The sequence below is a fragment of the Solanum pennellii genome, chromosome 8 (assembly GCF_001406875.1).
Source record: "Solanum pennellii chromosome 8, SPENNV200".
In the NCBI taxonomy this organism is placed as follows: domain Eukaryota; kingdom Viridiplantae; phylum Streptophyta; class Magnoliopsida; order Solanales; family Solanaceae; genus Solanum; species Solanum pennellii.
Window position 1 is genome coordinate 45,724,260 of NC_028644.1, and position 64,575 is coordinate 45,788,834.

Consider the following 64,575-nt stretch of genomic DNA (forward strand, 5'->3'; position numbering starts at 1 on the left):
ACATTCTAATGAAATGTAGGGTTTGGAAACTTTAGTGTTATCTTGAAGCTAGGTTTCTAAGGAGATAAGGAGTTGAAGATCTTGGTGAGTCCTCATATTTTCGGGGACAAAACCCACAATTTAATTTATGCCTTTATTTCATGTTTTGGAGACTACTATATGGGTTGTGTCCCAAGAGTTTATTCTAAGGTTGTATTAGATGGTTTGAGACAAAAAAATAGAAAGACTTTCGCTTACTTATATGAAAATGACTTCGATTGTAAAAAATTTAAATTTTCCTTATTTTTCTTTTATCCTATATTCATGATATGCTAACGGATTGTATGAGACCCCTTCTGGGTAAATTATGTCGTGTTATTTCTAGGATATAACCGTGGGTCGTGACAAAGACTCAAAAAAAATACTTTTTTTCACTATCATTATAATGCAAATGTTCTCTTCTTTGAGATCATTCTCATATGAAATATTTTTTCAAGTTAATTCAAAGCATCTGAAGTCAATGTCATCAACCTTTTAGGTTTACCTAAGAATTTACACGAATTTATCGCATTCATGCATCACAATTGAAATAAAGATATGGTCATTCACTTAAAGGATTTAATGTTGCTCGAACCTCACTCACAATCATGAATATCATATCAAGGAATTATATATCCTAAAAATACACTAATTCTCATAAAGAAAAATGATGAATGTAACCGTAAAAATTTGAGGTCACTAGGTAAAAGGCTATTGTGACACGCCCGCTGCGCCAAGATATATAATATGAATTTGTGTTTTTCCAATTCATTTTGTATCCAAATATTTTATCAAGGAATTTTTTCTACACCTAAAAGTTTATCAAGCATGGCTTTATATAACTTTGACCTTGAAAGAGATAAGATTCGTCGTGGAGGTCAAAACATTTTAGTTTTATCTTTCTTGTCCTTATTAATTTATGCTTGCAATTTTTTTGGATTATTTGTTGTATTTCCTTAATTATATATGGAATTATACTTCTTATTCTAGGATTATGGTACATTCATGATTGTGTTGTGGTATGAACTTGAATTGACATGTTAAGATAGTTATCGTCATGCTTCGGCTTGTGTGGTTACTTGCCGTGTTTTTAGATTAGTTATTTGATTCATTGATCCCATTTTAAATACTCTATGTGACTTGTAAATTGTACTGAAACAATAAAATTTGTGTGTAATAAGAAAAAAGTTGATCTTGATAGTAAACATTTTAAGAAATGGAGAATGATTCACTAATGTTGATAGGAATACACTTTTTTGCCTTGATCAATTACATACCACATGCACTTCATCATCTACCAATGACCATGTAGATAGACGCATTAGAAATATTCATGTATTTTTGGAGTTGTTGAAAAACTCTCAATTAATTATTTAGTAACCTGCGACTAGTAACCTGATAGAAAATCGGAGTTAGTTTAAGTTATTACTTAACATAATAGCTAGTGAAATCCATAACCTACTCGATTTCATCTCGTTGGTAACATAAAAATATGATCTTAACAATATCAACCTGCAGCTAGTAACCCGATAAAAAATCAGAGTCATGTCAAGTGATTACTTAATATAATTGCTAGCGAATTCATAACCTTAGATTGATTTCATCTTGCCGATAGTGTAAAAATATGATCCTCATTTGTTAATTGTTCATTAAATAGCTCTTTTTATATTCTTTTAGTATTAGTTATCATATAAAATGACCTACGGATTTTATTGCTTGAATAAATAATCAGCACTAACTCAATTTAGAAAATAGTTAATCAACAAGTCTTGTAGTACGATATTTGAATTTAAAATCTTATATTATGTATATGATCATGTAAACTTGCTTATGCATTTGGATGCAATATGCAGTCATCATAAAGACTTTTAAGGTGTTAGTCTTTTATAAGAAGGAAATTATCGTGATACTCATTGTTATTTTGACTACAATGTACATATACTCACAGAAATAGGTTGTTTGAGTAACTATGTAAATTGTGAAATAAGTAACTTAGCACAACTATTTTCAGGATGCATTATGTTACTTTCAATTCCAACAATAGATGTTAATCATGGACATTGTTAGAGTTGGACAAAAATATTAAAGTGTGTGATATAGTTATTAGTGCGGACCTACAAGTAGTTGAGGGGATTCTCGACAAATTTTTTACACACACACACACACATATATATATATAGAGAGAGAGAGAGAGAGTTTATGTCAATAGATAGATTTTGAATCTTTTGAGTGTAAGTTGATTTAGTGGTTGAAGAGTTCAAAAACTCATCTTGAGGTTCTATGTTAAAATGTTAGTGTTAATGTTTTTTCAAACCCCTTAAATGGATATCCTTGATCCGCACTCGTTACTAGTCAAAATATCAATGGTTTAAGATGAGGAATTGTGGAAAATGTTTTGTTATCGGTGAACATAATACACCTGTCTTGTTGTTGAAAATAAGTTGAACTGGATTTATTATCTATTTAGATTAACTTATTTTAGATTCTTTTTACTCTAAAGTACTCTCGGTGTTCCTAATTATTTGTCTAATTTTTCTTATTTAGTTGTGCTTTTTTATTTGTCTATTTTGACAAATTAAGATGGATAATTTTATTTTTTTTACTATTATACCCTCAATTAACTAATTTTGAAAGAAGGTAGAACTTCTTGAAAATCTTAAATTTTTAATCAACTTTTATAATAGTAATAGGAGTAGAATAATAAAATTAGTATGACAATCATTATTTTCTCTTAATGTGTGTCAATTCAAAAAATGACGAGTAATTACGAACTGAGAAACTAGTTTTAAGTTTAGGAATGTTCGGAAAAATTTTATTTTTAGGCCAAAAAAAACATGTCAAAATCAAAAACAAGATAGTATGTATTTATAATTTTTTGACTTTATAAATAACTTTTTTTTTATAAGCAGATGGAAAGAAAGGTTTAGTTGCATATGAAATTACTATTAGTTTTTTGCCCTGATTTTCTTACCATATTTGGGTTTTATTTTTACCTTGAAGGAAAATTAAAGCATTAGCATAATTATTTTTACTTCTTCTGAAAGGAAAATATAATTCTCCTCATAGTTGGTTTATTCTTTCTTTTTAGGAAAAAGTTTTGGAGTAGGAAAAGGTTTTTGAGTAGCAAGTTCTTTTCTAGTAGGAAAAAGTTTTAGGACTCTATAAATATAGACTTGTTTCTTCTAACACAACAGAACAATAACATCCATAATGTAGTCATTTAGAGACTTTATTTTATGGGGAGATTTTCTTTAAACCTATTTATGTTATTTCAATATTAGTTTTATAATTATGTAGGTCAATTGGTCATATCCTAGAGCAATATATTTCTTTTAGTATACTTTTATGTGTCGCCTAATTAATCCTCATCTGATTTGCAAATTATAAATTTCTGCATGACGTCATAATTACCCCTTCATAACCTAATAAGTGGTATCAGAGCACATGGTTCAACAATCCTATGACTCAACAATGATATCAGAGCACATGGTTCAACAATCCTATGACTCAACAATGGTATCAGAGCACATGGTTCAAAGATCTGACGGTTCAATGATCTAATGCTTGAAAGAGGTTGTCACGACCCGCAAGTACACCCTAGAAGTTAGGGCATCCTTGTGTCGTCACACGGCAAATGAGACTTCAAGAAGTCTCATCTAAGCCTCTCGTATCATTCATTGCATAATAAACATACTAAAATAGGTAAGAATTAAAAACTTTCTTAACACACAAAGAACTCTTTCATAAATATTACACAAAAAGAAGACTTTCATTTAAAGCATTAAATCTTTACAACATCTACTGGAACCATATAAGCTTTAGAGTATACAACACTTGGTAACTAATCCCATACAAGACAATAAAATAAGCACTAAGATATAAGAAACTTGTGGATATTGTCCCTGAATCGATGAGGAGTCACAAATACATCATCTTCAAAGCCTTAGAAACCTATTAATCCTCCATGGAACATCAAGACTTCTATTTCCCTACACTTTAGTCAAAAAGGGAAAAGAAGGGGTTAGCACATTAGATGTACTAAGCATGGAAGCCATGTAAAAATCATGAAAAAGGGACATTTAGTAATATCACATTCTTTTAAATCTCGATTAAAACATCATAATATAAGCATAAGAATAACATTAACAACTTATAAATACATAAGAAATCACTTAATCCAATATTCACATTTTTAGAAATCTTACAACGAATTCACTTCACTGTATAGTGAACCCAATTCACTGTTACAGTGAAGTTCCTTCACTTCACTTTAAACACCTTTTAGCATGTAATATTCTCACTCAAAGCCATCCTAAGATTCACTTAAGTTACACAAAGAGAGACCGCCCATAAACCCTCTCTAGATGTGCCTAAGTGACCAAGATTACTTATAACGAGTCACATACACACTTAAGAGACATTACCATAAGAACATCAGATTCTCCTACCAAGGTGACTCTAAGGTTCACTTGAGTGAGTCGTGAAGCGACTGTCCATACAATACCTTACACACACACTTAAGATATCTTATAGACTACCTAAGATAGAATCATTCTCATTTAACACATTAACATATGGGTGATATGACATTCTCCTTCCAAAGGCTATCAAAAGACTTACTTAAGTAAATCAAGAAGATAACGTCCATAGTGACCTCTTCATGATTACCTAAGTAGTCCTTAAGACTAACTAAGGCTTAGATCATGTCCCCATAATAAACCAACTTCCCTAACTAGAGTCATTCTTAAGACTTATCTAGGTAATATAAGAAGTGACCATTCCTATGCCCCCTTCACACCTTAACTAAAAACCTCTTCATTACTCTAGATAAGTACTCATTCATTCAACATACTTTCTTAACTTGAGTCATTTAATTCATTAGCTCACTTAAGACTCATTCATCACATAAAAGACATTCAAGTAATGGTCTTAGACAAGATCTAGGGACTCTAACTAACATCTTCAAAGCCTATTGTGGAATATCTAGGTAGCGTCCCATACCACTACTTAAACTTCGTCGAACTTCTCTAATGCTAGTAAGTATCCCACAAGATGAGAATAGGCAATAACCGACATAGACCATGATAGACATGGAATTCGGAGTTCTAACCTACTCCGATGAAGGTGTTTTACTTGCCAAGGGTAGAACTAGGACATATCCAATGTAGGCACATGGTTAAGGAGTATGAAGGGCTTTTATGCACTCTAGTCTCATTCTCAAGTAGAGCTATATTGTAATCTAGTCTCATTCTCAAGTAGATCTACTTCCCATTGCATAATCACTCGGTGCTAGCCTTGGTTCTCATAGAGTAATTGACATTAAAGGATCACATGAAGAGGGTTCCTTATCTAGTTCATAGCCCAATCACATTCACCCTACCAAAGAGGTCCACTAGGGCTACCCTTTAATGGAGACTAATATAGCTCATTATGATTTTCCTAAGGATGATATGATGTCTTTCCAGCCAATCAACCCTAAGTCCTCATTCCTTTACATGAAGGATACCACTACGGCTCTCAACTTCAACATTCATAACATAACCTTTTCCACGTACATGACCTTCTTAACATCCTCTAAGGTCAAACATATCTTTCATTCATACATGACAAGGGTTCACTAAGCCTGCCTAGTCAAGACATCTCATATTCACATATCATTCATACATGTATCAAGTAAGGGGCACAAGTCTACCAAACAAGACACAACATTCTTTCACCTTATCCCATATATCATATCATTCTTTAAAGCACATAGGAATGACCCTTATCATCTTTATGTCATCCAATACATTACCATGTCATCATTAATATAACCATCATAACTCATATAGTCAAGTAGGAACAATCGTGTATCAACATCTAAGACTACACATATAAAACATAGTTATAGTCTACATGATCACCTAAAATACATAGAAAGCACACATACTTTTACATTACTTCACATGTAGATAGACATGCTCATACTTCACATAAATCAACTACACAAATCATCATAATACTTCAAGTAGTGCCGACAATGCCATGATCATCATATTGCATAAAGTAACGCCGACAAGGCCACATCAATTCACATAACACTGCCACCATAAGTGAACCATACCAATCACAACATAATTGAAGTCTAATTAACATCAAAATAAAGGAATTAAGGAAGCATAACCCACTACCTCTTACCACTTTGATTCCAAAGTTAAATCATCTAATTCAATATCATAAGGCCCTTACCCATGGTCATAACCAACAATTCAATACCATTATATCAATAATCAATTAAACTAAGCCAATTCATTACATACTTATCAATCTAATACAACCTAGATATCAATTGAATATAATTATTGCATCATTAGATAGCCCATAAAAAATTACACTAGAATCTATAAGTATCAAGTGCATATCAATTCAATAAGCTTAACATACAATAGATCTAAGGGTATCCATTGCTCAATTAATCAAATTGAAACAGTCTATACATCATACATACGTAATCTATACATGAATCAAAAGCCTATAACGATCTACACATGAATTCATGAATATCAAAGCATAATCAATTCCCCATATTTTAGTGAAATTTAGAGATTTGAGAATATCAAGGGTTCATGGAGAGTTTCATTCAAAAACATCAATTATACATCAATTTTATCATATATAAACGTTTGGAAACCATTTATGCAAGAACCCAAGACTTCGAGTAGAAATTGGACTTTTTCGTCTTTTTGAAATCTTTGAAAATCATCTTTGAAATTGGCTCTAAGGTGATAGAAAGCCTTAGATGAAGAACTCTCATACCTTATTTGAAGAATCCAAATCTAATTGAAGAATATACTCCATTGAAGACCCATCTTCAAGATCCATCTTCATCTTGAACTTACATGGAAGTTTTAGGAGAAACTTTAGGAGGGAAGGGGTTTTGATTTAGATGCTAGGGTTTAAATGAGAGTTTAGTCACTTATATACTCTTAAAATACCCCTAAACACCTAAAAAAACCGTCCCCAGGTTTTATAAGACTTGGGGTGAATTTCCCAAAGCCCCCAAGTCTTAACAAAAAAACTGCCAACTTTTCAGCACCATCGACGGACCGTTGGTCAGGCCACGTACGTCGATGGGTCTCGTGGTTCACTTTAGAGGTTCCCCAAACTTCAGGCTACATGTCCCCGATCGACGAGACCCATCGAAGGGTCGTCTGATCCATCGTTTGACCACTGCCTGGCAGTGTTATCTCTAAGTCGGGTCCTCCTTTAGGGCCCCTTTGAGGGTCCTATGTGGAGTCGTACCCGGACGTTTCCACCCAAAATATGTTCGTATACGAGTTTAGGAGCTACTATATGAGTTCCATCAAAAACGAACACGTAAAACTCGATGAAACATACATTGACACGCAAGGTCGTTTCAAGGCAAACCTTTCGAACGTCATGAACGTTCTTGGACGTTTGACCTCCAAACTTCACGAAACTTGACACACTGACTTTAAACACCATATAAACTCATTTACAACAATATAAGCTCATGCATCACACATAAAACCACATATGAGGCACTTAGGTGACTTAGTCATCGAACGTGTTGGTCGTCCCTTGACTTTTGACTTCCAAAGCACCGTAACTCTTAGACATTGCCTCAAACCCACATTATAAAAAATTTTAGGACCTTAGACAACTACGACAACCATGTTAGGATCTAGCTTCACCTAGGTCATTTTCGAGGTCTTACAGAGGTTGATACATACTCAAGTGGTTTCAGATCAATTTGATGATACAGAGGTTTTGTCAAGCTACATTTGGAGAAGAAGTTTCAAACATATTTTCAACATTCATGTTGCTGCATCTTGTAAAATAAAAATAAAATATTTTAAAACCATTTTTAATCCATATATTTTAAACTTTATATTTAACCATGTCAAGCAACAGTAATGAAGATTTTGTGAAGAACAAAGATTATCATGTAGTTGAAGAAGATAGATCAAGTTTTGTTAAGAAAATTCAGCGAAAAGGAGAGATTTGTTAGGGTTTTACCCTGATTTCTTACCATATTTGAGTTTCATCTTTACGTTGAAAAAAATTAAAGAATTACCATAATTGTTTTTACTTCTTCTGAAAGGAAAATACAATTTTCTTCATAGTTGGTTTATTCGTTCCCTTTAGGAAAATTTTTTGCAGTCGCTAGTTCTTTTCTAGTAGAAAAAGATTTTAGGACTCGATGAATATATGCTTATTTCTTCTAACACAACAAAACTATAACATCCACAATGTAGTCGTTTAGAGAGTTTAGTTTAGGGGAGACTTTCTACTAAACATATTTATGCTTTTTCAATATTACTTTTATAATTATGAAGGTCAATTGGCCATATGCTACAATAATATATTTCTTTTAGAATAGTTTAATGTGTCGTCTAATTTATCCTCGTATGCATGATGTCACAATCACCCCTTCATAACCCAACAACAAAGTTGTAAGAATAAGTCGTTATTCACATTGGAAGTTTCAATTTTGAAGCATGAATTATAAAAAGATGGTTTGAACAATGTTGGATGTAGTTTTCTAGGAAAAAGACGTCGATTAGTTTATTCATTCATAATAGATAGACGTCTATTATGTGTGTATACATAGATGGAGGGACGAAATTTCGTTTTGTTTGACCATTGGTATGACTCTGACCAAATAGATAGAGGTAAATACATACCATTTGGAAAAGTAATGAAAAAAGAAAAAAGAGTCAAGCTGCTCCTTGTAGACTAGGACTAGGACTATTGTCCAAAAATAGCTTCATTTTTGTTTCTCATAATTAATATATACTCTGGATCATCCCTTTCTTTCACCTCAAATTTCAAATATAATCGATGGACTCCTCTTATCAAATTGTTGCCAAGGCAAAACACCGCCACTATTACTCTGCTTGTTTTGGACGCCCGGCTGCCACCGCTCTTCCACCAGTTGCAGTTGCTACATATCCCAATCTAGCCACCTCCCTCTACAACACCCACCTCGGCCTTTTTGTTCTAACTTGGTCACGCAATCTGTTCGGCAGATCTTTTCATATCCATTTCCTCCTCAATGGCCTTTCTTCTCCTCATCTATCCCCTTCTTTCCAACTCCACATCAAGCCTTTTGTTTTCTGGAAGAAACACGGATCTAACAAGCTCCATAACAATGTTCACATCTTTTGGGATTTTTCCAAAGCTAAATTCGGATCTGGCCCTGAACCTCGATGTGGATTCTACATGGCTGCTACCGTTAACGGAGAAATGGTTCTTCTCGTCGGCGATTTACCCAAAGAAGCTTATTCAAGGACAAGAGCTCGAAACAAGTACATGAACATGAACATGGTGCTGAGAAGGGAACATGTGTACTGTGGGAACAAACTGTACACAACAAAAGCAAAGTTTGGTGGAAAAGAAAGAGAAATCTCAATTGATTGCAGGATTGGGGAAGATCCAAGGTTGTATTTCAGTGTGGACAACAAAAGGGTATTGCAGATTAAGCACTTGAGATGGAAATTCAGAGGGAATGAGAGAATTGAAGTAGATGGGGTTGGAGTAGCGGTGTCATGGGATGTGTATAACTGGTTGTTTGATGATGATGAAGATGGTTATGCTTTGTACATGTTCAAATTTGAGAAATCAAGTTTGGATGAGGAGCAATTGAATAATAGTATGTGGTCCCAGCAATCTTGTGGATTTGGGTTTGAGACAAAGATGATGAAGAAAGGTGTATTGAGAAGTTCATCATCTTCATCATCATCTTTATCTTCAGCATCTTCAAGTTGTAGTAGCTCTGTAATGGAATGGGCAAGCACAGAAGAAAATGAAATGAAGGATCCCACTGGATTTTCCTTGCTGGTGTATGCTTGGAAGACCTGAAACTTTAAGTTTTTACCTCATCCCATTCCCACGTAAAGTACATGTATACAATTTTTCCTCCTCCTACTATTCTATTTTTGTCTTTGATTGTTAAGAAAAATACATACTAGTATTCTTCTTCACTGATTTTTACTTTATTTTGTTCACATTAAGCATCATTTTTGACTTAACAACATCAATATTGGAAAGTTGAAGCACAGGCCATTCCGTACCGAATGTTTTTGCGTGAGAGAGAGAATATCATTCTTATTTTTCCTTAAACAATTTGAACCACTTAAACTTATGTAACCCAAACTACTGAAAAACATAACTCTCTTTTGGCAATTCAACGCTCACTGAAAAGTTACAACCGGATGCATGGTCTTTGGTCCTGTCATCTTTAGTACACATTTTATCTTTATTAATTACTTTTATGTCATCCTAATTAAAAGTAGATAAAATCTTTTTCTCATTTTTATACCTTTCCATTTTATTTACTTATTCATATTTGACTTATTACACTTATTAAGAAAATAATAATTAACATTTAACCCTATTAATTCATAAAATTCTAAAATCAATTTACTCAATGAAGAGGTTTTACATTTTCAAACTCATTAACTCTCTAAATAAATTAAGAGTATAATATATCAATATATATATATATATANTAAAGTATTTTTGAATTCATCATTTATTTTGCGAGATTTTGTTTTCAAATCCACACATTATGTCGAATTTTCGCATTGTATGTATTGAGGATTTTCTGTCATTTTTTTTAATTTTTATGTGAGTTTGTTAACTTACTCATCAAATATTTATGTATTTCAGATTTTTAATATTTAAAATATTTTTTGTCGATCTTTTCTTATGATTTGTTTTTATATTTCAAATTTGGTAGAATCCACATAAGCATTTAGGTATTGAATTGTTTCGCATTTTGTATTTGAAAGTATTTTGAATGTTCAGTAGTTTTTAGTCAAATTTATGTTTACAAAGTGATAATCTAAATACAAACTTGTATTTTGATTATTTAAAATTGTGAATGAATACGAAATTAAAAATAAACTAGTTGGTATAAACATATAATGATCAAAATAAAATACAAAATATTTGACTGATAGGATGAATACACATATAATGAATACATAAATAAACTTTATTTTGGCTATTTATAGTTGAGAATGAATACGAAATCAAAATATAAATACAAAACTTTATGATATACATTAGGACGAATAAGAAATCAAATCTAAATACAAATTTTATGGTATACATTATGATGAATACGAAATCAAATCTAAATACAAATTATTTGGTATACAAAGTGATATTGAAAATAAACAAACTAAAATACATATGTAAGATGAATGAATACCTATATCATGAATATATGAGTATTTGTATTCTGAATAATGAAAAATTTCTTAAAAGGAGATACATAAACTTCATAACCTTAACATGATAGCCAAATAACTTCATAAAATTTCAGACATTTTTAAAGATAAATTATAATTTCATAACGTCAAAATATGTCTTAGTAGAATAAACTGCTTCAAAAAAAAATTAAGAAAATTGAATATTGAATTTTTAGAATAATGGTGATAGGCGTGTTTTTTAGAACATGATGAAAGAAAAAGAAAGATTGGGAAGTTGGTGTATTTTGATAAATAGCCCATTAGTTCTTTGTTTTTGAATTTTTATAACAGATAAGACTTTTGAGCAATTGTTTATTTTTAATATTTTTCTCGTCTCTTAATTTCTCCTTTTATTTTTAACAATTGTTTCTTTTTTGACGTTTTTACTAAATATTAAAAGTATTCACAATAAGTCCTATTAAATGTCAAAATATTGACATTTTGAAAATTTTCCCTTATTAATTATTATTACTAGTAAAGGTAGGCCAGGCGTTGCCCGGTCCAACATGAGCATACTGTAGTGTATAATCTTATTAAGGGTCGTAAATTTGTGGTGCAAAACATATGATTCAAATGTTGCAATAATCAGTACAGATGTGTCAACATATGATGCATCTGTCGCTACATAAGATGTATATGTTGCGCAACAGAAAGTACATATGTGACAACATGATGTTAATTTATCGCAACAGACTATCCATCGGTTGCAACATACTGCTAATATTATTTAATAATGAATTGTAAAATTGATATGTTGGTCATCTGCTGCCACATAAGATTCAAATGTTGCAACAATCTATATCGATGTATCAACATATGATGCATCTGTTGCTACCTAAGATGGATATGTTGCGCAACAACAGCTACATATGTGGAAACATAATGTTAATTTATCCCAGCAGACTATCCATCGGTTGCAACATACTACTATTATTATTTTATAATGAATTGTAAAATCTCAATATTTTTTTATTGACCTTGTAGATGAAATGATACAAGAAGCTTCATCCATGACAACAACTCAATCTTCTAACATGAAATACTCTTTTTGTCTACGCGAAGAATGTTAGCAGCAACATGATTATTTTATTAGTCGAGTTAAAAAACTCACTGATACTTTTAAGAAAATGTCTCATAATATTGATGTGCAAAGATCCAAGAAGACTTTCACATCCTTTGAACTGTAGAAGGTTGAAAAAATCTATTTCTCAAACACTTTCTATGATTATTGAGAAGAAAAAAAAGGAGAAAAAGGCAAAGGAGGAGAAGGAGAAGGAAAAGGAGAAGAATGCAAAGGAGGAGAAGGTCGCAAACGAGGAAAAGGAGAGGGAGAAGAAGGAAAATAAAGAGAAGGAGAAGGAGAAGAAGGAAAAACAGGAGAAGGAGAAGGAGAAGAAGAAGAAGAAGGCAAAGGAGATGGATATGGAGAAGCAGAAGGAGAAGGAGAAGGAGAACGAGAAAAAGAAGCAGAAAGAAAAAGCGAAAGCCAAAAAGAAAGGGAAAAAAGTCAAAGTTGTCAGGTGTGATATGAAGCGACAATATCCATTTGAAGGTTTTAACATTGACGGCGAGGGTCCAACTAAACTGATGTCATCCTTCTCGCAATGGATAAAAGAGGTTCTTTACAAGCATCATGCAAAAAAGTAAGTAAAGTAAAGCAAGTAAAGCCGTTCAACTATTATTAAAATTTCTTCTTGTTGTCCAATATATAATGATTTATAATGATTACACAAATTGCAGAGAAAACAAGGAGGATCACTACTTAGCCAATTGCTCAAAACATGAATTTGACGAACTTGATTCAGTAGTTGCATTTCTAATGAATAAGGGCTGGTTCTACATAATGTCTCAACCCAATAGGTGCTGGAATGATGAGGTAAATCCATGCTCACTTTTATATGTATTGTTTAATACATGAATATATACAATTAAATTGATACACTTGTTTGATGCATGTGTGTAGTATGTGGATGTCATATTTTACTATTTGCGTAAGAAGTCGAAGCAAAAGATTCAGTCTGAATATCAATATACCACCACTAGTTGTTTTTTTAAAATATACATTGAAAATTCTAGTGAATATGAGGATAAAATCATTGACATAATGAAAAGGTATGCTTTACCTTCTGGAATGCCTTGGCACTTGACGGATGATACTTATGTCCCTGTAAATAGTAATGGGGAATTCCATTGGATCTTGACAGTCGTTGCATTTTGAAGGAACGATGCATAAAAGTGTATGATTCCATGTCCTCAAATAGATCTAATAGAAAACTATCCTCCGAGATTCAAAAGATGGCTACAATGTTGCCAAAGCACCTTGAGTTGGGTGGATTTTTTCGAGCAAAATGAGCGAACCAACTGGTCAGTTCTTAAATGTTACCAAGGAAAGAACAAATCTCACCCATTTGAAGTCAGTCATGTTACTAGTATTGCCCAACAAGAAAGTAGTAGTCTGTAAGTATCACAATATTATTTTGTCTTACGACTATTGAAATGTGATGTTATTATATTTTTTGATTGATGATATACCATGCAGAGATTGTGGAATTTTTGTTGTTGCATACGCTGAGTATTTGAGTGATGGATTACAAGTACCATTATGTGGAATTAATGCTGACACCCTTTCGTGACTGTCGAGATTCTTTTGCACGAGGGATTGATGAATGTTTATGACTGCAAACTGGTGGTTACGGAAAATGAGAAGTTTTTCACACTCATACAACCTGTCTCCGAATTGCTGCCTAAATTGCTGAAAAAGAGTGGAATAATGATTTATTTGCCAGAGAAGTTGCTCACTCAACCATGAGAATTTAACGGTCGATTAGAACCTATGGTACAAAATGCAACTGGAGAGGCGTGCAGGTCATATTCCATTGCATTCATTGAGTAGTTGATTAGTCGGACATAATTTCATCCACCCAGTTCACTGTTATGTGACAATCTAATTGAACGGATGCAATATATTTGGGCTAATGGGATAATATCTCAGTGCTTAAAGCCTTGACATTATGCTTCTAATTAAAGACAATGTTTAATTTATCAAATATGTTATTTTATTTTATCTTAAAGACAATGTAATTAAAGACAATGTTTATTTTATCAATTTGTCTATCACAACATTTGGCATATGTCGCTACATATAATTCGCCTATAGCAACATTTGAGTCAGATGTTGCTATAGATGATTATATGTAGCAACATTTGTTTCATATGTTGCTACAAATGATTTTATGAAGCAACATTTGAGTCATATGTTGCTACAACTGATCATATGTAGCAGCATTTGAGTCATATGTTTCTACAGCTGATGCGTATATCACAACATTCGTCCGTCACAACATGTGGCATATGTTGCTATAGACGAATCAGCTGTAGCAACATTTGAGTCATATGTTGGTATAGGTGATTATATGTAGCAACATTTGAGTAAGATGTTGCTACAGATGATTATATGTAGCAACATTTGTTGCATATGTTGCTACAGATAATTTTATGTAGCAACATTTGACTCATATGTTGCTACAGCTGATTATATGTAGCAACATCTGAGTCATATGTTTCTACAGCTGATGCGCATATCGCAACATTCGTCCGTCACAACATGTGGCATATGTTGCTAAAGACGAATCAGCTGTAGCAACATTTGAGTCAGATGTTGCTACAGCTGATGCGTATATCGCAACATTCGTCCATCACGACATGTGGCATATGTTGCTACAGATGATTCGCCTATAGCAACATTTGTTGCATATGTTGCCATTAATGATTATATGTAGCAACATGTGAATCATATGTTGTTTCGAATGATTATATGTAGCAACATTTGAGTCATATGTTGCTACAACTGAAGCGTATATCACAATATTCGTCCATCACGACTACATAATAATTTATTGTTTCATCAGGAGTGCAAAATTACGTCTATTTAATTTCACAACTATGATAATTGTATTGGTTGTACACAACTACATAATAATTTTGTATCCTCTACAAAATTCTTCTTGGTAATGCTTAAAAATACAAGAAAAAAAGAAACAAAGAACACCAACATTAGCTTCCAGGTGCTACAACATTTGGTCTTTTTCTTCTCCTTCATCCCCCATTTGGTACTTCTTTTGATATGGTTTTCATCAACAGTGTCCAACTCCTTAATTTTATTCGCCAATCGGAGAATAACGAACTTGGATTGTATATCAACATCTTCACGATCCCTCTATCGAAAGAAGTTGCATCTCCCAAAATACCACAAAGAAATAAATTTTAATTAAAAAAGATAGAGAGATCTGAAATCTCCAAAATATATTAGAAATAAACACACATATACGATATCGTGGAAAAGACCAAAATCTGCGACCTGGATTGTCTTTTGACCATGAAGTTTGCATTGAAGGTAGATCTCCATGTTTGCAATACATTTTAACATTCAACATAGTATCATTTTCATCATCACAAATTCGACTTAGTATAGCATTTGACATCATACCATTGGAGTGCCGAAATTTGGTTTAACCAAAGGCGAATCAAATATAGAACAGTGTGACTGACAGAAAATCAAATTAGATTTGAAAAAAGGCGCCAAAACTGAAGCGGCAAAGATGAAAAATTTGAAAACCCTATTCTTGAAATGGAAATAAAAACGTATTCTAGAATGGGCTGGGCCTATTTTACTTTTTGTTAAACAGAATGGGCTTTGCCTATCATTGGGCCACTTTTAAAAAAGAGTCATTTGTTATAAATATATGTTGCAACAGTTTCTTTATATGTTACGAATTTAACAACAGAAACTGCATATGTTGCTACAAATGAAAAATCAAGGAGACACTAATAGACGATTCGATCGATTTAGGAAAGGAAAAATAAAAATTTGAACCAAATTTTAGTGATTTAGAACATAAATAATCAATAATAATGCGGTATAACATTTGGAACAATGATTTAGAAGGGTGTTATATAACTATCATATGGATTTACTAGGACAATGTATGATGAACTTGTGATATGATTGTCTTTATAAATATAATTGCTATAATCCAATGAGAGTGTTGTCAACGCCCATAATTTGTTACTTAGACATGTTGTAGGACTATATATTGGTGTTACTTATCGAATTACGTGATAATTTAATTGAATTAAGCCCCAAAAAAAAATTTGTTATAATTATATGTTGCAACAGTTTCGTTATATGTGCGAATTTAACAACAAAAACTTCATATGTTGCTACAGATGAAAAATCAAGGAGACACTAATAGACGATTCAATCGATTTAGGAAAGGAAAAATGGAAATTTTAACCAAATTTTAGTGATTTAGAACATAAATAATCAATAATAATAAGGTATAACATTTGGAACAACGATTTAGAAGGGTATATATAACTATCATATGGATTTACAAGGACAATGTATGATGAACTAGTGAGATGATTGTCTTTATAAATATAATTGCTATAATCCAATCGAGAGTGTTGTTAACGACCATAATTTGTTACTTAGACATGTCGTAGGACTATATATTGGTGTTACACATCGAATTACGTGACAATTTAATTGAATTAAGCCCCAAAAAAGTCATTTGTTATAATTATATGTTTCAACAATTTCGTATATGTTGCGAATTTAACAACAGAAACTGCATATGTTGCTACAGATGAAAAATCTAGGAGACACTAATAGACGATTCGATCGATTTAGAACATAAATAATCAATAGTAATAAGGTATAACAATGAAGAGTGTTGTGTACGACCATAATTTGTTGAAAATAAGTACGAAACAAGTGAAGACAACATTTTCATCATATGTAACATAATATGTTGCCACATATATAATTTCAAAATTAATACAAAAAATAATAAAATCAACACCGTCTTCAACACAGATTAAATTAAATTATTCCCACACAGTAGTATGTGGAAGAAATTTTACTAGATAATCTAGTTCTAAATCACAAATACACAATTTGCAACGAATATCGTCTTCATCGTCACTTCTTCTTAGCCAACCAATCCTGCGGGGAATTTTGTTGGGGTTGATGCACAGTGCAACAAAGGGGTCTTACACCCAAAATATTAGGTTCTTGCACCCACATTTGATTTAAAATGAATCACAAATGGTGTCGACATCTTCTCACTATTACTGGCATATTTTTTTTTATGTTGGCAATGTACATCAAGCCTTCTCTCATGGAAATACCGCCTTCAAATATTAAAATTACGGCAAGCACATACTCTACAACTCCGTGGCCAGCTTCTGCTGCTTTGTTAACCATTCCCAGTGCAGTTGCATCATTACGATTGAAAAAACAAAGTATAAAAGAAACAACACATTAAGATTACAAAATAAGTTGATGCAAGGTGAAAAAGAACTAAAAACAGTAAAATTACCACGTCTTTTCTTTATAAGGCTTCTAAGTTCTCCGATGCTATGCAAATATTCATGAAAGACACAACATGTTGATTCGTCGTCCATGTAGGTTCAGTGGGAAAGCTGGCCAATGTAACCTTCTGATATATAGAACGTTCATTACCAACTTCATTGAGGAACCTAGAACATAATTTAACACTAACTAAATCTTCTAGAGAGTAGGAAGCAACCCTTTCAACGATAAGAATTACTAGTTCAGTCGGAAGGGATTCGAAGAGGTTTAAACTAGTTGAAGCCATTTTTGAGAATGAAGAAGAAGAGAAGAAGAGAAGACAACTTTTGACTTATCTCTACCTTCTTGTGTTCTTATAAAGGCCAACAATTTTGAAATGTTGCAAGACATGACGTTTCAACAGAGTGAACTGAAGAGTCGTAATTATTAAAGAAAAGGTATTATCTAATAACATTTGTTGCATATGTTGCCACATCTAATATATCTAAAAGCACAGTCCCACGTAATCATTATTTAAAAGTAAATGTTGCTACAGATGACTATATGTAGCAACATTTGAGTCACATGTTGCTACAGATGATTATATGTAGCAACATTCGTCCGTCACAACATGTGGCATATGTTGCTACAGCTGATTCGTCTGTAGCAACATTTATTGCATATGTTGCCACATCTAATAAATCTAAAAGCACAGTCCCATGTAATCATTATTTAAAAGTATATGTTGCTACAGATGATTATATGTACCAATGTTTGAGTCAAATGTTGCTACAGCTGATGGGTATATCGCAACATTCGTCCGTCACAACATTTGAGTCATATGTTGCTCAATAGGAGTTTCTTCCACGTAGACTCTTAATATTGGCGGTTTCGCTGTTCCTCCCAAATAAACACTCAAACTAGATTGATCAGTTATTCTAAAAGGTAAAACCTTCTCATTATGAAAAAAATGGGGAACGTAACTCATTGTTGACACCCAATTTTGATCCTCCCCGACACAAAGTAATTAACGAGCTTCTTATTTCTCGAACATTCTAAAATAATTAGTTTTATAATTTTTAAGAAAATATAAAGTTTGTGTTATTCAGAATTGTTCTGACACCTTTTATAGTTTTAGATAATATATTTTACATATTATGTATATAATTAATATGTTTTATGATTATTCAAAATCATCTCAAAAAGGTCTTAAATTTTGTTTAATTATTTTACCAAATTTGTTGTGTTATATGATACTTTACATTTTTTTGGATTAATTTTTTTTTTAATATTCTAAGTCGATTATTTTATTCCATTAAACGCAAGAAGCTTATTTAATTAATGTTAGTTCCTTTCATCTACCTATAAATTTTGATACATCTTGAGGCAGAACCGTTTTGGGCCCTTTTTCTGCCAGCCCAAGCTTCCTTATTCTAACCCACCCTAAATTTGAAATCAACCCATGCACATCTCAACTCTTTCCCAGGCCCATTTTTCCTCCAGACCAACAAATTTTTTCCGCACCAAGTACAGTTAAATCCTCCAGCCCAAGCGCAACCCGACCCGCTCACCATTTTTACCATAAATTCACCTCTATATATATTCTTTTGTTCTTCATATCAGGGGGAATTTTTTTTTTTTGGGGAACGATTGGGGGCTTTCTTCTTTTGTTTTTGTTTTAGGCAGAGAGTAGAAAGAAATTTTTAAGAAATACTACAATATACCTTCAAGTTCACTTTGTAAAAAAAAAAAGAGAGAGAGGATAGTATTCGGCACTGAAGTTCATTCTTTCAGTTTGGGTTCGTGGTTTGTTGTTCGCTTGCGAGTTTCTCGTGTGGTGGTAGAAACCAGTTGCTCCAGCTTGTTCGTCCCGTATCGCTGCCCAGAAAGAGCGCCTTTTCATACCATTCCCATGGAACACAAAGGCCCAATAACGACTTAATTGAGTCAGTCCATAAAATTGACGCATAGATCCCAAGTGATGGCAATTGAGTCGGAAGAGTTGAAGAGATTGGGACAATTAACCCAAATTTTTTTATCGTATTGTATTTATTTTAGGCATAAGCCTTGTCGCCCTATTTATTTATTTTTATTTATTATTTATTTAGACTAGGATAGGTACGAAAGAAAATGGGTCGAAAATCCAAAAAGTCGAAGGGTAAAAAACCCAAACAGGTGGGTCCAAATTCCGATCAAGGCGGACAGATGCCGGGATTGGACCCAAAAAATATCTCTCTCCCTCTCTCTTTCCTTATCGCTTGTTTATTTTGATTGATTGCCGCTAGTTTTAAGGTTAGAAACTCGCAAATCCTCGCAAACGTTACCTTGTTTTGATCATATGTTTGAAGTCACTCGAAAAAATAATGACAAACTAAAAATAAATTTGGCGAGTATCGATTGAATAATAAAATCAACATTTCATTTTCAAAACAACTCTCATTAATTTTATCTCAAAAAATAAAGTTAAACAACTTTTTAGCCAATTGAGTTGGTTGTTGGATAACCGCATGTTAGCGGACGTCTTAGGTGCTTTTAAACCTTACTAAAACGTTAATAGGAATCCCCGAACCCCTCAATGTGTTTTCAAACAATTTTCTCTGTTAAGTTATTTGAAAACAAAGGTTTTCTTAATTTTCTCAAAATTAAGTGGTGACTCTCTAAAAATCAAAAACCCTCCAAAAACAAATGTTTTTCCTATTTCGGATAAAACAGAAATGGCGACTCTGCTGGAGATGTAGGAGGATTCTAACCTTAAAACTAACGTTATTTGGATATTTGTGATAAATTATTTATTTGTTTAGTTACTTTAGTTTTGAAACTGTTGCATTTCATGGCATATTCCCGCCAAACGGCAAGTAGTATGCATTAGGAAAATGAAAGTTACGTGGCTTTCCACGACTTTCTTCAGAAATACACAAGAATTCATTTGGAAGTATCAAACAAATAGTTGGAATGCGGTCATCCGATGTTGTTTGGTAGCTTCACCCCGATGTTTGTCCGACTCGGGTAATCGTCAACTTGAAAACTATTCTAGTAAACCTAAGATAGAGCGAAACCAAAACCAAATCGAGCATTAGCCTAAGACGGCTTAATACACAAGGTGTATTAAGTCCATTTAGTAGAAGACCGCCAAAATCGTGTCTAAGGTCTTTAACCTCACGACACATCATATTATTTGACATTTGAATGATGTACGTGTGAAAACCAATTTGGGGGTGGGGAAAAATCTAACTAGTTTCTGTTTTGCAGATAAGGACCGTTTCCCAAAGTTCGACATGGTCGTCTCAGAGCCACCTCAACTCACGATGTGGTACGATAATTTGGATGGGGATCATAGGAGAACCCTCAACAAATACGTGGGGGCATTAACAGAACTGATCAACATGAATAGTTGGCCAGAACTGGTTGAGGTACTTACGGGATATTGGGATAGCCAGAGGATGGTGTTTCGATTTGGAACCGCCGAAATTACCCCGAATTTGGAGGAAATAAGAGACTGTATAGACATAGTAGGCACTGGGATAGAAAGGAGAGCAAGAAAATAAGAAGACATCTTCATCCCCAATAAGCGTTCCGTAGATGATATTGCGGACTGGTTCGGATTGGAAAAGGACATTGCCTACTGGTGCCAAGAATCCCACGTAGCCTTCAGGGACCTTTATATCCGATTTGGACATGCGAGCTTCTACGCCACTTACAACCGAGAGTTCAAGATCTCCTACAGAGAATGGAACGAAATTCGTCCTCTAGCATTTGATGTGGTGTTATTGGGAACAATGGTCTTCCCTCATGGTCCAAGTTTGAGTATCAATACCGAGTTATAACACTCGTGCACACCTTGTTAAAAGGGTATGAGAACCAAGGGACAAAAAAATACTACCCTATAGCTCCGGTCATCCTATCCGACATGTATCGGGCCTTGGGAAAGTGTAAAGAGGGACATCGATACTTTCAGGGATGTAACCTACTCCTCCAGTGGTGGATCCTCAGCCATTTAGCAAAGTGTGCTGGGACTCGGGAGCTGCATACTCTCGACAACAAGAATACCCTTAAGGATTTAATTAACCTGTTATACTGGGCAAATATGAACAATCGGAGAACAAGGGGGAGATGGGCTCAAATTTTCTCCGAATTGAGAGGAGAAGACCTCCAATGGATGCTCGACCATTTTATCTCCAAAGAAGTCATCGTGGAGAGCCGCAGACAGGTTGTGCTTCCTCTACCAGGCATTCGGGGAATTCGCCCTTATGCACCAGTTCGAGTCTTGCGACAGTTTGGAAGGAGACAAATTGTACCCAGAGAAGCGTACTATGGCGCTTATCTGTACGATATTTGAGATGATAGAGTGCACGACGCGTCTGAAATGTTCAGAGAATGGAAAGGCGCCAAGCGTATGGATAAAGACACCATCGCCCCTGACCGATTCAATGCTGGGTATGACAAGGGTTACAAAGAATGGCTGAAGAAGAACATACAAAACGCTCCTTTCAAACTCCGCGTAGCTTTCGCAGTGTAACAGACAGATAAGCCAAAGCAGTGGCCGAGCTACAAGAGATAAAGGAAGAGGCCAAAGAGGTGTACGCCAAGTTTGTCGAGAACCAAGATATTCTTGAGAGGGTGACTCAAGAGGTTGAAAGACTGAGGCGTGGTTATGATGATTTTGATAACTGGATCAAGGAGAAAATCGAGAGGATGCGATACAAAAGCTTGGAAGACAAAGGAAGCCTGGGTGAAGGTTTGTTGCTGATGCTAAGATATATATTTCAGCAACACAAGGCTAAGAGGGACGGCGACGGAGCAGGATCATCTGGAGCGACATAGTGGACCTCACCCCTGCGCGGGTTTTTATATGCATTTACATTGTTTTAGCCCCTGCGTGGGCCTGCCTTTATCGCACTTTCAAATGGCCCCTGCATGGGTTTGTCTTTAATATTTATTTCCCCTTTGTGAACATTATTATTCACTAGTAAATTTTATTTTGGGGGGAATTGTTTATTTTGTTCAAATTCACACGTACATCATTCAAATGCGCTAGGCCTACCCTTGGCGCAAAAGGGCCCCCTTGTATGTTTTAGGACGCGATATATGTGGGTTTAACTGCTTATGTGTTATGTTGCTATGAATGAGGATATCATAAACCCACTCCTAACCATGAATTTCCAAAGAATATACAGAAGCCACTATTACAAAATGTCCGACCAAAATTCCCAAGTCTCAAGTTTCTCACTCAAAAGACTACCTCCTATAACACAAATCCTAAAACATTACTCTACCGTCTCAGGAAAGGCAAAATCACTGCAATGGACAAAGGTAAGAACATCCAGATGGAGCTCGCTGAAGTGGAACTACAAAGAAAGATCAAATGGATCTCTCGGGAAATTCAAGAAGCCAAGGAAGCAGGGCTCAGAGTCGACATAGCCACCGCAATTTACAAAAGCTGTAACCGTGACATTGGATGAAGATCTGGCATCACAGATGTAAAGAAAGAAATATGTTGAGATGGAGACAGAGAGCTTGAGAGAGAAGTTTGACACGCTTTGGTTGAAAGTGCAAGAAATAAAAACTAGAGAGGCGATGATAGATTCAATGACCGCCACTCTGTTAGTTAAAAGTGTGTTACTTGACAAGGAATTAGCAGTCCAAAGCAACCTGACAAGCGAAAAACATCCCGCCTATGAGCAAGGAGCAGCCAATAGTGGTCCCGACAGCGCTCACCCTGAAGTGACTGAGGAGGACGACGGCGAGGAGATCGTCTACAAGCCTCCATTCCTAAGTCGTCTGAAAGGAGGAGACTAATGCTGCAACAAGAAGAGAAATGACTAACGTGTCATCTCATTTCATCTTTTAAAAGCTCTATTGTTTCCTTTCAATTTCCTTGTAATCATAATGAACGAATGAATGAAAATGTTTTATTTTGCACTCGAACTACGTTGGACCTGAATTCTCCTTGTGAGATACGTAGGCAGCCTTCCCAGGCCCGACCCCTATTTTTTTTTTAAAAAAAATTCATTCTCCCCTTCATGTTACGAGAAGATACAAAGATCAGATCAACAGACGTCAAAAAAACAGCTGCAAGACTAAAACAAGCAAACTCCTGCTCGTTAAAAAATGTGTTTCTATCCTCACTCGTGGGTTGAAGATATCCTCAAACAAAGCAACTTGTGTGTTTATCTGCTCTCTGTGTGATATTATGCATTTTGTACTCTGAATCTGCACTGACAAATCTGCCTTTGAGTTATTTTCCTTCTCAGGTACTTTGAAATTGATCTGTGTCGATCAAAAGCTGGCAGATCATCCTTATTTCACCAGATCAAAAGGTCCCGCAAATTCCTTCCCTAGACAAAGCTCAGACAGAGGAAAGGTAGTTATGGGGGATAATAATGAAGAAGTGAGTCTTACTGATGTTGTGGTGGCTCAACCCACCGTAGCAGAACATAATGAATTGATTATGCAGCTGATGCAACAAATTGCAGATATGAGGGTGGAAATGCAAAGGAGACAGGATCTGCCTCCACCTGGATTTGCTCCTAATGCTGCTGATGGAAGGCCTCCAATCTACTTCCCTTCCTCAAATATGGATCCAACCTCATAATTACCCATCTACACCTGTTCATAATCCGTCGGTTATAGATCTGACTACCCAAAATCCCCAATATGCTTCAGCATCCTACCAAACTCTATCTCCTCTTCAAAACAACCATACCCAAATGCCGCCCCATCCTCAAAATACTCACCGTCAAACCGCTCCACCGCCACAAAATCAAAACCAAAACCAGAACCAAAATGCTTTCAATCCCCAAATACCTCATCACCACTTAAATCAGAACACCAATCCTCAGGCCTACCCGCAGAACTACCAAACCGCCCAAAACGTTCCAAGTCCCTCAATAGCTCCACCCCTGCCAAAGAGTGCAACTTTCTAAGTTCCCGTTTCTGCCGAGCACGAAGTGCACGATTCTGAGTTGGAACACTATGAAGAATAGGAAAAGGAATGGAGGGCAAAGGAGGATGCAAAGATCGATATAAAAGAGGAAATCAAAAAGGCCATGAAAGAGCTACAGTGCATCCCTGACGTCGCTGGACTCAGTTACGAGGACTTATGCATCCACCCAGATTTGGACCTTCCAGAAGGGTTCAAGATTCCGAAGTTCGACACCTTCGGAGGAGTGGGCAACCCCATGGCTCAGTTGAGAGCCTATTGTGACCAGCTCGGGGGAGTTGGCAGGGATGAGGCTTTGTTGATGCGGCTTTTCAGCCGAAGCCTGTGTAAGGAGGCCCTCGAATGGTTTACCTCACATGAAACCAGGCAATGGCCCAGTTAGAATGCGTTGGCCAAAGATTTCATCGATCGATTTGCCTACAACGTCGAAATAGTTCTTGATCGGTATTCTCTATAGAAGATGAAGCAAAAGGCAACTGAAAGCTATAGGGAGTTCGCCTATAGGTGGAGGAAGGAAGCAGCAAGAGTAACGCCGCCCATAACCGAGAAAGAGATCGTGGAAGTGTTTGTGCGGGTACAAGAGCCAGAATACTACGATAGAATCATGTTGCTCGTTGGAGCAAAATTTGCCGAGATAGTCAAGATAGGTGAGACTATCGAAGACGGTTTGAAATCGGGGAAGATAGCCCATGTATCCGTGTCACCTGGATCTTCAGGATTGCTGACGAAGAAAAGAGAAGAAGTTGCCGCTGTCTCGTATGGGGGAAGAAAACCCCCCCAGAAGCTCGTCGTATTCCCAAGGTCGTTCCGGACCTTCCCCAAAGTCCCACCAAGCTTACTACCCGCAATCCAGTCATCCCAATAACCATAATACTACCTCCACTTATCGGAATGCCCAAGTTCCGTTGTATCAAAGTTCACCCCTTAATCTCCAAAATATTTCTCCCATGTACCCAAATTACCCTCAACCTTACCAAATTCCATCTCCCTATTAGAGTATTGCTCCCAACTGTGCCAATGTACAGTCGAGCTACCGAGCACCCCCTCCTATTTTTCAAGTCCAGGCTCCATTATACCAAAATCCCGTCTGAATTACCAAGCTCCATCGCCAAATTACCAAACAAACCCATATCCTAGAAGCCAAGCTACCCGTCTAAATGCCAGAAATTATCAACAGGCGCCTCCTCCACAACAAGGCAATTATGATCCTCCCCGACCCAGGTTTGAGAAGAGGCCTTCAAGGAACTTTACTGCACTTGCTGAAAGCCGGACCAAACTGTATGAGAGACTGGCCGCGGCTGGATACATCCACCCTGTGGGGCCCAAGCCCGTGGATGTCAATTCAAAGTTCTACAAGCCTGATCAGAGATGTACTTATCATTCCAACAGTGTTGGACATGATACGGAAGATTGTATCAACCTCAAGCACAAAATTTAGGATCTCATCGATCAGGAGGTAGTTTCTCTCCAACCGGCGGCACCAATGTCAACACAAACCCATTGCTGAATCATAGGGGTGGCAATGTCAATATGATCGAGACGGATGAAGATTGGTGTGGAATGAAGATGATTACTCCCATCATTCACGACGATATGGAAAGGGCTGTCGCTTCTTTAAGCGTCAAAGAAAAGAGAGAGTTTGTTATTTTGACACCTTCAAAGGTTGTTGCCTTGGTGCCGTCAAAAACTCTCGTCAAGCCTAAATTTGTCATTGAAACTGTCGCGGCTCAAGGCATGACCAGGTCCGGAAGGTGTTACACTCTTGACGATCTTGATCTCGGAGGCCAGAAGAACGACCAGGCTAAAAGGTCGATAAGCGAAGGAGAAGTGGAAGAATTCTGGAGAAGGATGCAACCAAAGGATTATTTCATCGTCAAACATTTAGAGAAGACTCCGTCTCAAATCTCCGTATGGGCCCTGCTAATGAGCTCTCAGTCCCACATGCAGGCCTTAATGAAAGCTCTCGATGATACATACGTACCCTCAGGTACAAGTAGTGATAACGTGGCTGCCATGATTCATCAGGTTATTCGAGGGCACCGAATCAGCTTTTGTGACGATGAGCTGCCTGTCAAAGGAAGATCACATAACAAGGCGCTGCACATCACTGTGATATGTCGTGAAAAGGTTGTCAACCGTGTATTAGTAGATGACGGATCTGGTCTGAATATCTACCCGTTGTCGACATTGAGGCAGCTAAGGTTTGACCTCGGGAAACTGGAGCAAAACCAGGTCAACGTGAGAGCCTTTGATGGGGTTCAAAGAGACACGTTAGGGGCAGTGAATTTGACTCTTCAAATGGGCTCCGAAGAGTTCAACGCGCAATTTCAAGTATTGGATATAGATACCAGCTACAACCTTCTTTTGGGAAGGCCGTTCATCCATATGGTTGGAGCCGTCCCCTCTACTCTCCATCAAATGATGAAGCTTGTGTGGAAGAATGAAGAGTTGGTTATTCACGGCGAGGGGAGTCACCTTGGCAGGATGGTGCCGATCATTGATGAGATTTTGCGAGGTACAGACTTTTATACGATGGAGCTGGTGAATGCCACCGGTGAAGATTTGGCCCCACAGACCCCTATGCCTGCCGTATACAAAATGATAGCCACTGTAATGCTGCAGAATGGTTTTGAGCCAGGGTTCGGATTGGGAAGAGATTCCCAAGGAATTATTGAGCCTGTTCCAGTCCTTGTTAAGGGATCCAAATATGGTTTGGGGTACATCCCCGCAGATGATGACATGAAATTGAAGAAGAAAAATGATCAAGCCTTGACTAGGCTTATTCCACATCTGTATCAATCCTTTCCAATCCGGGAGTATGCCGAGCATAAAGACGTTAGGGAAGGAATCTGTGACCTCTTCGAGGAGATCGATGCTGTTGTCGAAGAGGAGGTCGAACTAGCAGGTATTCGCGATGCTGAACCAGGGGAGGTGCTGCGGAACTGGACCTCCACGCCGATCCTGATACCCAAACTCTTCGGTAGAAAGGCGTCATTTCATGCACATTAAAATCGGTGGTAGTCCAGAAAAGACCCGAGATCCACCATTTTGCATTTTCTTAATTGTTCAAATTTTCGAATTTTCATTGTGATGTTCAAAAAGGTAAGATGGCCCCATGCCATGGCCAAAGTCTGCTTTATTTTTAAATGAAAGCCTCTTTTTTTTTAACTTTATTTATTTAGTTTTTGTTATACCTCACTTTCCTAATTTTGTCTGTCTATGATTTCAGTAACATAAGTTACAGACCTGCCAATGTCATGTCATGTCACGAGCTAAATGAACAAAATGAGGCAGGTGACGACAAGGTTGATGATTATGAAGAAGAAAATGGGGAACCAGATTATGTCGCCGAGGAATTTTGGTAGTTCGAGAATCAGCATAAACCAAATCTAGAGGAAACGGAAACGGTGAATTTGGGAGATTCAGAATGTGTTAAAGAGGTAAAGATCAGTATCCACCTAAACGAAGCTCAGAAAGAAGGACTAATTCATTTGCTTTTTGAATATATCGATGTGTTTGTTTGGGAAGTCGGTGACATGCAAGGGTTGAGTACCGATGTCGTATCTCCTAAGCTGCCGATTAACCCAGGGTTCGATCCAGTGAAGCAAAAAACTCGAAAATTCAAGCTTGAACTGAGTTTGAAGATTAAGGAAGAGATCACCAAGCAAATAGAGTCCCGATTGGTGGAAGTGACACAATATCCAACTTGTCTGGCCAATGTTGTTCCGGTCGCGAAGAAAGACGGGAAAATCAGGATTTGTGTTGACTATAGAGATCTCAACAAAGCTAGCCCGAAGGATAATTTTCCATTGCCAAATATTCATATTTTGATTGACAACTGTGCTAAGCATGAGATGCAGTCATTTGTGGACTGTTACGCAGGCTATCACCAAATTTTGATGGATGAAGAAGACGCGGAAAAGACGGCTTTCATTACACCTTGGGGTGTATATCACTACAGGGTGATGCTGTTCGGCCTCAAGAATGCCGGTGCCACCTACATGAGAGCTATGACGACCATTTTTCACGACATGATTCATAAAGAGATTGAAGTATACATGGACGATGTCATAATCAAATCCCGGGAGAGTTCGGATCACTTGACACATCTAAGGAAATTCTTTGATCGTCTGCGTCTTTACAACTTGAAGTTAAATCCCGTCAAATGCGCTTTTGGAGTTCCAGCCGGGAAGTTGTTGTGATTTATAGTCAGCAGAAGGGGTATTGAACTTGATCCCTCTAAGATTTAACAAATTCAAGAGTTACCTCCGCCAAGGACGAGAAAAGAGGTGATGAGTTTCTTAGGGAGGTTAAATTACATCAGTCGATTTATATCTCAATGAACCGTGGTGTGTGAGCCTATTTTCAAGCTGCTGAAGAAAGACGCCCCAACAAAGTGAACTGAAGAGTGTCAGACCGCTTTTGATGCCATCAAGAACTATCTGTCCAATCCGCCAGTATTGGTTCCTCCGTGAGAAGGGAGTCCTTTGTTGCTGTATTTGTCTGTCTGAGATAGTGCATTCGGATGCGTAGTTGGTCAACACGACGAGATAGGAAAGAAGGAAAGGGCTATCTATTATATAAGCAAGATGTTTACTCCATACGAGTCTCGTTACACTTTGTTGGAAAGAACGTGTTATGCATTGACATGGCTTGCCCAAAAGTTGAGACACTATTTGTCTTCATATACTACATATCTCATTTCCAGAATGGATCCATTAAAGTATATTTTCCAGAAAGCGATGCCGACCGGAAAGTTAGCTAAATGACAAATGCTGTTGAGTGAGTTTGATATCGTGTATGTGACTCAGAAGGCAATAAAGGCACAAGCTTTGGCTGATCATCTTGCAGAAAATCCCGTTGATGAAGAGTACGAACCACTTAAGACTTATTTTCACGATGACGAAGTGTCATTTATGGGTGAAGACATTTCTGAAGCGTATCCAGGTTGGAGATTATTCTTTGACGGAGCGGCAAATCATCAAGGCAAAGGTATTGGAGCAGTCTTAGTGTAAGAATTTGGTCAGCACTATCCCATGTAAGCTAAGCTCCAATTTAATTGCACAAACAACATGGCCGAATACGAAGCTTGTATTCTTCGTTTGAAAATGGCCATCGACATGAATGTTTACGAGTTATTGGTTATTGGAGATTCAGACCTTTTAATTTATCAAGTTCAAGGAGAATGGGCTGTGAAGAACCCAAAGATTATACCTTATGTACAGTACGTGCAGAAGCTGTGCAAAAGGTTTCGTAAGATCGAGTTCAGACATACTCCCAGAATACAGAATTAAATGGTCGATGCTCTTGCCACCATCGCTTTGATGATTAAACATCCGGATACAGATTATATTGATCCTCTAGATATAGAGTTGAAAGAACATCCAGTCCACTGTTCTCATGTTGAGGAAGAACCAGACGGTTTGCCTTGGTATTTTGATATAAAGAAGTATTTGGAGTATGGAACTTATCCTTAAGATGCTACGGCCAACCAAAAGAAGTAGATACGCCGTGTGGCTCTCAATTTCTTTCTGATTGGAGAAGTCCTATATAGGAGGACTCCAGATTTGGGTCTTCTAAGATGTGTTGATGCCGTTGAAGCTGTGAAGCTGATTGAACACATACAAGCTGGAGTCTGCGGTACGCATATGAATGGGCTCACTTTGGCAAGGAAGATCCTACGAGCCGGGTATTTCTTGATGACTATGGAGAATGATTTTTCAAGTTTGTGCAAAAATGCCATAAATGTCAAGTGCACGGTGATTTGATCAGAGTACCACCTCACGAACTTAATGCTATGAGTTCACCTTGGCCATTCATAGCTTGGGGAATGGATGTCATCGGTCCGATAGAGCCAGCCGCTTCCAATGGACACAGATTCATTTTGGTCGCCATTGATTATTTCACTAAATTGGTGGAAGCAGCTTCTTACAAGTCGGTAACCAAAAAAGTGGTGGCTAATATTGTTCGCAACAATCTGATATATAGATTTGGGAGAATCCATCATTACTGATAATGGTGCAAATCTAAACAGTCACTTGATGAGAGAGATATGCGAGCAATTTAAGATTACATCGAAATTCAACTGCTTATCGTCCCCAAATGAATGGAGCTGTAGAGACCGCCAATAAGAATATCAAAAAGATTTTGACGAAAATGATTGACAGGCATCAAGGTTGGCATGAAATATTGCCATATGCTTTACAGGGATACCGCACGACTGTCAGAACATCAATTGGAGCCACTCCATATCTGCTAGTATATGGAACAGAAGCAGTCATACCTGCTGAAGTCGAGATACCTTCTTTGAGAATGATCGAAAAAGCCGAGTTAAGTAACGCTGGATGGGTTAGCAAGCGGATTGATCAACTAACTTTGATTGATGAGAAGAGAATGGTTGCCGTCTTCCATGGCCAGTTGTATAGACAGAGAATGACTCGTGCCTTTCACAAGAGAGTAAGAGCCAGAAATTTTGAAGTTGGTCATTTGGTTCTTAAGCATATTTTTCCTCATCAAGACGAGTACAATGGAAAGTTTGCACCGAACTGGCAGGGTCCTTACGTGTTTCGTAAAGTATTATCTAGAGGTGCTTTGGTCCTGTCTGAGATGGACGGCACCATATGGCCGAAACCGATCAACTCAGATGACGTCAAGAGATACTATGTGTGAAGTTTCGTTTTGCATTTCTGTTTTTGCTTGTAATCATTCTGTTTGCTTGTATTTGTTTTGCTTAAAATCTTATCCCTCCTTGTAATGAACTACGTCTGACCTGAATTCTCAAGAATGAGATACGTAGGCGACCTATGTCGGCTTCGGTCACCCCATTTACCATTTTTAATGTTTCTTTGAATTTGAACTACGTTCGACCTGAATTCTCAAGAATGAGATACGTAGGCGGCCTGTGTCGGCCACAGTCGGTTTTCTTTGCAAATCTTTTTAATTTTGTTAACCTTTGAGGGGGAACTACGTTTGACCTGATTCCTGCCTCAACGGGATACGTAGGCGCCACAAGGGTTCGGTCATACCTCCCATAAGATTTCTATTCCTCTTTACAATAGAAACTGGGACAAAATTTTTGAGAGGGACTCAAAAATTCTCAAAAAGAGATTCTTCCTCAGCAAGTCAATACAGAAGATATTTCGAGATTTGCAACTGGGACAGAATTTTGAAAAGATCTCAAATTCCACGATCTGCTCAGTTACAGTGGAAAGATAAGCAAGACAGTTAACTGGGACAGAAATTTTGAGGATGGCCTCAAAATTTGAGCATGGGTTTACCTACAAGTCTGAAGTGACTATGAAAACTCCCCAGCAAATGATCAGATAGACCTTCAAGCATCAGACTCAAAGAAGTTGGTTAAGCTGGATATGACATGACTTGGCAGTGACCTTTTTTAGATACTGTTTCTAGAAATTTATTTCTCTTAAATTTTCCCTTTTATGTTTCATTTGTTTTGGCGTAAAATGTTTTGTGTTATCTATCAAGAGTCGGGAGATCGGGAAATCAATCGAAGATAGCAGGACAAAAAAGCAGACAACTGAAGAAATCGACACAGATCAGTTTGTTTTTAAAACTAACAATTTTTCTGTGGACGCAGGTTTATAGCTTTGCCTTGAAATCGGCAAATTCTTCCGATGAATGAATAAGAAGAAATCAAAGGAGGAGGAAACCATCAAAGAATCAATAGTTTTTCTAGAAGAAGGAATCATTCTATATCTCTTATGTCGAGGACTTGGGGATATGAATGGTTTATTTCAATCGATTTCCAACAACATGAAATTCAAAAAGGACATCATTTGCGTCATAATGTCGGACATGATACTATGCATTACCCGGAGAGGGCCAGCTAGTTTATTATTGATCTAGACGATGTATTACCGGGAAGGCGTTATACCGTTATCATCATTGGAGGTGATATGATTATTCATGCATCACAGAAAATCATGCATTGCGAGTCGATACTCATGCATTGCAATGCATCGCGGAAAATCATGCATTGCGAGTCAATATCTATGCATCATGGAAGGTCGTGCATCGCGAGTCAACACTCATGCATTGCGGAAGAATATGCATCGCGAGATGATTTCATGCCTCGCAATAAGTTATGCATCGCGAGAAGGTTTCATACCTCGCAGAGAATTAGGCGTTGCGAGAAGGTGTCATACCTCGCAGAAAATACGCATCGCGAGAAGGTTTCATACCTCACAGAAATAATGCACCCTGAGAAGATTTCATGCCTCACAAAAATTATGCATCATACCTTGCAAATTTACGCATCACGGGAAGATATTCATGTCCCGTAAGAAATCATGCACTACCGGAGAATGAATCGTGCATCCAAAGAGAAATATTAATCTGTTGGCGTCAACTGCATTCTTTTATTTTGATTAAAGTAAACAACACGAAGAGTACACCGATATCAAGAGAAGCGTCAGCACTGCATCATCTTTCATTTATGTTGACATCAACATGAAGAGTACATTGACATCAAAAAAAATATATCAGCATCGCATCAGCATTTATTTATTTCGACATCAAGTGAAGAGTACATTGGAAGTTACATTGCAAACACCAGACATAGGCTTTATTTGCTTTACGTCAAACATATCGAGTTGACGTCAAAGGTCGAGGAAAACAATTGAGTGTCGACATGGTAAAAGACACTGTCTCCCATCCTAATTGTATTTTTAAGCTGACGAGTTTTATCTCAGTCTTTGTCGAGAGCACCCGAAAAGGTGAGTTCTACAAAACAACCACAGGTGCGGACGACATTAAAAGGGATGCAGCACAACATGGAACCTTTCTTAGCAGCGAACTGGGACATAGTCCGAAGGGGAATGTCAAACTCTTAGGACGCAAGCAGAGGAGCGACTTCCACCACAATCAAACCATACCCCTATTGGAAGGAATGTGGGTTCTTTGTTTTTTTTTGTCAGTTTAGAGTTTGCATCCGAAATTTCGGTGTCTGCCGGAGGCAAGTTTCCAATCTGATTGACGATGCGCCAAGAGTTTTGGAAATAATGTTCGTGTAAATTCTTACCTACGGGTGTGAAGATCTCATCTTCATGGCTAAGAGGTTGCAAACCTCCTTTTCATACTCGACTTAATTTGTCACTCGTCCGGAGCCAAAGGTTATCTAACATAATAGATTTCCTTTTCCACCGATCGAGTCGAACAAGCAGGCTGATTCCTGAAGTTTTAAAATATATAGGCGGATTCAAGGTTGAAGACTCGGCTGTGTTCCAACAATCGATCTCGAATCCTACTCCCAAGCATTTCGGTATTTTCAAAATTCAATATCGGAATGACTTGATTTCTATCAAAGTCGTGCGTTAAATCAGGCGTATTGAACTACAAGTGGCCTGAATTCTCATATAGCCTGAGATATGTAGGAGACCCATTTTTGGGGTTCGGCCATAATTCTTAAATCCGTACCAAATTCCTTTCTTAGATGAGTCGATGGCCGGTCGAAATTGGACTAGTCAATTTCATTTTCCTTGGATTTATTGCATCAATCCAAGTAAATGAGGGACAGTTGTTGACACCCAATTTTGACCCTCCCCGACACAAAGTAATTAACGAGCTTCTTATTTCTCAAACATTCTAAAATAATTAGTTTTATAATTTTTAAGAAAATATAAAGTTTGGGTTATTCTGAATTTTTCTGCCACCTTTTATAGTTTTAGATAATATATTTTACATATTATGTATAAAATTAATATGTTTTATGATTATTCAAAATCATCTCAAAAAGGCCTCAAATTTTGTTTAATTATTTTACCAAATTTGTTGTGTTATATGATACTTTACATTTTTTTGGATTAATTTTTTTTAAATATTCTAAGTTGATTATTTAATTCCGTTAAACTCAAGAAGCTTATTTAATTAATGTTAGTTCCTTTCATCTACCTATAAATTTTAATACATCTTGAGGCAGAACCTTTTTGGGCCCTTTTTCTGCCAGCCCAAGCTTCCTTATTCTAACCCCCCTAAATTTGAAATCAACCCATGCACATCTCAACTCTTTCCCAGGCACATTTTTCCTCCAGACCAACAAATTTTTCCGCACCAAGTACAATTAAATCCTCCAGCCCAAGCGCAACCCGACCCGCTCACCATTTTTACCTCAAATCGACCCAACCCCAGGAAATTTCTTTTCATGCGCAATGGGTAGAAAGTCCCAGAGTAAACGCGTACAGCCAACGCATCTCCTCGCCTCCCTGGTTAGTATGCTCTCGCAGCAGGGCAGACTGGCTTTTCAGTTTTGCCAGACGCGTTTTCGTCCTCGCCAAGGTGATATAGCTCCACGTCGCTCGCCCAGTACAATGGATCGATCTCGTCCCTCCACATCGCCTCAAATCCGTTCGAATCACCTGGAATCAAGAGGATATTCGTTTTTCTTTTGGATAAGGTTGGGATTTGAATTGGGAATGGGCCGAAAGTTTAAGGGTTTCCTTCGTCTTTTTCCCCGTTTCAAAAACCCTAAATTCACCTCTATATATATTCTTTTGTTCTTCATATCAGGGGGAATTTTTTTTTGGGGAACGATTGGGGGCTTTCTTCTTTTGTTTTTGTTTTAGGTAGAGAGTAGAAAGAAATTTTTAAGAAATACTACAATATACCTTCAAGTTCACTTTGTAAAAAAAAAGAGAGAGAGGATAGTATTCAGCATTGAAGTTCATTCTTTCAGTTTGGGTTCGTGGTTTGTTGTTCGCTTGCGAGTTTCTCGTGTGGTGGTAGAAATCAGTTGCTCCAACTTGTTCGTACTGTATCGCTACTCAGAAAGAGCGTCTTTTCATACCATTCCCATAGACCACGAAGGCCCAATACCGACTTAATCGAGTCAGTCCATAAAATTGACGCATAGATCCCAAGTGAAGGCAATTAAGTCGGAAGAGTTGAAGATATTGGGACAATTAACCCAAATTTTTTTATCGTCTTGTATTTATTTTAGGCATAAGCCTTGTCGCCCTTTTTATTTATTTTTATTTATTATTTATTTAGACTAGGACAGGTACGAAAGAAAATAGGTCGAAAACCCAAAAAGTCGAATGGGTAAAAAACCTGAACATGTAAGTCCACATTCCGGTCAAGGCGGACAGAACCCGGGATTGGACCCAAAAAAGATCTCTCTCCCTCTCTCTTTCCTTATCGCTTGTTTATTTTGATTGATTGTCGCTAGTTTTAAGGTTAGAAACTAGCAAATCCTCGCAAATGTTACCTTGTTTTGATCAAATGTTTGAAATCACTCAAAAAAATAAATAATGACAAATTAAAAATAAATTTGGCGAGTATCGATTGAATAATAAAATCAACATTTCATTTTCAAAACAACTCTCATTAATTTTATCTCAAAAAATAAAGTTAAACAACTTTTTAGCCAATTGAGTTGGTTGTTGGATAACCGCATGTTAGCGGACGTCTTAGGTGCTTTTAAACCTTCCTAAAACGTTAATAGAAATCCCCGAACCCCTCAATCTGTTTTTAAATAATTTTCTCTGTTAAGTTATTTGAAAACAAAGGTTTTCTTAGTTTTCTCAAAATTAAGTGGTGACTCTCTAAAAATCAAAAACCCTCCAAAAACAAATGTTTTTCCTATTTCGGATCAAACACTCATGACAAGATCTTGCTGTTTACAATTGTATCCAGACTTGAAATTAAAGAACTCATCATACAAAATGTTTCTTTCAACATACATCCCTATTGAACCCGCTCCTCATTTTTTACTATCCTCCCATCACCATATGAATCGATTTTTCTTCTCGACCCATTCACCATAACAATCAATCCCTACAAATAATGATATTTTACCTGGAGAAAATAATTAAAAAAAACAATTACTCATTATGAAGAATAAGCATATATAGCAACATATGACTATTCTGTGGCGATATTTGAGTCATATGTTGCTACATATGACTGTTTTGTTGTGAAAAATAAAATCACATGTTGCTACATTTTTTAGTTATATAGTATGTAGCAACGTATGACTATTCTGTTGCGAGATGTAAGTCATATGTTGCTACATATGACTGTTCTGTTGTGAAAAATAAATAAACATGTTGATACATTTTTTAGTTATATCATATGTAGAAACATATGACTATTCTGTTGCGAGATGTAAGTCATATGTTGCTACATATGATATACCTAGAAAATGTAGCAGCATGTGATTTATTTTTCACAATAGAACAGTCATATGTAGGAACATATGACTTAAATCTCGCAACAGAATAGTCATACGTTGCTACATACTATATAACTAAAAAATGTAGCAACATGTGATTTATTTATCACAACAGAACAGTCATATGTAGCAACATATGACTATTCTGTTGCGAGATGTAAGTCATATGTTGCTACATATGATATACCTAGAAAATGTAGCAGCATGTGATTTATTTTTCACAATAGAACAGTCATATGTAGGAACATATGACTTAAATCTCGCAACAGAATAGTCATACGTTGCTACATACTATATAACTAAAAAATGTAGCAACATGTGATTTATTTATCACAACAGAACAGTCATATGTAGCAACATATGACTATTCTGTTGCGAGATGTAAGTCATATGTTGCTACATATGATATACCTAGAAAATGTAGCAGCATGTGATTTATTTTTCACAATAGAACAGTCATATGTAGGAACATATGACTTAAATCTCGCAACAGAATAGTCATACGTTGCTACATACTATATAACTAAAAAATGTAGCAACATGTGATTTATTTATCACAACAGAACAGTCATATGTAGCAACATATGACTATTCTGTTGCGAGATGTAAGTCATATGTTGCTACATATGATATACCTAGAAAATGTAGCAGCATGTGATTTATTTTTCACAATAGAACAGTCATATGTAGGAACATATGACTTAAATCTCGCAACAGAATAGTCATACGTTGCTACATACTATATAACTAAAAAATGTAGCAACATGTGATTTATTTATCACAACAGAACAGTCATATGTAGCAACATATGACTATTCTGTTGCGAGATGTAAGTCATATGTTGCTACATATGATATACCTAGAAAATGTAGCAGCATGTGATTTATTTTTCACAATAGAACAGTCATATGTAGGAACATATGACTTAAATCTCGCAACAGAATAGTCATACGTTGCTACATACTATATAACTAAAAAATGTAGCAACATGTGATTTATTTATCACAACAGAACAGTCATATGTAGCAACATATGACTATTCTGTTGCGAGATGTAAGTCATATGTTGCTACATATGATATACCTAGAAAATGTAGCAGCATGTGATTTATTTTTCACAATAGAACAGTCATATGTAGGAACATATGACTTAAATCTCGCAACAGAATAGTCATACGTTGCTACATACTATATAACTAAAAAATGTAGCAACATGTGATTTATTTATCACAACAGAACAGTCATATGTAGCAACATATGACTATTCTGTTGCGAGATGTAAGTCATATGTTGCTACATATGATATACCTAGAAAATGTAGCAGCATGTGATTTATTTTTCACAATAGAACAGTCATATGTAGGAACATATGACTTAAATCTCGCAACAGAATAGTCATACGTTGCTACATACTATATAACTAAAAAATGTAGCAACATGTGATTTATTTATCACAACAGAACAGTCATATGTAGCAACATATGACTATTCTGTTGCGAGATGTAAGTCATATGTTGCTACATATGATATACCTAGAAAATGTAGCAGCATGTGATTTATTTTTCACAATAGAACAGTCATATGTAGGAACATATGACTTAAATCTCGCAACAGAATAGTCATACGTTGCTACATACTATATAACTAAAAAATGTAGCAACATGTGATTTATTTATCACAACAGAACAGTCATATGTAGCAACATATGACTATTCTGTTGCGAGATGTAAGTCATATGTTGCTACATATGACTGTGCTGTTGTGAAAAATAAATAAACATGTTGATACATTTTTTAGTTATATCATATGTAGAAACATATGACTATTCTGTTGCGAGATTTAAGTCATATGTTCCTACATATGACTGTTCTATTGTGAAAAATAAATCACATGCTGCTACATTTTCTAGGTATATCATATGTAGCAACATATGACTATTCTGTTGCGAGATGTAAGTCATATGTTGCTACATATGACTGTTCTGTTGTGATAAATAAATCACATGTTGCTACATTTTTTAGTTATATCATATGAAGCAACATATGACTATTGTGTTGCGAGATGTAAGTCAAATGTTGCTACATATGACTATTCTGTTGTGAAAAATAAATCACATGCTGCTCCATTTTTTAGTTATATCATATGTAGCAACATATGACTATTTTGTTGCGAGATATAAGTCATATGTTGCTACATATGACTATTCTGTTGTGAAAAATAAATCACATGTTGCTACATTTTTTAGTTATATCATATGTAACAATATATGACTATTCTGTTGCGAGATTTAAGTCATATGTTGCTACATATGACTGTTCGGTTTGTGAAAAATAAATCAACATGTTGATACATTTTTTAGTTATATCATATGTATCAAGATATGACTATTCTGTTGCGAGATTAAGTCATATGTTGCTACATATGACTGTTCTGTTATAAAAATAAATCACATGTTGCTACATATGACTATTCTGTTGCGAGATGTAAGTCATATGTTGCTACACATGACTGTTCTGTTGTGAAAATAAATCACATGTTGCTACATATGACTATAATATGTTATAATAGTCATCTGTTTCAACATATATAACAATATGTTGGAAACGCGAATGCAAATTATTGAAAAAAATGTAGGTATCCAAATCAAATGATAATAATTGATTTTAAATAACTATTAATTGTACTTGCCAGAAACAATTGTGTATAACGCTTATGCAGTAATTCCAATTGAACAAAATGAAATTTGGTCCACCAGTTACAAATAAGGTAAAAAACTGATTTAAGAAGAAGAAAGCACAAGCACTACCAGTGAAGACCCGCAATGTACGAAAATAAGAAGAAGAAGAAGAAGAAGAAAAGAAGATGAAGAGAGCGGGAAGAAAGGAAAGCAAGCAAGCAAAGACGAGAGCAGAAGAAGAAGAGGAGGACGAATACAACGGCTGGAGGCGGGGGGAAAAAAGCTTTTATTTCCTTTTTTGGCTCAATATTTTCCCACCAAAATTGGTTAAATTAGCTTTGGTATAATCAATTTACCATTTTACCCCTCATTTAATCCCTACCAAAAGTTGGTTAAATTAGGTATTGTGAAATTACCCTTTTACCCTTCATTTAATTCAGTGGACCAAACTATCAACTTATAAACTTGATGGCAACTCCACAATCCTTAATCATTAAACACATAAGTGTCACCAACACCGAATATTTAAGACTTATGTCACCACCCATTTATTTTGAAACCTTAATGTCACTTTTATTTAAAAATCCCAACTTACCTGAGGTAGTAGCCATCGAGGTAACAAATTGAGAACAAGAAAAGACGAAGCGACAATAGACGTTTGAAGACGAAGATGTTGTTACAATTGGTGAAGGACGAAGTTCATAACCGTACTAAAAGCAAACAAAATTGTTGAGGAAGAGGAGAAAATAGAGCCTGGAAATGGAGGCGTTTGGCGGTGCTGCACATGGAAAGAGGCGTCAATGCTGATGCAGTGGGAAGATTATGTGAGCGTTGAATGTCTGAAATGCCCCTTCAATTCAATGTTACTTACGGGAAAGCACACGCGTTGACGGAGACGTGTGTGCTATTCCCCTTTCTTATATAGTAAATATAGTCACTTTTATTTTATATACTTAAGAAATAACTATACGTAAAAATTAATTTTATCAATACTATATTTAATTTTTTTAAAAGAGTTTTTCCAAAAAAATGTGAACACTTAAAAGAGAAAAGTAACTACAAGAGTAATAAGTAATGTTTTCTAAATTTAATTATAACATGGACAAATTGTTTTTAGTAAAATGATCAATTAATATAAAAAGAAATCAATATTTATAAGATTTTAAGGATCACCCTATTGCTTAGCGTAAAATTTATGATATTTAAATGATATTTATATGTGAGGTTTGTGGTTTGTCTCTATTTACTTGTCTATTTTTTTACAGAGGCGACTTAACATAATTTGAGATCTAAAGCAAAATTTTAATAAGAGGCCTAAAATAAAAATAAATTTATTTGTATTTATTTATTTTTATAAATTTTTAGAAGTAAATTATTACTTAATATCTTTTTCATAAATGATTTTTTTTTAAAAAAAAAGTAATTATTATTTTGAAGCAAAATTTTATCAATTTAACATTGAAAACATCATTTTTCTGAGACAACTATTATTTAAATCGAAAATATAGTTCTTTAAGTAATAAGTTGATAAATTTTAAATAAAGATATAAGAGTTAGAATCATAAAATCAGATTCAAAAAGTTGATAACTTGGTATATCCTACTTTAATATGAAAAGTTACAAGGAAATAAAAGAATAGTTGTAATTTACTTTGTTCTATACTTTTCGGCTATTTATTCACATTTTTTGATAAAATATTACTCTAACTATCAAAGATTTGAAGAGATAGAGTGCATAAAGATTTAAAAAAGATATAATGTGAGTGTTAGGAAAGATTTAAATTTTCTTTGCTAACACTCACATTATATCTTTTTTAAATCTTTATACATTCTACCTCTTCAAATCTTTGATAGTTAGAGTAATATTTTATCAAAAATATTAATAAATAACTGAAAAGTATAAAACAAAGTAAATTACAACTATTCTTTTATTTCCTTGTAAATTAGAACACACATATGTATACTTTTTTTCATAAAAAGTTATTTTTTTATTTTTCATGAAAAAAATAAGCATGGTTTTTTATTTATAAAAATTTGAGGCCCTTAATCTAACATATTAGCATAAAAATCATAAGGCAAGAGCCGACACTGATTTTTTATTCAATACACCTATTATAAATAAAATTATTGACTAAATAAAATTTATTATTTTACCTCTATTAATTAATAGAACTTCATAATCAAAAATAAAAAAATGAAAATTGAACGAATAAAAAGAAAGTAATAGAATTTGTAAGTTGTATAGGATGTGTGGTGTAGTGAGTGGTTATAGGCTGGCATAGAGTTTTTTACATTATGATTGAGATAGTAGGGAACAAGTGTTTGTTTTTGGAAGAAAAGATTCCTGTTTTCCCGACCACTAGTACCATTTGGCATGCATGTTAAGGCTCCCTCTTTTTTTTTTTAATATATTTTAATTTCTTCATTTTTATTTGCTTTATCAAACAGAATCCTATGACAATTCTTTTGTCATTCCCCATGTTTCACACATTTCAACTTCTCTTCTCTCAAATATATTTTTTTTAGAAAAAAAACTTATCTCATGCTAATTACTATTACTTCTACAATTATTAGAACTTTTGGTAAATTATTTAAGTTAGAAGAAAATGGTTGAGCTTTTATATATATATATATATATACTAGTGGAAAAGCCCGGGCTATTTTGTTACATATGGTAGGTAAATTTGTAGTGACAACTATTTGTATAATGCAAATTAACACTAAAAAGAAGGCTAAAATATAATGCAAATTAACATTAAAAAGAAGGCTAAAACACAATTGTAGTCACTTAAAATTTATTAAATATAAATTTATAAAAAATTTTGAATTATATTAAATTAATGAATATATTAGTCCAAATAAATAATATGAATTAATTTATTTAATTTAATTATTTAAATTTAGATAAATATGAATTAATTAAAGCCCGTTTCATAAAAGCCCATAAGATATTTCACTTAAATCTGATTGGCCGAAGGGAATCCTGTTCCAATCGCACCTCCTCTATTCTAAAACTATAAATAGGGGTCTCATAATTCAAAAAAGAGGACCAAGAATTCTAAATAAGAAACTAGAGAAAGTTCGTGGATTAAAAATCATAAATTTCTCTACAAGTTCAAGAATTCAAGTGTTCAATTTCAAGATTTGAAGAAGTCAAAATCACGTTCAAGAACGATCAAGATCAAGACCACCGAATTCAAGATCAAGTTCCAAGACCTTGAATTCCACTAGAAAGTCAAGATCAAGATAGAGTTCAAGTCAAGATCAAGATATTAAATATAAATTTATAAAATTGTTTGGATTATATTAAATTAATGTATATATCAGTCCAAATAAATATTATGGATTAATATAATTGATTTAATTATTTAAATTCAGATACATACGAATTTAATTAAAGCCCGCTACATAAAGCCCATAAGATATTTCACTTAAATCTGATTGGCCGAAGGGAGTTCCGTTCCAATCGCAACTCCTCTATTCTAAAACTATAAATAGGGGTGTCATAATTCAGAAAGGAGAACCAAGAACTTTAAAAAGAAGCTAGAGAAAGCTCGTAGATCAAAAGTTGCAGATTTCTCTACAAGTTCAAGAATTCAAGCATTCAAGTTTCAAAAACGATCAAGATCATGAACAATAAAGATCAAGAACGATCAAGATCAAGACTACCAGATTCAATATCATGCTCGAAGCCCTTGGATTCAACTAGAAGTCAAGATCAAAATAAAGTTCAAGTTCAAGATCAAGATAAAGTTCAACATAAAGTTCAAGTCCAAGTTCAAGTTCAAGTCCAAGATCAAGATCAAGATAGAGATTAAGATCAAGATAAATCCCAAGTTCAAGATCAAGCTTTGAAGCCCTTGAATTATATTTGAAAAGACGAATTCAGAAAAATCATAGAGATTGTAACACTCGCACATGAAATAATAAATCAATTGTTGCTATAATTTTCCATTCGTGATTATTGTTTTCTCGACGTGAATTTAATCGTCTCCAAATTCTGGCACGCCCAGTGGGACAATCTCTGCCTCTCATCTCAACTTTTCAATCATCCAAGAATATCAAAATGTCTTCCACCATAGAAGGACAACTAGAAAGCTTAACGAAAGCAATTGAAGACTTGACAAAGTGCGCGCACGAACAAGTTGCTAAACTTTTCAAGCTAACAAATAAGATGGATAACATGATTGAAAAAAGATCAAATCAATCACCTTTGAAGCTTTCTAAAATTCAAGACGAAGTAGAGTCATGCGTAAACAAACAAAGATAAAAAAGATTCATATCTCAACTGAAGGTTTGATTCCAATTGATCAATTAAAGAACTTTATCGTAAAGGCCATCGAAGAAAAATCTGGGTCTTCATTCAAATTTTCTCCAATATACGCAAAGCCATATACACAAAAGATTGATAACTTGAAAATGTCTGAGGGTTATCAACCTCCTAAGCTTCAACAATTTGATGGAAAAGGAAATCCCAAACAACATATAGCACACTCTATTGAGACTTGCAATGCTGTTGGGACGTATGATGATTATCTTGTTAAAGAGTTCGTTCGATCACTCAGAGAAAATGCCTTTGATTGGTACACAGATCTTGAACCTAATTCTATAGATAGTTGGGAGCGATTAGAGCAAGAGTTCCTTAATTTTTTCTATAGCACGAGACGTGTCGTTAGTATGATGGAACTTACAAAGGCTCGTCAACGTAAAGATGAGTCAATTGTTTACTTTATCAATCGCTGGAGAAGTCTAAGCCTCAACTGCAAAGATCGCCTTAGTGAAATTTCTAGTATTGAAATATGCATGCAAGGTATGCACTTGACATGGAATTAAGCATGACTTTAAGAGAAGATCAACAATCTCCTGTTTATGAACCTCATGAAGATGAAGATATAGAAGAACTTCAAAATGGGGCAAAGTCTGCATCTGAAGATGACTTTGAAGAGTCAATGTATATCTAGACGCTCCTTAACGCGTGAGCTTAAACTGCAAGTTAAAATGCTCCTTGAAACACGAGCTTAAATTGTATGTCACTTGAATCTTCAAGTTGAAATACTCCTTGAAACATGAGCTTAAACTGTATGTCGCTAAAATCTTAAAGTTTGACTTAAATCTTCAAGTTGAAATGCTCCTTGAAACACGAGCTTAAACGGTATATCACTTAAATCTTCAAGTTGAAATGTTCCTTAACGCTAGAGATTAAACTGCAAGTTACAATGCTCCTTGAAACACAAGCTTAAACTGTATGACTTAAATCTTCAAGTTGAAATGCTCCTTGAAACACGAGCTTAAACTTTATGTCGCTTAAATCTTAAAGTTTGAATTAATCTTCAAGTTGAAATGCTCCTTGAAACACGAGCTTAAACTATATATCACTTAAATCTTCAACTTGAAATGCTCCATTGAAACACGAGCTTAAATTGTATGGCACTTAAATATTAAAATTTGATTTAAATCTTCAAGTTGAAATGCTCCTTGAAACACGAGCATAAACTGCATGTCACTTAACTCTTCAAGTTTGAGTTAAATTTTCAAGTTGAAATGCTCCTTGAAATACGAGCTTAAATTGTATGCCACTTAAATCTTCAAGTTAGAGTTAAATCTTCAAGTTGAAATGCTCCTTGAAACATGAGCTTAAATTGTATGTCACTTAAATCTTCAAGTTTGAGTTAAATCTTCAAGTTGAAATGCTCCTTGAAACACGAGCTTAAACTGTATGTCCCTTAAATCTTCAATTTTGAGTTAAATCATTGAGTTAAAATACTCCTTGAGACACGAGTATAAACTGTGTATGGCACAACAAAGAAATCACTCACTCCTCTAAAACTGCGTTGTGACTTGATCCTCTTCATCGAGGTACGTAGGCAGTTAGAACCATATTCTAAGTTCAGTTGCATGTGTGTCAAAAAACCAAATGTTACCACTTTGTCTATTACATGAGTTAAAACTATGAGTAAGCTTTTGTAAAACTTCGGACTTCCACCAAATGGTGATGAAGTTTTAAAATCTCCAAGTATACAAGTTGAAAGTCTTCAAATTCTTCAAGCCTAGTATTTGAAATATAAAATATCTCGACAAAACTTGAAGAAGGGGGCATTTGTAGTCACTTAAAATTTATTAAATATATATTTAGAAAGTTGTTCGGATTATATTAAATTAATGAATATATTAGTCCAAATAAATATTATGGATTAATATAATTGATTTAATTATTTAAATCAAGATAAATATGAATTTAATTAAAGCCCGCTCCATAAAAGCCCATATGATATTTCACTAAATCTTATTGGCCGAAGGGAGTCCTGTTCCAATCGCAACTCCTCTATTCTAAAACTATAAATAGGGGTCTAATAATTCAGAAAAGAGGACCAAGAATTCTAAACAAGAAGCTAGAGAACAAGTTCAACAATTCAAGAATTCAAGTGTTCAATTTCAAGATTTGAAGAAGTCAAAATCACGTTCAAGAACGACCAAGATCAAGACCATCGAATTCAAGATCAAGCTCCAAGCCCTTGAATTCAACTAGAAAGTCAAGATCAAGATAAAGTTCAAGTCAAGATCAAGATATTAAATATAACTTTATAAAGTTGTTTGATTATATTAAATTAATGAATATATTAGTCCAAATAAATATTATGGATTAATATAATTGATTTAATTATTTAAATTCATATAAATACGAATTTAATTAAAGCCCGCTCCATAAAACCCATATGATATTTCACTTAAATCTTGTTGGACGAAGGGAGTCCTATTCCAATCGCAACTCCTCTATTTTATAACTATAAATAGGGGTATCATAATTCGGAAAAGACAACCAAGAATTTTAACAAGAAACTAAAGAAAGCTCGTAGATCAAAAGCTGCAGATTTCTCTACAAGTTCAAGAATTCAAGCATTCAAGTTTCAAGAACGATAAAGATCAAGAATGATCTAGATCAAGACTATCAGATTCAAGATCAAGCTCGAAGCTCTTGGATTCAACTAGAAGTCAATATCAAGATAAAGTTCAAGATCAAGACAATGTTCAATATAAAGTTCAAGTTCAACTTCAAGTCCAAGATCAAGATCAAGATCAAGATAGAGACTAAGATCAAGATAAATCTCAAGTTCAAGATCAAGCTTTGAAGCCCTTGAATTATATTTGAAAAAACGAATTCAGAGGAATCATAGAGATTGTAACACTCGCACTTGAGATAATAAATCGATTGATGGTATAAACTTCCATTCGTGATTATTATTTTTTCGAGGTGAATTTTATCAATCTCACCCCTGATGTAGCTAGAAGGATGTAATATTAATTGTGTCCATCAAATTAACACCCTGTTTTCCAGGCATGTGCTGCAATAAGATGCTAAAGAAAACAGAAAGATAGCTAATTAACGTAATCTTGGCTCTGAGATAGCTTCTTTTGTAGCCTTTAACTCCTTCCGTCTTTTCAAAAATGACACAAACATAATGTAACTATAATACTTTTAACAGAAAAGAGCTAAAATAACCTTGAAGTACTAGAAATGGTACAAAACTACCCTCTATCCACCTATTGGCTCCAAAATATCTTTGTCATCCATCTTTGGGTTCAAAATTGACCACTTATTTAACAGTTTTGATTTAAATTATTTAAATATTTTTTAAAAATACGTGGCGCTCAACTATTTGTTATAATTTAACTTATTAATATAATTTATAAATCAATCCACTACCCACCCATTACTAATTAAACCCCACCAAAAAAATTTAGGCCCCTTTACCGTATTTTTAATAGAACTTCTAGTCACTTAGAAAATGAAAAAAAAAAATTTTGCTTGATTTTCAAATCAAAAGATTTTGTATTTAAAGGACATACCATATAATACGCGTAAGAGATCAAATGTACTCCGTTGTTTGTTGATTGATGCATGTTGGCAGGTGGGTGTGTCGAAGTTGGTTCAATCTTCTGCAGGAAGAATTTGATGTAAAAGGGAACATCAATCATACGATTCATATAGTATTTTTTCAATTCTACACTCTAAGTTCTATGATCAACTTAATAGTTATTTTTCCTGGATGGTGCCTGTAATTGTGAAGACTTTTACTCTCCTCTTGCAGCTACAAAATGATCTATTATATTGCGTAAAGGCTGATGCTGATAATGAAAATACACAGACAACAAACATATGGATTCCTTGAGGCTTGAAACACGAAGTCTGAGCCTTATTATTCATCTAGCTAATAAGTATGATAATGCACTTTTACAACTATGACAATGAAACAGGAATAAGTTTGCTTATCTAGAATCATCATGTAGAACTGAACTTAAACTATGAAACAAAAAAGGTTTGCCGATCCAATTTTTTTTATAGAAAAATGAGATTAGGAAACTTCATAGGGACTACATATAGTCATAATCATGGTAAACTAAACTTAAATGTGTCTAGTAAGCTTTGTAGCAGGAAATAAACATATAGAGGATATTACCTGGCAATTGTGTGTTCGAGTAGATAGCCATTATATTTACGGTTAAAAAAAATAATACACATATGTGATCGTTGATTATAACAGTTTCTAATCAGATATCGTAAAGCGTGATACAGTTCAATAAAGTTATGAGAATACCTGCTGTGTGAGCCCCAACTTTTTATTTCGTGCAAGTTATTGTGATGATATGTCAGTTGATCGTCTTCTAAAGGGAAAGCACTGTAGAAGACGTTAGGTTATGGTGGATCTAAAAAGTCTTTGATAAGGTAGAATCATAGCAAACGTATAATCATAATTTTATCAATTTGATTTAAGAGGCTTACCTTTTTCAAAAACTTCACAAGGTTAAACAATTTATTTTTCCTTTAGAGGCACATTTGTTGGCATAACAATCTCACATCCAGTAAATTCTTAAAAATATGTGCAAGCATGATTAAAGGGGCATACTCAGCACACCCGGAAAGTCGAACCAAAATACATAGGTAAGGGAAAATGTAAGTAATTAGTTTTATGTTCTAACCTTTGTGAAATAGAGGAATAAAAGCATTCAACATTAAGATTATCCTTAGTAGCACATGGTGATTTAATAGCTATTAGAGAGTTTGAATTTGCAAGAAGACGCCTAGTTGTTGCCTCTCTATTTTTAAGGCGTCGTTGCAGCAAAAGCATATTCCTTTAAATTAATGGCACATCACGATATATTTCACATCGTTTGGTAATTCTTTTCATAAGCCTCTTTCGGTGCGGAAATGTTTTCTTCTATGTTTAGGATTCATTGCTAAAAAAATTTGGTGTACAAAAGAGTTAGAACACCAATTAGTTCAGCAATCGTCATGGAAGATAAATATAACCGGAAGCAACTACGCTAACCTACGAACAAATATTTCTATGTGATCTTATAGGGTTCTATTATAAGAAAGTGGAAGGGGAACTTTACACTTCACATACTTCAGTTGCAGGTAAAATGAGTGAAGTTATCTTCGGCAATCGCTTTGTTCTATATTCTGCTATGTTTGCTTTCCTATTGAAATTCATATTTTTTGTAACTGGTAAGGTCTGCAAGTTCTACTTATCAGTATTGTTATTGTTGTAGTGAGCATATTTTGTTCAATTTACTTGTGAGGGTAATTCATTTTTGAATAGTCAATACACATGGAAGGCATGGACCTTGTTCCTTAATGTGTTATTGATGCACTAAGTGCATAAAAAAATACAGAAAGAAGTTGTATATAGCCGGACCAGGCAGAGAATGAGTAAGCATCTCCAAAACTTTTGGAACACTATCCCTCTTCGCTTTTTTTGGTCATTACAGAAAGAAAGAAACAATATGTATTTTGAAACAAATACTCACCAATACACTCTATCATATTTGGAGCATTACATATAATTCTTGGTGTAACCTCAAGATTGTGCGATGTAAATATTTTTACTACTTCATGGATTCGCTTTAATAATCACCAACTTTAAGGTTATCCTACTTACATATGTAGGTAAGATAAGAAGTGCAGTAGATTGATTGTAGCTAAATGGGATAAGTTCTATCTTTATTTATTTAAAAAGTTGATCAAAATTGAGAGTCAAAATTCATGTTTATCAAATAAGATAACTTGGGCACATCATCAAACAACTTGAGTGCATATTCAAGATGGTTTAATTTTGCAGGCCAATGTATCCACCTTAAATTTTCAACAGAACGATTTGGTGATGCACTAATTCTAACATGCAAGTCAAAATTTCAGAAAGAAATAATCATAAACACAAACAATTACATCCACTTTTGGAGCTTCTCGCATATTAGGATTATCAGTAGAGCAAGACTAAAAAAACCAATCAACTTTTGGTACAATTACCAGAGATAGACGTGTAGAGTATAAGGAAAATTGAAGAGAACATACCTTTGATTTGAAGCTGAACAGAAGCAGGAGAGAACAGAGATCACTGAAAACCTTGTAAATAATTTTTTTCCTAATTTGAAGTGGTACACGTATTTGCCGGAGGAAATTTTAACTACACATGTTGAAAGAGCTGCTTTGGTTTTTGTGGAATCAAACTATACGAAAGATGAATTAATATGAATATTTGGTAGGAAGATAACTAGTACAAAATAAAAGTCAAATATAGAATCTTGGTAGGTGAAGTTTAGGCAAACCATAAAATGGTTTAATATTCTTAACCTTGACATTTTTGACACATAGTGATGTCATGGATGACATCAATAGGATTAATTTATTCCTATAAATAGGTAGCTCTAAATTCATTTTCAAATCATCCTCTAACTTGTCTTCTCACCTTCTAAGGCATTTGTGTTCTGTCTCTTGTAGTAATTCACTTCTATTCTTTGTCGATTGAAATAAATATTGGTGCAGTTGTTCTTTGGTGGACGTGGGAGCATTTTCATCAGAACCACGTTAAATATTATTGTTCTTCCTTGTTCTTTAATTTCACGTTTCCGCTAACAATTGATATCAGAGCCAAGGTTCTGTCTGAGTATGCTCTATAGTTGCAGCACAGTCTGAACATCCACATCAGAAAAGAATTACTTTGGTTTTCTGTAGTTCCAAATACATTGTAGTAGAAAAGGAAGAACAAGTAAAGATGAGTTCCATGAAATTTGAAATTGATAGATTTAGTGGTCGCAACAACTTCAATATTTGGAAAATCCAGATGATGGCGTTACTATGGAGGGAAGGTTCAATCCATGCTAGTGACAGAAAGTATCCCGATAAGATATCGAATTTCGAAAAGGAAAAGATTGAAGCAATACATTGAGTGCAATCCAACTATCCCTTACACTTAACGTACTTTGTGAACTGAGTACAAGTACCGAAGAGACGGCCAAAGAGTTATGGGAAAAGCTAGAAGGGCTTTACCAGGACCAGTCAGTGACAACAAGGATAATATTACAATACTGTCTTCATACATTTAAGATGGATTCAGGTACTTTGTTGCAAGACCATCTAGATGCGTTCAATAAACTTGTGATGGACTTACAAATTGCTGGAATTGAAAAGGACGAGGAGACGCTTGCATGTTCTTTGCTATTTCCATTGACTTCAAAATATCGTGATATTGAAAATTCAATGAAGTATATCAAACAACCTATCAAACTTGAGCAAGTGCGACAAGCAGTTAACTCTTGTGATGTGAGGATGAATTTTGAAGGAGACAAAATAGACGAAGCTAGTGGACTCTTTGTAAGAGGTCGTACTAGCCAATAGGGAAGGAGAAAATCAAAGTACAAATCAAAGTCTCGTGTGAACAAAAAAAATGCGGAGTTTTGGGGCTGTCACAAGCAGGGACACTTTGAACGAGATTGCCCTATGTTGAAGTCCAATGAAAAGGCAAGTGCATCCATTGTTGAGCAAGTACATGACAATAATGACGATTATATACTAACACATCATGCAATGGTGGAGTCTATGAAGAACAAATGGGTCTTAAACTCTGATTGCATATGACATTCCGAAGAGATTGGTTCAGTAGCTATGAAACAAGTGGAGGAACCGTACTAATGGGCAATAATGCAACTTGTAAAATAGTTGGCATTGGTTTAGTTCGTGTTCACTGCCATGATGGAATCGTGAGGACTATTACAAAAGTCCATAATGTTCCTGATTTGAATAAGAATTTGATCTCCCTGGGTACGTTGTATAAACAAGGCTATAAGTATAAAGGCCAAGTTGGAGGATGACCTCTACACACTTGTGGGAAGCACCACTATTGACTTTGTAAATACATCTACATTGCAATTATCTAATGATGAAAAGGCAAAACTATGACACATGAGACTAGGCCATATGAGCGCGCGAGCATTGGAGATGTTGAGCAACCGCAACCTTTTGAATGGTGAGAAGATCACTTGAATTTTGTGAGAGGGAAGCAGAAAAAGGTCAGCTTCGGCAAAGGCAAAGACAAGATGGGAGGGGTTCTAGACTACATCCATTCATATTTATGGGGTCCCTCTAAGCTTCCATCGAAGGGAGGAAAGAGGTATATTCTCACATTCATTAATTATTTTTCACGAAAGGTTTGGGTGCGTTTCCTGAAGACAAAAGGTGTTGCTTTTGAAGCATTTAAAGAGTGGAAGATTTTGGTTGAAAATCAAATGGAGAGGAAACTCAAGTATCTTCGCACAGACAATGGTTTAGAGCTTTATGGTGAAGAGTTCAATGATTTCTGCAAGGTTCATGGGATCGCAAGGCATAAGACGGTCAGGCACACACCACAGCAGAATGAAGTTGCCGAGAGAATGAAGAGAACTCTTCTTGAGAAGGCTCTTTGTATGCTCTTACAAGCCAAGATTTCCAAAGTATTTTGTCCTGAAGCAGTTCATTCTGCTTCTCATATTGTCAATCGGTCTCCCACATCAGTAATTGACTTTAAGACTCCGAATGAGGTCTGGTCAGGTGAACCCTCTAACTATTCATACCTCCGAATATTTGGGTGTCCAGCTTATTATCATGTTAATGAAGGAAAGCTTGAACAAAGGGCTAAAAAGGAAAAATTCGTAGGATATGTAGAGTGAGAAAAAGGGTACAAACTTTGGTGTTTGTCTTTACTCAAATTTGTAGTTACTAGAGATGTTACCTTTTATGAATCCTCTATACTTGATCCTCATAAAGTTTATGTGGAGTTAGCAAGAGACGAGTGGAGCCACCGGTGCAACTTACCAAGGAACGGGATCAAGAGACTCAAATTGATGAGTCAAAAGATGCAGATCTTAACGAACTTGCTGCCAATGAACCATACACAATTGCAAAGGGAAAGGACAAAAGGCTAATACGAAAACCGGAACGTCTTATAGAGCAAGCGAATCTGATTGCACATGCGTTCATAGCAGCAGAAGAAGAAATTAAGGATCTCGAGTCCTCTTCGTATGTTGAAGCAACTTCTTGCAAAGATGCTGCACAACTGCAGTTAGCCATGATTGAAGAGATGGAGTCTCTTCAAAAAAATGAGACATGGGTCTTAATTAAAAGGCCAAAGGGGATGAGGACAGTTGGATGCAAATGGGTCTAAAAGAAAGAAGGTATTTCAGAAGTGAAAGATGTTAGGTTCAAGGCGAGATTGATTGCAAAGGGTTTCAGCGAGAAGGAGGGAATTGACTACAATTATATCTTCTCTCCAGTCGTGAAACATAGCTCAATTCGCGTGCTACTAGCATTGGTTGCACAATTTGATTTAGAGCTTCAACAGCTTGATGTCAAAACTGCTTTCTTACATGGAGATCTAGAAGAGACAATCTATATGGATCAGCCTGAATGTTTCCTAGCTAAAGGAAAAGAAGATCATGTATGCCAACTTAAGAAGTCTTTGTATGGTTTGAAGCAATCCCCTAGACAATGGTACAAGAGGTTTGATATATTCATGACTAAACATGGATTTTTGAGGAGCGCATTTGATAGTTGTGTGTATCACAAGAAGATGTCTGGTAACTCTATGATTTATTTATTATTGTATGTTGATGATATGCTAATTGCTGCTAACAACATCACATAGATAAATATTTGAAGAAACTGTTGAGCAAGGAATTTGACATGAAAGATTTGGGAGTTACAAAGAAAATCCTTGGAATGGATATTTTAAGAGAAAATGGTGTTGTACATCTTTCTAAGAAGAGGTACATCGAAATAGTTCTTGAAAGATTCAATATGCATATGAGCAAGCCTGTAAGTACACCGTTAGCTTCTCATTTCAAGCTTTCAGAGTTACAAAATCCTCAGTCTATGGATGAGGTGAAGCATATGTCAAAGGTTCCTTATGCGAGTGCAATTGGTAGCATAATGCATGTTATGGTGTGCACACGTCCAGATATTGTTCAATTTGTAAGTGTGGTAAGTAGGTACATGGCCGATCCAGGAAAAAGGCACTGGGAAGCTGTCAAGTGGATATTGAGATATCTGAAAGGAGCTCCTTATGTTGGCCTAACCTTCCGAAAAAGTGAGGTATTTCAATTCTCGATTATGTAGATTATGACTATGCAGGGGATCTTGATCGAAGGAGGTCTACAACAATGACAGAATATATGGCAGAAACAGAGGCAGTGAAAGAAGCTATCTGGTTGAAAGGTTTGGTGGCATAATTAAGTTCGGTTCAGCAGGAATCAATTCATAGATGTAATAGTCAAAATGCTATTCATTTGATTAAAAATCAAAGATTTCATGAGCACATCAAACACATTGATGTCAGATTTCATTTTATTCGAGATTTCGTAGAAGAGGGAGCTATTAAGGTTTAGAAGGTTATCATAGGTGAGAACGCTGCAGACATGTTGACAAAAATAGTCCCGCTTGCCAAGTTTGCACACTGCAAGAACTTCGCGGGAGTATACATCAATTGATGCAACTCTAAGAGAACAACTGCTAGGTGGAGCTGGTATGTTCAACAAAGGTTTGATTCTTCTTGTTTCTTACAATGGCATTGCCCAGTAAGCTTAGAAGTTTTGGCCAGAGTTGTTTATACGCATGCTTGGAACACAAACCAAGGTGGAGATTGCAAGAGTTGGTTTGGTTCTTGTGGAATCAAACTAAATGAAAGATGAATTAACATTAATATTTTGTAGGAAGATAATTAGTACAAAATAAAAGTCAAAGATCATATCTTGGTAGGTGAAATTTAAGCAAACTATAAAATGGTTTCACATTCTTAACCTTGACATTTTTGACACATAGTGATATCATGGATGATATCAATAGGGTGAATTTATTCCTATAAATAGGTAGCTCTTAAATCATTTTCAAATCATCCTTTGACTTTACTTTTCACCTTCTAAGGCATTTGTGTTCTCTCTCTTGTAGTATTTCACTTGTATTCTTTGTAGAGTAAAATAAATATTTGTGCAGTTGTTCTTTGGTGGACGTAGGATCATTTCGATCCGAACCACGTTGAATATTGTTGTTCTTCCTTATTCTTTAGTTTCACGTTTCCGCTAACACGTGTTAATGATATTGAAAGGGAACGAAACTTAGCACAAAAATAAGTCCATAGTTTTAGTATAAATTAAATAACTTTTTTGGACAACTTATTAAAGTTGTTTTGGTACATCAAACTCCCATTTCAATATATATATATATATACACATACACACTAGCTAAGAACGGGCAAAACATTTATCATTTTAATGTGGTGAATGCTTTGCAACATAAGGCAAAGTTGCAGAAAAGAAAGCATAAACTCACAACTACCTTAATGTAAAAGTACATTAAATAAGTACATAATCTACATTGGAGAGTGCCTTCAAAGGTAACAAATTGTGAATCCAAAACAAAATACATTAATAGTCCCCATAAAAATTGAACTTATCCAAGCAGATTTTACAAAATACTTCATTTTTCATCTTTTAAACAAAAGGTAGAAACTGATAATAAGTGAAAGCAGAAGCAACAGACAGTTGCAACCGGAGAAGTACAGAGTCGTACACAGCCGAAGTAGTTAGAGTCAGACACACTTGCTACCATGCACTTTCTGTAGATATAAATCAGATGCTGACCTAGTCGCTCTTCTCTAAAGATCAAACATGAAACAAAATTAAGGTGATGTAATCAAAAGAAGAAAACATAGAGACGCTTACTGTCGTTGAATGTCTTATCTCATGCGTGTTTTGTTTCTGGAAAATACCAATTGAAGTGGTAGGTATCGAGAAGAATCAGCTGCATTATGTGCCCTAGCTGATAAATAAATCAATTCGTAGTGAAGTGATATCATATATCTTGACCTCAACAACAACAGAACAGAGTAACTCGTAAAAGTAAAGAGTGGGAAACAATCTACATAAAGTACAAACCGTAATGATTCTTGTGCTATTAGTTCTTAGCATCAAACATGGGTTTATGTTCTTCTTTTATATATGTTAATGTAGATATGGTAGAAAACAAAGAGGACAGTAGTTAAGCAAAGTATTAAATTCGGATACATTTTTTGACATTTGACAGTTTAAGTAAAGCTTCTAAATCTGCTTTATTTTTCACTATTAAGGAGTTGAGAATTAAATAATAAAATTCCATCATATATAGTCATGTTTTAAAGTTCTTTTAGTAAGAACAAACTACTATCTCATCCTTCGCATCATCTGGTAAATTGCCTAAGCATTTACTTTAACAATGTTTTGGGCAAGACATAATTGAATCAAGTAATAATTTAAATTATGTGGTAAATGCTATGCTGACCCTCAAAAATCTAAACGGAGGAAACTTTAATATACAAATGTTTCATCTGTCTCAATATCGTAGAATTTGTGATACATTTATTTCTTCATTATCTAGTGGAAACAAACTATGAGATATGTTCATTTCAACTGTAGGCACTAAGTGGACTCTCCCCTCGAGTGTAAAAGAAGCACTGGAAAATTGAAGTCTTAGAGAAGTTGATATCAAAAAAAGTTGTCACATGATTTCATCATGTATTTATTTAGTGTATGAAACGAAAGAAATTTCAGATGTTTTGATGGTATCTCAATTCCAATTAGCAGTATGACATTGTTTTGCCTTCTTAACATCTTCCGTTGGAGCAATTTATCCCTAGAAAATGATATATACCCCTTCTAGATTTCATTAGCTCGCTCGATAATACTTAAGACTATTCTTTGCTTGTGGCTAATTTCCTGATTAGATATGTGTTATTGTTCATAGGAGATAACCATGCTTGTGTGCGTACATTATTGTTCATAGGAGTTAACCATGCTTGTGTGCGTACAATTTGCACCTCCATGATTCCTTTCAAATACAACATGTTTCTACATGAAAAAAAAACATGCAAATCACCTTTGGATTTATCATATAGCAGGCTCCGAAACTCTTAACACATCTTTATTTGAAAATGCTATAAAGAAAGGGAAAACAGAAAAAAATAACACCGAACAGGAGGAAGATAAGTTATTACCATTATCCTGAAAACTTTAAAAGGGATTACTTTTTAGTAACAAAAAATTTAAAGAAAAAATCAGAATTCTCCCGAGGTTTTAACCAAACTAAGTCATTATATAAAGTCATTCACCAAAATAATATGTTTTTCTAAAATTTTACAAAACTAGTATAAACGTATTCCACAGTAACGTTTTAGGATATATTTTATTTTTTAAAAGTTAATGGCGTCAGATTGATATACGTTACTCACAGTAACATTTTACTCCTAAAACGTTACTCTTAGTAACGTTTTAGGAGTAAAACGTTACTGAAAATATCAACCTAATGTTGTTAGTTTTTTTTTTAAAAAATATACCCTAAAACGTTAGCATGAAATACGTTTATACTAGTTTTGTAAAATTTTAGAAAAATGTATTACTTTGGTAAATTGTTTTATATAATGGCTTAGTTTGGTTAAAAATTCGAATTCTCTCCGCATTTACAAATGACAGAGAAGAATAAAGAAATATATATAAAAGTAAACGATTGGAAAACTGTTACCAAATCTCACTCAAGGTTTAGACAAGAGAATCAAGCGGAACCACAGAGGAATCATCAATTAATATAACTTGTTGACCTCCTAAAGACAATTGGAAACAAAATATAATTAATGTCTTGAAAATATTTTCTTGTTTGCAGGGTAGTATAAACGTATTAGAGAAGATTTTAAGAAGACGAAACTTATACTTCAGAGTTACTTCCACCCATATGCTCTTTCCTCTATGTTATTGCTACATTTTTATAAGTAACATTTAAAAGGAGCGAAAACACAATCAAGGTCCTGCAACCAAAGTAATCTGATAACAAGATACATGAAAACAATAATAATGAGGCTGTCATTTCAAAGGTTAAAGGTAAACTAGTGGACATATCATATTCATTATGAACTTAAATGACTAATTTTTAGTTTTTCTCATGTACATCATATATCAAATTAACTTGGAGTATTTAAGAAACAAAACATACAGAGGAGGCAACTTCTTAATGAGCTCTTAGACTTGAAAGGTTAGTGAGTTTTTCATTCAGGCTATAAAATGCAGGATACAAAGACCATTAAGTTAATTGCTACATATTATGATACTTATTAGTATGATAATTTCACATCACATTTTTATTAAAATGTAAGTTTTATACACTAATCATGTAGACTACCTCATTGCTTAGCTTCACTCAGGGAAATTCACTATCTCATGTTAATAACTGCACAGGGCCTTTTTATTCTCCATTTCACCTTCAATTGGAATTTTGGTTTTGACGATTCCGATTGGGGGATATTGCTCAAAATCAAAACGCTCAGTTAACGGTTATTTTCTCACTGTTAGAGTATCACCCATTTCATGAAAAAAAGAAAACAATTCCTCAACTTTGATTACTTCAGCATCTTCAAGCTTTGATTTTTGAATAGAGAACGAAGTTGAAGGAAGGAAAAAAAAGGGAAGGAGAAAAAGTGTTCAATATTTAGGTTTAGATGCAGTACACGTGTTCTATACATAGAAAAAGCAGTACACGTGGTTTACAATATAATTGTACACGTGCTTTAATTGGAAAGAATAGAACTGTACAATTTAAAATGCTTTCTGTACGAATTCTTTTATGTTGTGTTCGTCGTCCATTGTTGTTTATCCCTTTTGTTTGGGCCGGTAGCTAAAAGAAAGTCCTCGCTTTCTCTTGAACAAGGGAAGGGCTTCCTTTTTTCTTTTTAGTCTTTTCTTGCAATGAACCGAAAGGTGAGAGGCAGGGCTCGGTCTCAAGGTTGAATTTAAAGTCGCTATTAAATAGAAATGACACTTTGAGAGGACGAATAGTGCAATAAATAGTTGTACTTTAAGTAATGCAAGTTATATCGTATGTGGGCCTACTTCATTATACAAGTAGAGGTTTATGACATATGTTTTTCTTTTCTAGATAACATGTGTTTCATTTGTTACTTTTCGGAGACACATGTATGGCCACATTTGTTCATCATCTTTATCAATTTTTCTTAGATGAATTAAAAGCAACTTTCGAAAGATTTTATGGCATGATAAAATTGCTCTTCCATGCTTTAAAATTTAACTTTTTTTCTTGATATTTATTTTATATGCCTGTAATTATGCTATATGGATCATTAATTTTGATTGTAAAAACATTTTTTATTGCCTAACTGCATCATGTTGAAAGAGAAATTCACGTGATTATGTATTTGTGCTTTACTTGAATTTTTTAAAATTGTGATTTTTTCAGGCACATGAATGCATGGTCAGACATCTACTTTGTATTATACTTTCCTGTTGGATATTCTATTAGCATGTTATTAAGTGCATGCTTTTCACACTAACACACTTATATTGTTTGATAATATGTCTGAAAGAACTGGACACTATTAATTCTTCCTAATTTTTTCTTTTTTCCATCTTCATCTTCCGACATTTTGTTCTGCTCTTTCTCTCTTCTTGGTTCATTTATGTCACTTTGCATCTATGAAATAGTTTCTTGTATGTAATTGTTTAATTTGTGCTTTTGTAAAAAAATTTATGGTTTTAAACCCAAGATTCAAAATTAAGTTTTTGAGAATTCATTCAATATGTCATTTGGACTAAACCTATTGAAAGTTATCTAAATGCAAAACTTTTTCGAGTTCAATGAGAATAAACAAGTCAGAATTTGAAGTTACTTGACGGTATTGTTGCAACTCTATTGCTTAGTGAGGAATGAGCTTTTCACTTCTTGAAAATAATATAGGCTTTCTTTTTCATTTTAGAGACACTATAGAACCTTGGTTAAGCTGATTGGAACAACTCGATATAGCTTTAACAATTATCTTTGTATCTTCTCCTTTGACACATTTACAAAATAAATTACGCATGATTCTGTATTTCAGATAGGAATATAATTCCTCTGTTCTTATATGTTATTGAAGCTCAACATTGTTTAGTTTTCGAGCACCAAGTTCTGAGACATTAATGTTCTCTTTTTCACTTGATCTTGCAGTTCTACTTTACACGTTAAAGTGAAAAATTGAAAAGACATAAACACCCCTTCAAAGAATGGAAAAGGTATAATCGAATGCAAAAAAGTCTTAACAATTTCAGTTTTGTATCTTTTACCTGAATTATACAGGAAAGTAACAACAAAACATTCAATGGTGATTATTTTGAATGTGTCTCTCTATCTGATATGACAATTTAGAACTGCTTTGGAGTGCATTCTTTGTGAATTTTGTTCAGGGAATGTTCAAGCACTTACAATAGTGGTGATATATGTTCAGCCACTTATGATAGAAATATGCTCTTTTACATGTAGGATTATACTATGAAGTTACTTTATATTTTTCAGGCTTTCCATAGTCAGGTTTGTCTACCTCAGATACCAGGAAGTACAACCTTTATCAACCTACATAAGTTTCCTTCTTCTGTATGTTTTGTTGTATATATAATTTCTTAAAGAATGAGTTTTTGCATAGTACAAGGTTACAAAAAAGACATCATTATTTTCTAAATTCCCTTAAAAGGAACATGAAAAAGGAAAATACTTGATCCCATTGATATTTGTTATGTACTTCAAGCTCTCGATGAAATATCCAACTATCCAGCCAAATATAGATAAAGATAGAGAACTAGCCATAATAATTTTATTAATTTAAAAGACAAATGATTGTATTCTACAACATAAAATGTTAAAAAAACAAATGAATGGATTGATAGAATAAATGAGTTAGGTGTGTAGTTCTTCTGTTGGATTACCTCTGGGTAGATTGTACTGACTAGAAACCTTTGACTAAGCTAGATTTGAACTTTTTCCGTTTTCTTTTGCGACATTTCCTGTGTTTCATATGACTTTTTTTGTTTAACAATCTGTGTAATCTCTCAACCTTCATAAGGTAGGGGCAAGGCTTACTTCTTTAGCAGGAAAACACTTTGCTAATAATAAAGTCATCGTCAACTTCATTTGAAGTTCGTTTATATATGTAGGAATTGGATTAAGGGTTTTATTCAATTTTTCATTATGTTGAATGAGAAACAGAATGAAAATAAACAATTTAAGAGAAACCCAACCGTCGAATATTGTAAAACAAATTGGGAGTTTAACTATAAGTGATAAGTACATATGTCCTTCATTCAACTTGAATTTTATCAACATTCCACTATCACCTAATCACATCTAAGCTAGAATCAATTGGAGACAAAAAGGTTATTGAATATATTATACTGTTTTTTTCTTTAAGACTCCGTTATCCTTTATTGCTCCCAAATAAATTTATTGATCAAAAGTATTGTACCTACTAAGCTTATCAATTATTTTATATAACCATCTCACCAGGTTTGTCAGGTTAAATGATGGATACCCAAGCTAGAGTTCCATTATTGATAGACATCGTTTATGTGAAAATTTATAAAAAGAGGAATAATAAGTTGCAGCAAATCTCCTGGCATCTCTAATTGTTCTAACCCATCTACAGAACCTCTCTTCTTTTTAGTTATTCGTCTTTGGTCTTTGTTTTTTTTTGCTTCTTTGTCTCTTCAAATTTCAAGTTCAAATTATGCTTTAGTTAAGCGTTTAGTCAAAGTATTTTTTACATCCCAACAGTTGGATAACACTTCACCTCTAGATTCAACTTTTAGAAATTACTTAAGTTCTCTTATAGTATTGTGTAGTATCTGAATTACACATTTGGATTAAAGAATTTTGATATGGCTGGGGAGAAATAACTTGACATCATTATTTTTTTCATATTCATAATAATGACAATTCTGAAATTTAGATAATGATTATACAATAGGGTGATTGTTGATGATTGAGAAAGATTAAGTAATCCTCACTTATATCAAATTACCTAGTGGGTAAGTTTGATCATGAGCTCAAATAAGGGTGGTTCAATAATTCTATGTTGAAATCGCCATGGCATGTCTTTTATCTCTTGATTCTCATTTTGCTGCATCGAATGAAAGTATGCAGTTATAGATATACCTCAACTCTTAAGAAGTCTTTCAATTAAATCTTTAGTTGCCATTTTTCTGCATCACGCACCTTCACAACAAAAGAGAAATTTATGTTATCTCTAGAAAGCGGGTAAACGTCAAACAACTATGAATCTAAAGAGGCGCTATAGATTCATTAAAAAAATCACCACCATAAGTTCCAAGAATTTCATAGGAGTTGGTCGGACTTGGTGATTGGCAGCTAGGTTATGGCTTGTAGAATCTCTTTGGAGACGCGCGATAGCAGAATGCCTCCTTGATGCAAAAATAACTTCAACTGCTGACTTTACTGAAAAGGTAATATCAATTTGAAATTTAAAAAGAACGAAGACACAACAAAAGAAAGACCAAAAAAGTAAAACAAAGAAGTGAGATTTACAATTGCCAGGACCAGGTGGATGAAATTGATTAGAAGATGTAAAAGTATTCACGGATAAAAGAGGAATTACAAATAGAAGATCATAACAATAGCCACCACATTTTGCCTAGAAATAAGCACAATGACAATCAACAAGTTATACGTATTCAACATAATCTACAAATGAATCAAGCTTACACTTAATATAAACACTTACACAATCTCTGCAGTGCCTCAAGTATTCTGCTCATGTTAGCTCCTTCAACTTCAAGGATCTGCTGTAATTATTTGTACTGTGTGAAATGTGTTATTTTGGAATTGCGGGTTACAAATACTCGGTAAGAGATGCTGGTAAACTAATTCATGCATAAGTTTGTTACTGGTTTCCTTCATATTTAAATGATATTCGTCTTTGGGAAACAACCACTTTACCTTCAAAGATATGGAGTAAGGTGTACACACCACCATGTCTGTACCACACTTGTGGGATTACATCGAGTATGTTCTTGACTTTCATAAGCTAATTTTTACGATAATCTTTTTTCTTGAAAAAAAAGCTAATCTTAGGGAGAAAATTACCGAAGGAAAATGAAGAAAAACACTAGAGTACATGTGTAGAGAAAGTGTTTTTGGAACGTGACTGATGGAGAAAGTGGTGGCTACAAAAGAGGAGGAGAGAAAAGAGTAAGAGCAGGAAAAAAGGAGAACTAAAGGAGAAAAAAGAGATGTTTTTGTGCTAAATATTGTATGCTTGGATCTCTATAGCTTCGAAAGAACTAATGGACCATTTACCATTGCTGAATTTATCTTTTCAATCAGTTCAGTTCCTTTAAATTTAAAAATGATATAGTTTTATAATAGTTTCCTAATTATCTCCTTTTTCTCCTACTTAGTGCTTGCCATCTACAGGAAGCAATTCACTTCGCTTGGAATTTTTCACTAACGGAAAGAAAGCCCTCTCTATAATACATTCACTATTATCTGACATTTGCTCTATTTTTGGGAATTCTCTATTTTTCCCTTGGTTTTGCTTGTTGAAGATGTGACATGTCTTCTTTGAGACTTCATGTTGACTGATGAGCATAGCAGGAGCAATATTTTTTGTATTTTGATGAGAGATGGAAGAAGGGTATAGTGAGAATGCCCCTTTCTCTGTCGAGGATTTGATGCACAACGACCCTGTAATGAAAAAGAGATGTATCATTCGTGATTAATTTTCGTTTGTTGTTGGTCATTGCACTGGCTGACTTTTAAAGTATTTTTTCAGTTTCATATGAATTGTTGTATGTGGCAGTTGGTTGCACAGCTGCAGCATTGTCACAAGAGGGTATTTTGCACTGAAATATTATGGGATCTGCTTTGTGATTGACAAATATAGGATGCAAAAATCACTGATTCTAAGTTCGCAAATTACTTCAATCCTGTAAAAGAGCATCCTCTGTCAAGTCAAGTTGTCACATTTTGGTAAAGAGCTTCAGAACTTGTACCAAGTTCTACAGATTATGGAATACATATTGATCTTTGGAGTGCAAGTCGCCTCATGATTGAAATGTTTGTAGGTTAGCCAATTTTGCCTGTTCTAAAGCTTTGACATTTTCTTTCCATTTAATAAACTTAATTTTGTCCGCAATAATATATGCTCAGGTCATTCACATTTGAAGTCCCTAATAATGTAAAATACTCATCCATGAATTTGGCTTACATTGTAGGAAAAGCTAAATTGACTATGACTGTAATTCTGGCTGTTGTAAAAGAAAAGACAATGAAAATATTGATTAGTGAGAGGTACGTAATATGTATTCTTATATTCGATTTTTGTATAGGGTTGTATCAAATGTTTCAAGTATTTAGTTTGTTACTATGTCTAACATTTGCTAATTGTAGGTAGTAGCGCTATCTGCTTTTGTGTATTTGATGTGTCCTAATTTTAAAGAGAGAGTTCATATATTTTTAAAGAAGAGACTCAACTAGACCTTGTATCATCGTATTTTTGGAAAACACAGCTGATAGGCTATAACCTTATAAGAAGTTTCCCTTGGTAATTTTGAGAAGACATAGTGTGTATATATATATATATATATATATATATATATATAGCCTAAAACACTTTCACCGGATCGTCCATTATAGGTGTTATGTCCCATTTCAATTCGGAGGAAAGATGAAAATGTGCTTAGCGAAGTTCATGAAGTGATTTATCTTGGACATCATAAGAACCTATATGATCAAGACCAAAGTGCTGCAGTTATGCTCCATCAGTGACGTTCTATGGACTGCTTCAATTGGATGGCGCCTAATCACCGTCCATATGGATGGACGATTTTAGACAAATAATTATTTCAGATTGAAACAGGCTTTGCATTAAACCATAAAGATATTTTGTTTCTATACTCAAGTTCGCATATGACATATTCCTTTTGTGTATGCTGTTAAAAATAAATTTTTAATATATATATATATATATACA

The 64,575-nt window shown here is 34.8% G+C and overlaps 2 protein-coding genes and 1 long non-coding RNA gene across 3 annotated transcripts; 2 read left to right on the top strand and 1 right to left on the bottom strand.

The window, feature by feature from the left end:
• Positions 1-8,704: 8,704 nt before the first annotated feature.
• LOC107027223 lies at positions 8,705-10,165 on the top strand. The gene has a single exon (XM_015228403.2). The coding sequence runs from the start codon at positions 8,863-8,865 to the stop codon at positions 9,880-9,882; it is 1,020 nt and encodes a 339-aa protein (XP_015083889.1). The 5' UTR covers positions 8,705-8,862; the 3' UTR covers positions 9,883-10,165.
• Positions 10,166-12,500: 2,335 nt separating this feature from the next.
• Positions 12,501-13,197, top strand: LOC114078370 (protein PXR1-like). Its single transcript, XM_027919069.1, has 3 exons — positions 12,501-12,584; positions 12,639-12,922; positions 13,020-13,197. Exons 1-3 carry the CDS (start codon positions 12,501-12,503, stop codon positions 13,195-13,197), a joined length of 546 nt encoding a protein of 181 aa, XP_027774870.1.
• A 22,952-nt stretch (positions 13,198-36,149) lies between these two features.
• Positions 36,150-49,967, bottom strand: LOC107027919. The gene is made up of 4 exons (XR_001457779.2): positions 49,788-49,967; positions 48,031-48,111; positions 47,282-47,371; positions 36,150-36,385 (listed from the first exon to the last, which is right to left on the bottom strand). It is a non-coding gene; the product is annotated as an uncharacterized LOC107027919 (long non-coding RNA).
• Between the last annotated feature and the right edge of the window lie 14,608 nt (positions 49,968-64,575).

Coding starts and splice junctions, on each gene's coding strand:
- LOC107027223 (XM_015228403.2), top strand. CDS start 8,863: ATGGACTCCTCTTATCAAATTGTTGCCAAGGCAAAACACCGCCACTAT.
- LOC114078370 (XM_027919069.1), top strand. CDS start 12,501: ATGATTATTGAGAAGAAAAAAAAGGAGAAAAAGGCAAAGGAGGAGAAG. Junction 12,585..12,638: donor AGAATGCAAAGGAGGAGAAG/GTCGCAAACGAG, acceptor GAGAAGGAGAAG/GAGAAGAAGGAAAAACAGGA. Junction 12,923..13,019: donor TACAAGCATCATGCAAAAAA/GTAAGTAAAGTA, acceptor CACAAATTGCAG/AGAAAACAAGGAGGATCACT.